General features: G+C 40.8%; 3 protein-coding genes across 3 annotated transcripts; 2 read left to right on the top strand and 1 right to left on the bottom strand.

Moving 5' to 3' along the window:
* Positions 1–482: 482 nt before the first annotated feature.
* On the bottom strand, positions 483–14,100 carry tmprss3b (transmembrane serine protease 3b). The gene is made up of 13 exons (XM_072657624.1): positions 14,029–14,100; positions 11,421–11,700; positions 10,293–10,415; positions 9,805–9,921; positions 9,195–9,318; positions 7,301–7,429; positions 6,571–6,617; positions 6,218–6,383; positions 4,527–4,696; positions 4,273–4,368; positions 3,349–3,476; positions 2,637–2,786; positions 483–520 (listed from the first exon to the last, which is right to left on the bottom strand). The coding sequence occupies exons 1-13, from the start codon at positions 14,098–14,100 to the stop codon at positions 497–499; spliced, it is 1,626 nt and encodes a 541-aa protein (XP_072513725.1). The 3' UTR covers positions 483–496.
* A 5,764-nt stretch (positions 14,101–19,864) lies between these two features.
* Positions 19,865–48,754, top strand: pdxkb (pyridoxal (pyridoxine, vitamin B6) kinase b). The gene is made up of 11 exons (XM_072657397.1): positions 19,865–20,178; positions 22,466–22,520; positions 33,904–34,008; positions 39,601–39,684; positions 41,353–41,387; positions 43,628–43,713; positions 44,760–44,805; positions 44,936–45,047; positions 45,821–45,957; positions 46,092–46,158; positions 47,446–48,754. Exons 1-11 carry the CDS (start codon positions 19,927–19,929, stop codon positions 47,556–47,558), a joined length of 1,092 nt encoding a protein of 363 aa, XP_072513498.1. The 5' UTR covers positions 19,865–19,926; the 3' UTR covers positions 47,559–48,754.
* A 7,227-nt stretch (positions 48,755–55,981) lies between these two features.
* On the top strand, positions 55,982–59,284 carry LOC140535509 (uncharacterized). Its single transcript, XM_072656906.1, has 5 exons — positions 55,982–56,793; positions 57,292–57,399; positions 57,588–57,773; positions 58,067–58,454; positions 59,018–59,284. The coding sequence occupies exons 1-5, from the start codon at positions 55,982–55,984 to the stop codon at positions 59,282–59,284; spliced, it is 1,761 nt and encodes a 586-aa protein (XP_072513007.1).
* The last annotated feature ends 3,800 nt before the right edge of the window (positions 59,285–63,084 follow it).

Raw genomic sequence — 63,084 nt, forward strand, 5'->3', positions numbered from 1 at the left:
TCTGGAAAATAATGGTGGCCACACAAAATACTGACACTTCAGGAACTTTCTCTAAGGGGTGTACTCACTTTCGTTGCCGGTGGTTTAGACATTAATGGCTGTATATTGAGTTATTTTGAGGGAAGAATAAATTTACACTGTTATATAAGCTGCACACAGACTACTTTCCATTGTGTCAAAGTGTCATTTTGTCAGTGTTGTCCCATGAAAATATATACTTAAATATCTGCAGAAATGTGAGGGGTGTACTCACTTTTGTGATGCACTGTAGATCAGAAAAAACATGACATTGAAAGTAAGACTATGCCTCAGTGTAGCTTGTGTTGTAGCTGTGCCAAACTGTTTCTCAAACCCACAGTTTATTACTAGTACACTTATCAGTAGCTGGTCTGCTGTTCTGTGTCCCACGGAAGTTCAGCAAGTTAATCTCCTCTGTAACCGCCAAAAAAGTGGATCGGTCTGGGAAAACCACACCTCAGTCAGGCACAAATGTTACTTAGACGGTTTGCTCCTCTTCTTTCTGAGTAATAAAAGGAACAGAGCAGTCAGAGCTGGATTTATATACAGCTGCATATAAAAGTGTGGGTACCCCTGGCTAAATTGCATAATTTCACTTTAAACTATATATGTAATTTTGCCAGGGGTGTCCAGACTTTTACATAAACACAACCTCTAGAGCAAACAACAGTTCTTGCACAGTTACTTTACATTTGTTTGACTTAGACTATACAGACAAAAGTATTGGGACACTTACTCATTCGATGTTTCTTTTAGGGTACTAAAAAAAGATTGTATCCTGCTTTTGTTTAAGTAGCTGTCTCTACTGTCCAGGAAAGGCTTTCTAGTAGATTTTGGAACATTTCAATGAGGATTTGATTGCATTCAGAAACAAGAGCGTTAGTGAGGTCAAGGTGTTGGATGATCACCACCCCATCTCATCCCTAACTCTAAACACACCCCCAAAAGCACTGTCATTCTAGAGAACACTTCCAGTTCCACTGGTCTACAGCTCAATGCTAGGGGGCTTTATACCTCTCTAGCCAATCAGCAATGGGTGCAACTTAAGGTAGTTGAATGCATTCAGTAGAGGGGGGGGCACAAACATTTGGACATATAGTGTGTGTATATGTTTATGCCACTGGGGTCCTGGGCACAATTCTACTGCGCAGTGTTACTTGCCAATTGTCAATTACAATGAATGTTGTATGTGTGTTGTATGTTTTGTAGGAGGGACTTTCACAATTCAGGAGCATAAACACTACAAACTTGTGTTTTGCTCTTGGGGCAGAAGGTAATCGTGTGGTTTGATCTAACAGCATGATTAGCAGGAGCACACAGTGGATTAGACATGCATATGCACATGCATGCATTTTCTCCTAAGCTCCAGAGCTTTCATTCAGTTTGAATGCACTGAAAACTACAGTAGTGTGTGGAGGCAGCATCAATTACATATCAGTTTATACCTTTTTATAGACAAATCTATAGACTATAAGTCCAAATGTTTGTGGACACCCCTTCTGAATGCGACACACACACAGCTTGTCTAGTGTCTGTAGGGAAGTACTACCAAAAGAATAGGACTTTCTAGGAGATAAACACAGGTGAACCTATTGGCACCATGCCTAATGTCAGGCATGAGCTAGAGGGGTATAAAACCCCCTGCATTAAGCTGTGGAGCTGCAAAACTGTGTATTTGTGGAAATGTTGGTGCTCCATCCAAGGTTTTTGGAATGAGCTGGGCAGTTGGGGATGAGGTGAGGTTGTGATCATCCAACATCTTGACACCATAACGCTCTTGTCGCTGAATGCAATGAAATCCTTACAGAAATGCTCCAAAACGTAGTAGAAAGCCCTTTATGGACTTTAGAAGAAGCAATGGACGAGCAGGTGTCCCAATACTTCTGTCAACACAATGTATGTTCTAAAAAAAAGATTACAGAAAATGACATATAAAGTGAATCCATGGCCTTGTGGAGTTTATCATTTTGGCCACTAGAGGCCACATTTGAGCCTGCTAAGAATCAATGGATAATTTGGAACAGCCATGGAGAAATATAAACTGCAGCTGTCGAGAAGACACACACACACCCACACACACACACTCATCAGCAATATTTAGGACAGCTGGGGCAGGCATTGAGTGGCATGATAAATTTGGAAAGAGAGATGCATGAGGGAGAGAAGAAGAATCAATTTCAGCTGCCATCTTCTGACTGACATCAGACATCTTTCTCTTGCATTTGCTCTTCCTGGACCCCTGAGACACCCCTTAATGTGTTCAAACTTTCTGAATACAGTTAAAGTTATAACAACAGACCTGTAAAGGATTCTGTCCAGCTTTCTGACCGTGGTCCTTATCAGTGTGCTGCTTCTCTGGTTACTGTAAACTCTAATCTGGCAACCGATCTCAGTTTCACAGTTGAGCACCATTGGTTTAGTGTTACACAGCATTAAACCTTTGTTCTCCTGCCCAATCTGGCACCCCAGACGGCCGCTCCCTATTGGTGTGTCTAAGTTGGAGAGTGTTCCAGTGCACTTCTGTTTCTACCCACGCCAGCCTATTTACCCAGCAGCTTCATATTAATGTACTGGGAGCTGTACAGAGCCCTTAATGTGGAAGCCAGACTCTCTCTCACCTCCAAGTTTTGGTGGATCCACGGGAGGGCATACGATATGCTGGTGTAAACCCCAGGGTTGTTGGGCTTTTCACAGCCTTGAGACCAGCCTGCTGCTCCCACCAGCTTCCACACTGAGTCCCCACAGGCCAGTGGACCGCCGCTGTCCCCCTTTAAAAATCAAAACATGCAAGATAAGAAATGGATGAATATACTTTTTTTTATAGATGTTCCTGTTACAATATGCAATATATAGAGTACACTGATCTAATATGATCATGCTTAACCGTAAAATATGTTTATAGCCCTCAATGCTGCCTAACTAAACTGTCTGTACTTTTGTAATTTGTTATAGACAGCAGTGCAACTCAACTCAGTTTAAGGCAAGTGCCTAATGATTTCAGCCAGGCTTCTTCATTTCCAGTCCCGGAGGGCCAGTGTCCAGCATAATTTGGTGATGTCACTGCTTAAAGACACCTAATTCAAGTCATCTGTCATTTGCCAGGATTAGCAATCCCTGTTTGAGGAGGAGAATCACTTAACTCTGCTGGACACTGGCCTGCAGGTCCAGAACTAAAGAACCCCTATTTAGACAATAAGCAGCCTGTGATGTGTGATGCTGTGATGCTGACACAATAGGTAATGGACAATACATATACAGGAGAAGCTGCAAAATACTGTTTCTCCATTATTTCACACACACGAATACACACAGACCGGGTCTTGATCATACCTGGCACGTGTTGGCTCCTCCCTTCAGGTATCCAGCACAGATGTTCCATGGTGAAAGCCCTGCCCTTCCGCACTGCCTTGTTGAAAGCAAGGGAACCTGTGCTGAGTGCAAAGACACACTCACCTCCCCTACATACACACACACACACACACACACACACACACAAAGATAAATGCACAAATACTTCTAAAGATCATACTTCCATCTAATTTCCAGAACTGGACTAAAGGTTCAGTACAACAACTAAAAATAAATGAATAATGGAATTAGTATTTATCTATAAACAGACTTTATCAACTTCTGCAGGTTTAAAAGGTTTGCTAGCACAGATATTCAGAGATTGATTGAAGGATTGATTAACAGCTTAGAGGCTGGTCTTACTTTGGAAGTAAAGTTTTGTTCAGTTACGGCTGCTATCCAGTGTGACAGCTGTAACTTACCATTCTTATTATGATTTCATTTTTATTAGATTTTTATTTTTCTTATTTTCAATGCTTTTTAAATGCTTTTAATGCTTTTATTTTTCTTCATGTATTTGTATTTGTCTGTGTTTATGTAAAGCACTTTAAATTGCCACTATGCATGAAAGATGCTCTACAAATAAACTTGCCCTGCCTGGCTGTAAAAAGTCTTATTGTAGCTTATTGAAACAAGTGAAGAATTTAAAAATCAAAAGTATCTCTTTTTTGTCCGATTAATACATTTATTTTGGACAAATATGGATATTTAATTATGATATGACTCTTGACATTTTTTAAATGTCAAGAGTCATGACAGAAAACTGTTATGTAATGACATTTAATGTAAACTGAATGTATAGCAAAGGAATGTTTTAACTGTAGATCAGTGTTCCACAGTCTGGTGTGGTACAAGTCTGAGGTGACCAAAACCCCAAACCAGAGTTTTAGCACAGTATCAGCTCACCTCCGCTCTGTGTGGCTCCCCAGCCTGATATCCAGCACATGGATCCAGGTGTAAAACCTTCCCCATAGTTAGGCAGGCAGATGGGCTGCACCTGACCTGTGGTTGGGAGAAAAATCAATAGTTTAATGCTATAAGAAGAATTTTTGAAATGTGTGTCCTATACAAATTGTCCTAAACATGTCCTATAATGTACCACATAATCAACTCATTAAAGGTCCTGAATGAGAATGTTAAAAAAAGAGAAGCAGACTCACCACTGATAGTGAGCGTCTGTGTTAGCTTGATGACAGCGATATCATAGTCATATCGCTCTGGGTGATATAAGCCGTGGTAGAGAATCTTCGACACAGAGAGATCACTCGCCCCACTCACAGGCTGGTCGATGAGGCCCACACGCACTGACCATAAAGCTGGATTAGCAAAGCTACACCAGAGAGAGAAGAGAGGCTCTGAACAGTGATTCACTGTATTGCTGGTGTGTCACATGTATTATTCAATAGACGCCTACATTATTCAGTAACTACCATTAGGCTAATAAGTACGTTATGTAGATAGGACCCTTACACCCTAGCATAAAATGAATTCATGCTCTAATACATGGGTTATATACAGTCAGTGCATCCTGCAGCCTGGATTCATTATAAATGATTAAAACAGCTAATCCTGTAATTTAATCTGCAAAAAGATCATTTCCCTGCTGAAAAATCCAGCTCAAGACCAACCTTTGCTGGTAGCTGGTCTTTGATGGTCATATTGGTTGAAAAGCTGGTCATACTGGAAAAAACATTTAGTCTATGCTGGTAAACAAGCTGGTTAAGATGCATAAGGTATGTTTTCTTTTGAGTCTGATGGTTCAGCTGGTCTGCCAGCATGACCAGGTTGGGTGAGCTTTATGACACTGACTGTAGAAAATATGGACACCGTGGTTCCATTCCCTTCCATTCCATAGGAATTAAGCCAAACTGTCCACAATGTTGTTTTACAAACAGAGTGTGTGCAGTAGAGACCAGAGGCGGGTCTAGACTCATTTGGTAGACCCAAGCAATGGCTGGCTGTCAAACACGTCCTTCCTAAGTGTAACCCTGCCTTCTTATGATATGGCAGAAATGTATTTCTAGGTGAAATAAAAAAAAAGTGCTACTATTAGCACAGGCTGTTTTGTTATTGTGGATGGGCGGAGCTACTCATCATTACTGCAACCAGCTAGTTGCTAGAGGTGCTAGGTCTGTGGTTGCTTCACTTTCAAGAGATGTTACGCTGTACATGCTGTCCACAGCTTTACACGGTCATTGATAGTGACCATGATGAGCATGACCCTCAGCAAGCTATGGGGTGTGAGCATTGCCATAATGGTCAGCTGGTTTCAACAAACTAGTCAACCAAGATGATTAGCTTGAAGACCAGCTTGGTGAAAGTGGTTTTGCTGGTAGACCAGCTAGTCCATCAGGCTCATATAAAAACATACACTATGCTGGTCAAAAGCTAAGCTGGTTTACCAGCTGGCTTCCCAGCAAAGGGTACTTAACCATTAAAGACCAGTTTAGACCATCTGCAACCAGTCTTGAGTTGGTCCTGATTTTTTAGCAGAGAAATAATGTTTGTGAGCAAGAAAGTATGTGAATAGGAACATGCTTTAATGGTTCTCTGATTAAACAAATCAATAATAAATCCTCATTAATTTACTTTTTAACGCTCAGAAACTGTCAGAGTGCATCCAACAATAAAAACGGCATCAACCTTCTTTTATGTAGTGACAATAAACACAACTACTAGCACAGGAGCTCTCTACACTCTTAGTGTATCACAGAAACTCTAGGTTTAATTGGGCTGTTCAAGCTTATCGTTATGATAAGTTACAGATGATGTCTGAGTGCAGTTATTGATATTGATATTGATAGGGAACGGGTATAGGGTTTTGTCTTTTGTGTGTTTGCTCACAGCTCACCCATATACGCAGTGTGCAGCAGTGACTATCCACTGGTTGGTTATGAGTGATCCTCCACACAGGTACTGGTTCTGGTACTGTAAGCTAACCTGCCAGGGATACTGACCAGGGACAGATACATTCCCCCCAACAATACGGCTCTTGAGACCAGGTCTGGTACCACACTCTATAAAGACATCACATTACCATTAAACACAAACACACAGGTTCTCTTCATGTGTTCTCTTCATGTTCACTTCAAGAATTTCTCTTAATTTTTTTATTTCTGAAAACTGCAGATGACAAAGTATAACAGGCACATTATGACCACATGGAAATGCATATGCTCAAATATTTTTTTAAGCTTTGCTCACCTATGCATTTAAGCACTGTGACCAGCCCAGACCTGCACTGCACCTTCCTGAAGAAACAGAGACCTTATTTAATGAAGCACATTTTTACATACCCCATAACTTGCTAAATGCTAATGCACAGCAAATGCAACAGCTGTAAAGCAAAGGCTAATGCAAGTGAAATCACCAAAGACTTCTGGACTGACCATCTCATCTCATCTCATGTTAGCTTAGGGGGATTATATTCTATAGTTGTCTTGTGAATTATTGTAGTTTTGTTTATTGTAGTCAATCATGATCACTAACAGGAAGTTAAGAGGCCTTAGTCATGACATCCCTTTACCGTCCCTAAGTCTAATAAATATCTGGTGTATTTCGGCAGTAATGCTCTCCTCTCAGTGTAGAATGGGCGTTCCTAAAAGTGCAGCTGGCATTGTAGTGGTGCTAACGCCAAAGTAGCTCAAAGTTCTCAGACCCTCAGTACAAGTAAACAACTGACCACTGTAAATGAATTTGTGGTATCCTGCTGCTGATTCAGTTGCGCACACACAGCTTGTACAATCTCTGTTGAAAGGCTTTGCCAATAAAATGGGAGCAGCAGCACATGATCCTAAGGTAACCATGCCCAATACCAAGTTTTAGCTAGAGGGGAACAAAGTCTCCCCAGCATTGGGCTGTGGAACTACATTTTCCGGAGGGATGGACTCTGCAATAGAGTAAATTGCTCTGCATTGTGGCAAACATGCCTTACCTGAGGTAGGAGCTGTTGTGGACTTTGAAGGTGGGTCGAAGGGTTGAAAAGCCAGGACTGAGTGTCACTAGCTTCTTCTGGAAGGCAGACTCCACAAAGGATAGAGGAATTGAAGAAGAGTTCACATAGCTGTGAAGAGAGAAATTTGTGATTACACTCTTAAAATAAAGGGAGGCTGTGCCATGAATTTTATTTTCTATATAGTATTAAAAAGGGAAATATATGGATCTATAACCAATAATAGAACCAATAATAAAAAATAAAAACTCCAGCAAGCTTTATATTATTCTGTTCTGCCTCAGGCTGGTTTCATGAAAACAGGCACAGTGAAATACAGCAATCAGCCATAACATTAGGAAGTTGAATGCCCATCTGCCAAGGGGTATAAGGCAGCAAGTGACCAGTAAGTTCTTAAACATGGTAAAATCAGGAAAAATGGGGCAAGCGTAGGAATCTGAGACACTTTGACAAGAACCACATTTAGAGCATCTCCAAAACATCAGGCAGGCCTTGTGGGGTTCGAACCATGGAGGCCCACTTCACAATTTTCAGGACTTGAGGATTTGCTACTAACCTATTGGTGCCAGATACCACAGGACGCCTCCAGAGGTCTTGTGGAGTCCATGCCTTGAATAGTCAGATCTGTTGTGACGGCACAAGGGGGGCCTACTGAATATTAGGCAGGTGGTGCTAATGCAGTGGCTGACTGGTATACACTCTAAGCAACACGAGCTCGTTGACTCAACAGTGGAACTCTTTTGTTATTCTTTGATGAACCACCCACAAGAACCATTTAATTAAAAAAACTGATCTATATAAGTGTTCCACTATCAAAAAAACTTTGTTCAGAATTATGTAGAACCACAGATTACAAATCAGGACAAACTCTGATATGGATGCCGTGGTTCCATTCTGATATTGGTGAATGAGGCCTAATAAATCATCATTGCGCATTAACAGCCAACGATCACAGTAATCAACGCCTTTAATATCACAACTCACTCTTTCTGCTTAGCTGTTTGAGCACTGTCTGAAGCACCGTAATCAATCTAGACACAAGGTCAACTAGCTTGTTTTTAAGAAACTGCAACCAGGAACCCATCACTAGAGCCACAGAGCCTGATTGCAGAGTAAAAGCAATGAGCTGAGACTGCAGTCAGCGTGGAAATAAATGGAAAAAAGCTACTAGGAGAAGAGGCTTGCCCATGGTTAAAATGAACATCTTGACCTACTTGTGGCACGAGTGTGTTTGCTGCCATGATTTTCCCCTTCATTTAATAGCAGACTGATTTTAATAGGATTAACTAAGCAGTTAATGGGGGCGCTGGGTAGAAAGAGAAACGTATTACACCCACACGCAGTGGGAAGGCCAGGAAAACACACTGACACACACACACATACAGAACCTACATGGCCACAAATACAGCACAGGACAAACACAGAGTATGGAACAAACCTGAGATGCATTAGACAGAATCTCAATTTAGGTCCAGAACATGAGGTTTCCTTGAAAGGAACTCAAAAAAGATAAAAAAAAACAAATAACTAGCTGGAAATACATGGTCATTATGCATGTCTGTACGGTGTCCCAGCTGTAAGAGAACAGTGGAATAGACACACAGAGGTGGAGTAGGCCACAGAGGAACCAAGACTTGAAGTTTGCTTTGATTCGCAATTTATAATCACGTCACACAACGATAGGTGAGTGTAGCATTAGCAGTCTTATCTAGTAGTGGAGCATGGTGTGCCTGCCTAAATAGGAATAGGTAATAACCACTAGGCTATGTTAACTGTATTAGAGCCATTAGAGTATTAGGCAGGAATATTAGAGTAGAATAGGTCTGAGGAGAGAGCACTAGCTTCTCTGCACTTGATATGAGCCCTGCTAATGTACCTGTTGTAGCCGAGCTGTTTGCAGACAGAAAAGCCCAGACTGGAGGTCCAGCTCTCCCAGCACACAGAGCTCCACACACCTTTACTGCGGATCTGTAGGACAGAGCGCTTCCCACTCAGACGCACTGAGAGAGAGAGAGAGAGAGAGAGAGAGAGAGAGAGATACAGGTGTTTCATAATTAACTTGACTTAAAAATATTAAGTGTGTGTGTGTGTGTGAATAGTAGAATGTTGCCAGTCTCAGTAATCATGTATTAAAAAGGTGTACCATTCTGTAGGATATACCACAGGGATTAATACTTGGCCCACTGCCATGTTTGGCCATTGTACGGCCAATTTTGGGTTAGGTTTAAGGTTAGGTTAGACAATTCTTATGATTTATAGGTAATTACTTGTACACTATATGAACAAAAGTATTGAGACAGCAATAGGTCATCAACAGGTGCAACTTAAATTAGCTTAGTGTGCCTTCATTAGAAGTGTGTCCACAAACATTTGGTCATATAGTGTATATAAACAGTATACTGCATGAGGCGTATTGTTGGTATAATATATATATATATATATATAATCACAACTGTGTTTGTGTTTGTATGTATGTGAACATTTACCACAGTTGAGCTCATCTTCTCCCTGCCCACAGTCTTTGACTCCGTCACAAAGAGCAGACGTCCTGATACACTGAGCTGAAGACACGCAGTGGAACTTTCCAGAACAGCTCAGACCCACTGTGAATGGAAAGACAGTGTACAAAAGACCTCCCATAACTCCATCTGCTGCCTTCTCAGCTTCTTATACTAAAGCAATGTTCTCACAGTTCTCAAACCGGTCCTCAGATTTTTCTTCTGTCCCAATGTTTTGAAGGATGGGAGCAAAAATAGGGACTGCTGGTCTGAGAACCACTGATCTCAACACAACTAAATAGCATTCAGTGCTCACTAAGCTCAGCCTGCTCCTAAAGTGCAGGATCATGCTACTTAATCACAGGGCATAGCTCATGAAATATTTCTGCTTAGGACACTCAAGACGTCTTACGACAGGAAGGCAGGACACTCAGACAAACACACACACACACACATACACATGAATGTAAACTTACCTCCCAGACCAATGGCTAGAATCACACTCACTACTATTAACACACAAATGGTTATCAGCAGGGCCAGCAACCTGCGAGGTATGTATGGCCAACACAGAGATGTAGAGTCAGACAGATCTTCTCCTTTTAGAGAGAGAGAGAGAGAGAGAGAGAGAGAGAGGGAGAGGGAGAGGGAGCAAGAGAGAGCGAGAGAGAGAGAGAGAGAGTATTAAGTAAATCTGATAAGAGATCAGAACTCAGGCACTGATAAGAGAACAGTTAATACAAACAAGCCTTGGTACACTACAGTTATATATTAAGCATGCTAAGCACATTATATAAGACTAAATGTAAAAGAAAAAAGCATAAAGGTGCAGAAATAAGAAATCACAAAGACTGAAGAGAAACAAATAATAATTATTATTCGGTGTTATTATTATACTTTGATTTTTTCATTTTACGTTTTAGTATACATTAAATATTTTGCATTAAAAATAAATAGAAAGAAAAGAAAAAAATATATAAGCTCAACTATAAAAAGTGTCTTTTGAGCAAAATCCTAAGCTTGCTAATAGATGCACTAAACTTCTTTTGTAGCAAGATGTTATTTGTTGCTTTGAAGGACATGAATACAGTCTAATCAGTTACAAATCCTAAATAAAACTTACAGGTGTACAGCTGCTAATTTTAGTTTCCTGTAGTATCTTGGCCTCTACAGTATAGTGCAGTAATACTACTTGTAATAGGCTCTAATTCTGGAAATACAGTGGCATTATCAATGTAACTTACAACCAAGGTCATAGTTTATGATAACACTTTTGGTTTATTTATGTAGCCAGATTTCATAACAGGGTTAATTATCAGTCATTTCCCCTGTGTACTAACACTAATAATTAGAACATTGTTAGTCTTTTTTTATTTTTTACAATGCTGGCATACAGCACTGGCTTCATTTGATACTACCTATATGTGTACACTAATAACAGGAGTGGGCCAAGTATTGATCCTTGTTCTACACCTATTTAATATATTATGCCTTAGAATGGCAACAGACTGTCATTCAGTGAAGGAACAAACACCTGTATGCCTATATCTTACACCCCTTGTGACCTACAATACAGGATGAAACATGACGCGTACGCTACATACCATGTATGAAGGGCTGCACTTTGATAATGGACATCCTAGAGCTGTGCGGGGTCTGGATGGAGTGTATTTTGTAGATTGGGAGCGGAGCGGACGCATTGTCTGGCCAGCCGACAGGCACATTTGGATGCTGGGTGTTGGGGTCCAAGTGGTGCGGGGGCCTGGAGCCCTTTGGAGTGCTGAAAGGGCTCACGTTAAAAATGGTAGGGGTCTCGATCGTGGGGAGATCTTCCTCGCTTTCTGTTTCTGCCTCAACATGACCTGATTCTGCATCTTCCTCGGTCTGGAGTGTGTATGCATATGAATGTGTGGATATGTCAGGGAGTGAGCGTGCAAATGAGAAAGAAAAACAAAAGCATTAACATCATGAAGTAGCAGTGTTTGCACCATAGAGTGCCTAGTGTCCTGTAAAATTTCAGACTCTGTTTCGTATTCTGTTAAACAACTAAGCAATCATCAGACTTAATGACTCCCATGATATAGCTGCCCAAGTGCGTGTTGAAGAGCAGCTTTGCATAAATTCAAGCTATTTAAAGCTCAAAGCATACAGTATGGCGGTCACGAGAGTGCTGGTTCAACTGTGGCCTTTTTTGAGGTCATGTGAGTGTGGTGTTTAGCAGGTTGTTAGTGCTAAAGGTTTTTATTGTCTGTGTATTGTTTGTTGCAGTTCATTTTCATATACAGTGCCATATAAATGTATTTAACCTCTTTGGAAGTCTTCATATTAGTCTGCATTACTAGTGACACTTGCACACATTGATTAAGACAGTAGTTCTGTTGTAAGCCAATATGCTCTACAACTACCCTCAAAAACCCCCTTCAGACTAGTACTAGGTAGAACCACCTTCAGCTGCAATTACAGTTTTAAGTCTGTTGGGCTACATTTCCTTTACTCTTTAGGAGTGATTTTTGTCCCTATTTCCAGGAAATCTTTAGATTGTTCAGACTGGTTGGATGAGGTTTGTGATTCACACTTTCCAGTGTGATTTGGCCATTGTTCAACATTCACCTTTTTGTCCACCTTGTGCTTGAGATCATTGCCCTGCCGAAAGGTGATGTGTCTCCTGTTTCTCTTGTAGCAGGCTGTCCTGCAGTATCTCCCTGTATTTTGCATCATTTATTTATCCTTCATTTTTAACAAGAGGCCCATCCCCAAAGCATTCTCCCAACATGACGCTTCACTTCTGAAATAGTGTTGGTTTGTTGATTTGTTGAGGAATTGACAGTATTTGCTTTTTTTTTTAGGCAAAACAGCAACAACTTTGTCTAATCTGACAATCACATTTAACCCTAGATTTTAGATAGGTCACTCCAGATGAGCTTTGATGTGTGTTTCTTTATTAATGGCTTCTAGCCATCCCCAATAAAGTTGTATGCAGAGCTCTTGACTGGTACACCTTCACTCTACACACTGAACTCTGTAGGTTCTTTAAGGTAACGTTTGTCCTCTCTGTGGTTTCCCACACAAGTCTTGTTTTAATGCTTTGAGGGACAGCCTTGTCTAGGCAAGGTATGGGTGGTATGATGCAGCTTCGGTTTCCTCACAAGTGATCCAGCAGTACTCACTTCATATTTTAATCTTACTGGTAATCTTCTGCATTTTAAATGATTTACAGGGAATAAAAGAGTCCTCATCAGCATGATATCCAGAGGGGTTTTTGGCTTCAATGGTGCCCTGGAGCGATTTTGACGAATTAGTCAATTAGTATATGGTATATTTATATTAGTATATGGTCATATATGTTCTTATTAATTACAATTTAATTACATAAATTACAAAAATGTTTCATCATCTTCAAATAACTCTTTCTGGCATCTTTAGTTTTAAGAGTGTAGTTTTAACGCAATGCTAATTGACATTCAAACTAATATGACCCTTGTCCCATGGATTGGAAATGGATTTGCATGGGAAATGGGATTAGCCCCTTTTTAGAACATACAGGCCTACAAATTAATTATTTTGTTGTGAAGCCATTTTATACTCTTGGTATAGCTTCAGACACTGCACGCAGAAATGAATAATTCCTACATTTGAAAGAAATGTAAGAATACAAAAAAATGAAAAAATAAAAAAAATATAAATATAACATTTACTGAAAGATATGAAATATTTGAAGATATTTCCAAAATGACAGGTTTCACAATCTGACATGGAAAGTGCCCTTAGTTTATTAACAGTGAACCAGCTGATTTAAGTGTAAGTAAGTAATATTCATTATATATGCATTCCTGTTGTGTTATATAATTAATGTTATAAATGTCAGTAATTTTGGCAAAGGCATTTAAGATGAATCGTATATGGCAAATACGCATAACTAAAAAATCATTTAAAGCAATGTTTTGATATTTAAATAGAAGGATTAGCTTGAATCTATAATATGACCATCCAAGCACAAGGTAAAGTGAGGTGAGTTAGGAAAGGCCCACATCTACAGCATACTCTATAAACAGTAAGCAGCATATGAAGGGTTCAGTTCACTCACAAATTTCAGTGCTACGTACATGGAGAAGAACCATTGTTAGTTGCTCTGTTAAATGGGATCTTCATTACAATTCATCTGCTTTACTATAATGCGTATTAGAAGAAAACTCATGAAGAAACCTTTCTTACCTTATCCACAGCGTTCTCTGCCTCTGTGGCAGGCTCCTCAGCCTCTCCAGAGTTCTTCTCAAGGGAAGACATTACTTCCCTCTCATCTTTTCATCTCTGCTTCTCAGTGGAACAAACTGTCCATGGAGAGACAAGAGTCCACGGTGACACCAGCAAACTGAGTGAGGAAGAAGAGGATGGAGAGCTGGAGAACAGCGGTGGTGAAGCAGCACGGTTGATTGAAACAAATCAAGAAATCAGCTACTGAAAGACTTGCTGATCTAACAGCCTTCAGTCAAAGGAACGTCTGGCTAAGGCTGATTAATTTGACTCAGATGGAGCCGACCTGGACCTCCAAGACCGATGGTTGACAAGCTCACAAATAATAAAAAAGAAAACATTTGAAACACCAAAACTGAACTGATTAATATTCAACAATCAATATTCGAGTTACAGCTAAAGGGACTTTAAGCTACGCAGGTCAACTAGCCATATCTTTCTGAATGACTCAACCCATTCTCTCGCTATCTCTCTCCCTCTCTCCACTGCACCTCCTCTCCGGCACAATAAGACACCTGATCAGGTCAGTATTCTGTCGTGCCACTACAGCTGTGGATCAGATCTCCCGCAGTGTGTCTCCTCGAGTGCTAACGTTACAGAAGAGCAATCATGAAAGGAGGGGGGACACCAGCCTACTGCCAGGTAAAAGAGGTCATGCATGAAAAGGTCGGCACACAAGGCCTCAGGTCACCAGCTTACTGCATGTTCACTCTTTTACTTATAGCTCTCTATAGTGCCACTCAAACAATGCTTAATTGTGCTGACATAATGTTTTATTAATCAAGTATATTCAATGCATCACTATATGGACAAAAGTATTGGGACATCTGCTCATTTGCTTGAAATCAAGAGTATTAAAAAAGTGTTTCTCCTGCTTCTGTTGGAGTAACTGTCTCTACTGTCCAGGGAAGAAAGTTTTCTACTAGATTTTGGAGCATTGCTATGAGGATTTGTACACCTCATCACCCCACCTCATCCCCACTGCTCCACAGCTCAATGCTAGGGGGCTTTATACCCCTCTAGCCCACGTCTGGCAACGACTTGTCCATCTACTTTCAGCAAACACAGATCGGCCAACTGTTCTACAGCAATGATATTGAAGTCGACTCCAGAGCTGAAACAGTGCTAGCGAAGAGCAGGACGGTGCCTCCTGCAGGTCCTAGTGCCCTGCCTACTCCACATACAGTACTTTGAAAAAGCCCGCGCCCGAAACTGCCCCTGACTCAAAAAACCATTTAAATATGGGGCAGTGGTGGCTCAGCGGTTAGAGCGCCGGGATATCGATAAGGGTTCGATTCCCGGGCTCGGCAAGCTGCCACTGTTGGGCCCTTGACCTTTACCCTCTCTGCTCCCCAGGCTCTGGGTGTGTGTGTGTACTCACTGCCCCTAACACATGTGTGTGTGTGTTCACTACCAGATGGGTTAAATGCGGAGGACACATTTCGCTGTACAGTGTACATACACTGTACAGTGACAAATACGTGCACCTTTACCATTAAAACATGAGCAAACCAACCATCCAAACAAACAATGGTACAAGCCAATGAAGGTGTTTCTAATAAGGTGGCCAGTCAGTGGGAAAATGAAGTGAGGTGTTTCTAATAAAGTGGCCAGTCAGTGGAAAAATTAAATGAGGTGTTTCTAATAAAGTGACCAGTTAAAGAAAGAATGAAGTGAAGTGTTTCTAATAAAGTGGCCAGTCAGTGGAAAAATTAAATGAGGTGTTTCTAATAAAGTGGCCAGTGTGGCCATTCCCTGTGTCAGTAGTCTTGTTCAACTGCAAAAGTAAATTTAGAGATTTATTTTTACTTCAAAAAAACATAATCTTTATCTTTAGTGTTCAGGCTATATGCGTCCAACATTACCCTATAACACACTACCCCAGATTCTGCCTGCTGCAGAGTTTGAGGGATGACGATGTGTGTGAGTGTGATGTTACACACACAGTAGGTCATTACATTAAGGGTTAATTAGTGAGGATATTGGAGAACCCTACACTCTCTGTACTGAGTCTACTAAATATACCGGGAACTATTTGTGTTAGTCTTTCATCAGTGGTCAGTTTCTGACTACAGAATCACTTTTGGCTGGATTTCTTTTTTACATCACTCTTAACGTGAAAACACACATTACTACACCACTACCATGTCAGTGTCACTGCTGGGTTGAGAATGAACCACCACCCAAATAATATGCAGTCAGCACTTAGCAGCGGCCCTGTGGTCAGAAACTGAACTGTGATAAATGGAGTAGAGAGTGGTTGTCAGATGGCCTACCTTCTGTAATAGTACACAGTGTTTCTAATTTGGCTAGTCAATGAAAAGCAAGTGAATAGAAGGTAGGTGTTTACAATAAAGTGGTCAGTCAGTTGAAGGTAGGTGTTTTCAATAAAGTGGTCAGTCAGTTGAAGGTAGGTGTTTTCAATAAAGTGGCCAGTCAATGTAAGGGAAGAGAACAGAAAGTAGGTGTTTCCAATAAAGTGGCCCATCAGTGGAATTAGAGCAAGAATAAAGTGATGTGTGTCTAAAAAAAGTGTCCAGTGTGTAAAAGAATACATTACAGTGTTTCTAATAAAGTGGCCAGTTAATAGAAGAATGAAGTTGGTGTTTCCAATAAAGTGGCCAGTGAGTGTAAGAATGAAGTTGGTTAGGTTAGGAAGTCGATTAGGAAGTTATAAACTAGCATATATACATATTATGTACAGTATATTATCTATACATAGTATTAATACATATTATGTGTTAACACTACATTTTCAAAACCAAAATAAGTTGCTTGTCTGCAGATAATTAAGGGGGAGACATATTTAGCTTTAGCAAATAGCTTAGCAGCAATAGTTTATACACTGCAGAATTTATCTTACAGCAAGGTGTTTAGCTTGGCTTACTGGATAAAGCTTGTGGACTACAATTCTCAGTAATAAATCTGCCTAATTTTGGTAACTTTCAAGTGGGTTGAACGCTCTCACTAAGCACTGTAGTCTGTGTGTGTGTGTGTGTGTGTGTGTGTGTGTAATGACAACACTTGACCAGCAGGTGTCATTAAAACGCCGCCCCTCTCCGCTGTAGGCTGTTTAGGCCTCCTCCGTCTCTCCTCCACGTTCAGAAGTGTCACCAGTGAAGTGGCTTTGCTCGGCAGTGATGATTCACCGGCCTGTGTGTGTGTGTGTGTGTGTGTGTGTGTGTGCGCTAATATGACGGAACTGAGTTCTGTGTAGCTCTAATCCCCTTCTCTACGCCTTTCCGCAGTCACGACCATGGAGAAAAAGAGCGAGACCCATCATGACTCAGCTAGCAAATCATCCACCAGCTGCAGTGTGTTTGAGAGTCTACTGATGCAGAGGGTTCACTTTTAAGAGATGGTTGGATGAAAATCAAGTTTACACACTTTTACCATCACTCCAAAACATAGCTGGGAGTGATGAGGTGTTTGGTTTATTGAGGTTGTGTTAGAGATACAAGGCTAATTTAACTGAAGGTTGTGCCTCCCGAAATCTTTCATTGCTTTCGGCCTATGTTAGCCTCAGGGCTCCTGTGCAAAACTAGAATTCTCTCTCGCCTGCTCAGCTATATTTGGGGTATGGGAAGAAATTGTGTTCATTAGATTTTCTGTTAAATCATTCAGTGAGATCCAGACTCAATCCTAAAAGGCACTTTACTCTATATGTAATGTGTTACATAGGTCAAGAGATCATATCTCCTTTATTTACATGGCTGTATACCATTGTCCCTCTATTGGGCTACTATTGTACCTCTAATAGGGAGCCGTTCAGCCATAGTTAAATCAACATTATGTAGCATTCTTACCTTAAAATAACAGCTTCGAAATCATTGTGATGCTCCACTGGCCTATAAAACTGAGAATAAAGCCGCTGGCATTACTACTGAGCTACTTTGAGCTCAGCATGTTACTAACTGCAGTAAGGAACTCTGGAGAAGCAGACAGGAAAATGCTTGTGAGAACTGTGTAACACGGCACAACCTGAGTCATATTTGTATAAATTGCTGTAATATTACTGTACTGCTTCAGTCCACATCTTTTTACTTTCAGAATCGGTTCTGCATGTCTCAGCTGGTCCAGAAATAAGTTTCCTTTAATGGTGGCTCAAAGTGTGCGTTCCACTTCTTGGCTGTAGAGGGAGCTCTGGAGCAAGAAATACCAGTTCTCGCATACTGCTGCTTTAATTCAGTTGTGTCCCATCATCACAACTAAGCTGCCATTTTTGGGCAAGGCCTTTAACCTCTCTGCTACAGGGGCACTAAATCATGGCTCACTCTGTGCTCTGCCCTCGCTTTCTAAGCCTTGATATGAAAAGTGGCATTGTACTGTACAATTATAAATAAATATTGAGACAATATAGGCACATTCACAACAGAGTTTACCTACTTTTCAGTAGAGCTGGGCTATATGACAATATTTTATCGTATCGTGATAAATTTTGTTATTAGGATAGACAATGCGCTTTTCTAAGCGTATCGAGGATATTATTAGTGCTTAATAAACACTGATCAACTGCATGTTTCATTACAAACAGTGTATTTAGACTGGTTTAATTGGAGAAAGTGCAGCAGATGAATAAAAGTCACTGTATTCAGTACGGGAGAGTACCTGAATAGTAGTTTTTTAAGAATATGTCACTACTGATGTTTTTGGTCTGTGATTACATGTTTTGTGATAAATATTGTGTATCAATGTCTTTAAATATCGTGATATAGTATTTTTACCATATTGCCCAGCCCTATTTGCCAGTGTGATAGACCATTACTCAGCTATACCCAATTGCTAACACAGCATAAGAAAGATTTCTAAGAAGCGTTATAAATGTTTATGACTGCATCATAAGCTCTACTTGAAAGCAACTCGTCACCCTCGGCCCAGCTCAGCTTCAGGAATGGGTACATTTTCAGTGTTCTGACAAAATACAGAATGCACATAAATGTATTATACATATAATGTATCTTATTATGTATAAAATCACTTTATTGGTTAAGCACATTTGCATGTACAGGGGCTGTCACACCTACATATGCAATGCAACTTAATGTAAACTGAATGTACTGGGGAAAGATACAACCATGCGTATACAAAGGGATGTGTCTGTAAACCAGAGCCCATTCAGGCGTGATTATACATGTGCGCGCGTAATATCCCACGTCATTTAACAGTATATCACAATAACAGTGGCAGTACGGTGGTAATGTAGTTCAATAAAACCATAAAGGGAACAGGTTAAAACACAAAGGATGTACGTTAATGTTTTGACGATAGAGGAGAGCTGTGACACATGTTGCTGGCACCGACTACGTCAAACACCACCCATTTATGTCTTTGCGTCAGCGCTGACACTTACAGAGATAGGGCGCTTTCACAACGCGACCCACGGCAGGAAGGACCCAACTTCCGCATTAATCGTTGCGCCCATTTTCACGGACTAGCTCTGCAGCCTGTAGCTCTTGAAAAGGCCTCACAGTACATTTCTTTCTGGACACATTTTGAGAACAACTCAGCACTCTTGCCTCTCACGACATCTGTTTGAACGTTTCAGGTGCATTGGTCAACACATTAACCCCAAACTCGGCTTAGAACCGAAACACGCATCGATCCCGCCTATAAATTCAGTAACACTGTGGTCAATTTTATTACCAATAAATGTGAATAAAATCGATACGCACTGCTCTTGCCTGAGCATTTGGACCATTTATTAATTATAAATAATAAGACGGAGTGGGGGAAAAAAAGAGTAAAAAGGTAACGGCCCCGTTACTGTCATCGTGATGTCAGCGAGCTTAGGCGGCCGCCGAGAATGCCTGAGCAGTTGTTGCGGTCCAGGCTCTCCGCCTCGCCAATGACCGTCTCTCCATGTTGCACGTCCTTCAGTTCGGCGCGTGGCTCCTTAAACTGCCATCACGGATTCCGGTGTGGACGCAGCAGCAGAGGGAACCGGCTGCCTGCCCTCGAGCTGCGGGATCGCGCTGTTCCTCACGCGCCGCCTGCGCGGACAGCACCGACAACTTCGTGCGCGAGATGGAGATGGAGTGCCGAGTGCTGTCCATCCAGAGTCACGTAGTGAGGGGCTACGTGGGCAACAAATCAGCCTCGTTTCCCTTGCAGGTAAAAACGTTTAGGATTGCTCTTGCTCTTGCTCTTGCATGCGCTGTCAAGCACTGAACTTCATTTTCCCCGTAAGTACACACACACACACACAAACGCATGCATGCACGCACGCTGTTTGGTGGGCTAATGTCAATAGCGATGGATGGACGCCGGCCGGTGCAAGACAAGACAAGCGAGCGAGCGAGCGAGCAAGCAAGCAAGGTGTTTGCATCAGGGAAAGTAGCTAAAGGTCACATAGTGAAATAGCTCGCGCTTCCAAATCTTAAGTTGTAAGCACTTCGATACTTGGTGCAGGTTGCACAAGCCAAAGTTTGCCTAATTTGGTAGTGTCATGTGCCCATTTCATTTCATATATTTTTTATTAAAGGTTCTGTGTGGTGCATTTAGTCCTAACCGTGTGAATCAATCGTTTGGACATAGATAATGACAGCAGCTTAAAATAATAGCATGTGCTCATTCATAAGCGCGCGAGAGCCTCGAGCAAGATTCCTCGTGTAAAGAAGGCTGTGTAAGTCAGATGGGCTGGATGAAGCACAGTTCTGAGGGAATTTGAGGTGATTGTATTGCAGACCGTATTGAGCGAGTCTCCTCACAGCAAGCTGCTGGGCTGCTGTTGCCGTTTTTTCCCCTCTGTGGGAATCTGACAAAATCAGTGACACGGCGAGCTTTGACTGACTCTCAGCTGATTTATGGCTTTAACGCCTCGAGGTTTGGAAGGAAACAGCTGGCCGTTGGGTAGCTGGTTTATTGTGCACATTGTGTGTGTGTGTGTGTGTTTCTTTGAGCCTCTTGGCTGCTCACAGAAAGAGGAGCATCTTCACCGAGTCCAACTCGCTCCTTTATAAATGCCTGCGGTGACGTCACGGAGCGAGGAAGACACCAATTCCAGCAAGGAATCGTGACACGTTTCCTAAGATTGGATTTAGCTGTAGAAGATGCCCTTTTCTGTAGAAAAAAACACTTTTATTAAGAACCCCTTCATGCAGTTGTCTCATCAGCCGTTTGTGTGGCAGCAGTGCAGTGTATAAAATCATACAGATATGAACCAGCAGGTCAACCAGAATCAGAATGGAGATGAATGTGATCTCAGTGATTTTTGATAGTGGTGTGATTGTCTGCGCCAGGTGGGCTGCTTTGAGTGTTTACAAAACTGCTGATCTCCTGAGAGAACATCTAGTGTGTGCAGTTCTGTGGCTGGAAACGGAGAACAGGCAGATTGGTAGAAAAGCATCTCAGGATGCACAATGCATCGAACCTTGAGGCGAATGGGCTGCATATGCAGAGGACTGCATTAGGTGTCACTTCTTCCAGCCGAGAACGGAAAGCTGAGGCGGCAGTAGACACTGGCTCACCACAACTGGACAGTTGAAGTCATTTGAAGTCCCAGTCATGTAAACATTGATGAGAAGTTTAAAAAACACTCACCCCCCCGATTCTGATTAGGCAACAGTAGGGGCAGTTTAGGGTGAAGAACATGTCGCTAGTGCTAGATACGTCACTGATTGCAAATACGAACAGTAGTTTACTCAGGATCCTCAGATGTCTGAAGCTTAAACAGCAGAAGGAAATTCGTGTTCGGGCTTGTTACTGAAAGTCACTGTAAAGACGCATTTACGCTGAACATCAGACACGGATACAGATGTGGATGGAGTCTTCTGTCCATGTTCTGCTTTCATTATGTTCTTATTTGTGCACTTTCTCTGACAGTTTATTGATACGGACGCAGCTCAGCAGTGCCGCAGAAAATTGTGGGGAAGGTGTAGTAAGTTGTGAGGTGGGGCCTCTGTAGGATTGCAGCGATGAGCCTTAGGTACCCATGACCCATGATCCTTTCTTGGACGACTTTTGGTAGGTACTGACCACTACGTACCAGGAACACCCCACAAGTTCTGCCGGATGTTTTGGAGATGTTCTGAACAAGTCGTCTAGCCGTCACAGTTTGGTTCTTGTCAAAGTGTCTCAGATTCTTACGCCTGCCCATTCTTCCTGCTTTTAACACATCATCACCTTCAAGAACTGACTGTTCTTCACTTGCTGCTTAGTCTGTAGATCCCACCCCTGCATCGATGGCTAATGACTAATCAATGTTTTTCACTACAGCTGTCAGTGGATGAGTGCAGCTGTACAGCATTTACAAATGCTTTTCCAACATAGTGTAATATTTGCCCTAAATAATGACAAATTTAAACCTTTTGGTGAGTGTGTGTGTGTGTGTAGCCCAGACTGATAAAATGTATAAATATTTAAATATATTATTTTCATCTAAAATTTGTTTCTGTTCCAGGTGATGGGCTTTGAGGTGGACTCAATCAACTCAGTGCAATTCTCCAATCATACAGGTATAGTTGGAGCATCTTTATACCTCATAGTGGTAGACTCAGTGTGCACGTTACAGTGATCCGTTCTGGCTGCAGGAATGAAAACACGCTTGTTCACCTTGCTCGGTTAAATCTTGCCAGAAGGCCCGAAAGTAACGCATAGTGCATTCACAGAATATTGACGTCATCAGTGTGTGACCCCCTTTAACGTTTTGTCCTCACTGACCCACTGGCAGTGGATGGAGTTCTGAGCTATTTACGTTCGCTACTTCAGAAACTCTGACATGACCTTACTGCTGGACATGAGTGTCAGTGTGAAGCGTCTCCCAGGAAGAGCTTCCTGACCTGGCCATTCACTCAGTTACTGAGTCACTGACTGGTCTCTCAAGTCCACTCTGCAATCCAGACAGTTCTCCTATTCCAGAAAATCCACTGTAAACTGAAGGAATTCAGCTATATATATTTTTTAATGCAATCATTTTCTCAAGCAGTGGTAAAGCTAGTACGAAAAGGCTAGAAATCCTTAGTGAGAGACTTTCAAAAGTGCTGCACTAGAAATAATTTTGTTCTTGATAGTAGACAAAAGTATTGGGACACCTGTTCATTTATTGTCAAGGGTATTAAAAAAAGAGTTTATCTTGCTTTTGTTGGAGTTCTGTTCAGGGAAGGTGACGGTTTTCTATTAGATTCATCAACAAGAGCTAGTGTAAGGGAAGCCAGGATGTTGTATGATCACCTTCCCAACTTATCCCAAAAGTACTGGATGGAGCACCATCATTCCAGAGAACCCAGTTCCACTGCTCCACAGCTTAATGCTAGGTAATGCTAGGTAGGTATACCCCTCTAGCCCATGCCTGGCATTAGGCATGGTGCCAATAGGTTCATGTTTATCTGCTCCATTCCTATTCTGGAAGTCCTATTCTATTGGCAGTGCTTCTCTACAGGGGCTAGACAAGCTGTGTGTGTGTGTGCATTTGCACCTGTGTCAGCAATGGGTGCAACTTAAAGTAGCTCAGAGCATTCATTAGAAGGGGTGTCCACAAACATTTAGACATTTAGTGAATATGGGAGTTTTGGTATCCGAGTGCAGTTATTCAGCATTTAGACATGCAGTTCTAACAATGTATGCCCTATAGCATATGCAGTGTTTTCTGTGTGGGTGGTTGTGTTATTGATAACAGTATGTTTGCTGCATGCACAATAGCTGGCTAACGTCCTCCCACTGAAATTGGCAGGGCTGTAGTGATGAGAGAGAAAGCAGTTTATGCTAGCAGTTTTTTGCTACTGCGAGCCTAAATTCCATTGCCCTGTTCATGCTAGAAGTCTGCACGGACATGAAAATGAAGATTGAACCTGACCTGACGTGGCAGTGGTGGCTTAATGGTTAGAGCACCAGGTTATTGAAGAGTTGTGGCCCTTGAGCAAGGCCCTTAACCCTCTCTGCTTGGTTGTCAAAAATCCCCTTAAATCAAACGGGAAACTGCAGAACATGACTCAAAATGTGACATGCAAAATGTGACATGATATTAAAGCAGCATTATGTGAGAATTGGTAGTTTTACTCTTGGGCTCCCTCTTCAGTTATTCAGTTAGCGTAATTCAGTTCAACACCACTGCAGTAAATTCAAATCATGCTTTGAGCATCGCCCTCATGGACAGCTGGAAATGCATTTGTTGACAAGCTAAGGGAAAACGAACAAGCATCTGAAGTAAAAGAATCATGTGGACTGAGGCGGTAGAGTAGTATTACAGGATTTTACACAAGTATGACTAAGCGTTACATAGTTTTGCAAGAGGTCTCATGCAGCTCTACCAAAGTTACATAGTGCAGTAGAAATATTGTTGCTTAGTGGTAATGACGGAGACGCCATTCGCCCAATCACAACTCAGTGGAGCAAATTTATTTTAAAGAACGTCTTTTAAAGTAAAATTGCTTTAATGTTGCTTTAATGTCAAACTGTATGTCTGTTGCATGCATGAAAGATCATGCTAAGAAGGTAGGGGTGTCAAACTCACCACTTAAAGGGCCACAAAAAAACCCAAAGAATTTGTATGGATTTTTCTTTCATTTTTAAGTAATATTTTGCTATATTATCCAAACTTTCAATTGTTTATTTAAAATATGGCACTTGAAGCAGACATTAAAATATTACATGAATACTTTATATATTAAATAGATATTCTTTATATATCTATAGACAACAATAGCTACAGAACTGTTAAACCTATTTAAGTGTCCTCAGGAGGTAGGTCTTTTAAACCCACCAAAAGGCCTATTTACACTTTTCCCATCTCTATAAAAGTATCAGAGGTTAAGCAAGTTTAGTATGTTCAGTTCATGTTGTCACATGTTTATCACATTTAAAACAGCTGCGTTCAGACGGTCAAAGAAACGCTGTTCCAACAACAGTCTGATTTCAGTTTTCATTTCAGAAAGTGTTTAATTCCCTCCAGAAGAACTCTGGTATGTACGCTTAGAGACTAAATACGGCGCATGTGTAGTCAAAAGGTCTTTTGCTGACGTGACGTGAGGTGATGCCTACCTGGAAAAACACAAAGATCTGAATCCAGACAGACCTAAAATGATCAGACCATCGCTGAGTTCAGTTAAAAAACAGTTGGGAATCCAGCCTGAGTAGACGACGGAGAACAACTCAGACAGGGTTGAGCTGGACAGGAATAAAGTCACAGAGGACCCCTGTGAAACAGCTAAATACCCCAGGAACCTGTGTAAATTGAATCACAACCAGACAGGTATTTCACCTTCCACTTGTCTTAAAACCCCCTGCCTTTACTGTCATGTTTTTTAGCTAGCTAGCTATGTGTTTATAGTGGCTGGACTGCTGCTGAGACATAGCTAGCATGCTTAGTGATAAGACTGGTGTGTAACTGCTGTCCTATAGCTTGCTGTTGTGGAGGTGGGGTCACAACACACATTACATTGCAGTGCAAGCATGGGAACGTAGTGCAGCGAATCGTGACAGGCTTCATTTAGCTACAGTCTAGTCAGAGTGTGGATAACCTTATGTAGCAAACAGAAGTTGTGGAGTAGTTCTGTAACGCTTGTACAACCTAGCAGGAATTGCTACGGAAGGCTGCATTTATAGGCAGTGCCTGGACAAATCAATGTGGAGGCCTACACCGATTGTCATTCAGGAATAGACAAAGTTGTCAGCTCAGTATCCTCAAAATTGTCCATAAAAGAGGGAGAGATTAGGGGCATTGTCAGGGGGGGGGTGCAGTAATTTGGCTATAGAATATTTTTGCAGTGCATCCAAGTTGATGAGTATGCAGGACACAACTGGAGGTGGTCTGAGAGCGACACAGAGTATGTAGTTGGATTGTTTTGGTTAGAGCATTGGGGACTGAAAGAGAAAAAGGTAGTAATTTATGAGGTAAGGGAGTAAACACACGGAAACAGTAAGTAGACATAGATATCTGAGTGTAAGAGTATTTGACTCTCACCTCAGTGTGTCATGGAAGTGTTTTGATTTCTAGGCCACTGCCTCTGTCTCTGTCCCCCCAATTCCCTTGCCCACCTACTTGTTCACAATCTACAACTCTATCAGTGAGACATCTTTTATTTACCTTTCTGCTTTGGGTACCTTCAGCTGCAGCTCACTGCAAAGCTGAGTGCCACTGTGCTGAGACAGAGAAAATGTGTTAATGTGTCCAGGACCGGCCCATAAGCCCCTGGCTCTACTCTCAGACATTACTAAAGGACAACTAGTTCAGATCCCTCCGCTGTTCTCCATTCATTTAGCCCTGAACTTGCTATCGGCCTCGCTCCACTGAACCCCCTCTCCCTTTGGCCCATGATGTTGTCTTCAGCCACTTGAGCCACTTTGTCTCTCCAGTGAAGCTTGAAGTGGACCAAAAGGGGTAATAAAGAGAAGGCTTGCATTGCTAGACTGGTGCTACAGTCGGCACTGTGGAATAGGTCTGAATGTAATGATTGGGGAAATGAGAAGAAAAAACAAAGCAGCGTGGTTTGATTGGTCGATTAATTGAGTAGAAGTTATCGATTAATCGACTAGTTTGACCCTGCTCTTTGGGGTTTGTTTAATCTCTGTTCTGTTTTTGCAACAGGTACTAAACAAGCTTGGTTCAAATAAGCAATTAATCGGATAGTACTGTAGTAACTGATTAATCGACTAATCAAACCATGATTATTTGGTTTTCTATCATCTTCATTCTGTTTATGCAAGTAGTTTATTTTTTTATGGTGCAAAAAAACATTTAGTATAGAAGTAAATCATAACAAAGGAATAAAGTACAAAGCTTTGAAACAGAAAACCGAAGGAACTTGGTTCAATTAGTAATCAAATACTAGTTAATCGATTAATCAACTAATCAAACCATGCTCCTTTGCTTTTCTTTCATCTCAAAGTTGTAGTTTATTATTTTTTGCTCCAGTGAAACAATTAGTACAGAAGTGTCTTAGACTCTATAGAAGACTCTTAGACTCTGCATGTCATGATTAATCAGTTTAGACCCGTTTACATGATGAAGAAGGTCATAGATAATTTGCCTTTGTGATTAATTTGCAATTTGCCTGAAAATCTTACAGTAATAAGGAAAGTCTGAAAGACAAAAAAAAATAGTTTGGTTATAACGGTTCAGAAGTGCTCATAATTGGGGTCTATACAATCTAGATCAACATGCATGCATTAATTCATTCATTAATTAATACATTCAGCTACTTTAGGTTGCACCCGTTACTGACGCAGATGTGAAAATGCGCGCACACACAGCAAATAGAATAGAATAGGAATAGGACACTCTGGAGGAAATAAAACTGGACATAGTGCCTAATGCCAGATGTGGGCTAGAGGGTATAAATCCACACAGCATTGAGCTGTGGAGCAGTGGAGCGGTGTTCTCTGGAATGATGCTGCTCCATCCAATACTTTTGGGATGAATTGGAGAGTTTAAATGGAATGGGGTGGTAATCATCCAACACCTTGATCTACCTAATGCGTTTGTTTGATTAATGCAATGCTCCAAAATCTAGTAGAAAGCCTTCCCTGGACAGATCTTTTTTTAAACCAGGAGTATGCAGGTGTCCCAATACCTTTATCCATGTAGTGTATATAATAATGTGTTAATATGTTAGCCCCTGGCTAATGTATCCTTTCAAAGAGTTTTTTTTTTGTTTGTTTGTTTGTTTTTTTTGTCTCCTTCTTTCTTTGGGGCAAAATGACATCAGTATTTGATTACACAGATGGTCTGTTCTCATTATTATTGTTTTAATTGTGTAGCTGCACATATTAAACCCAGAGTCTCACACTGGATGATACAGTATGATTGTACATGTTACATAATGTGTACTGTTACACTCCTGTCGATTAACTGTGAAAAGTAATTGTTAAATTAGTCGATTATTTATATAATCAATAGTGCTTAATATATTACGCTTTTGCTTTCAGGTAAATAATACATAATTTTTCCATCAATATAGAATCGGCACCAGTGACTTTACCACTGGGTCGACTATTTGTTAAAGCCCGATTTTTAGAATGGGTGCTGACATGTCAGCCATTTGAATACTTAATTTAGTGCAGTGCTGTGCAGCTCAGTGCAGTGTGACGTTGGCTTGACCTCAAATATAGTGTACAGATGAGGGTGCTGGGACTAACGTAAGCCAATTAGAGTGTGTGTCAATTACTGTGGTAATAACTGGCTTCATGTAATGTCATGGTGAGTAGGCTGCCCAGTGGAGGTGAAGGAGATGGTAGTGGGGAGGGGGGCTATCGAGTAAAAGAGAGTATGTCATTCAGCTAGGGTTTGCTGAGCTGACTCATTTTGTGTGTTTGTGTTGTGTGCATGTTTGGCTCATTAGGATCCCACAACATATGCCACTGTCTCACACACTCTCTTGCTCTCTCATATTCTGGCATTCCTTAAGTAGCAGTGGCTGCCTGGACCTGAGATGGAGAGATGCATGAAAAAGACTAAATGAAAAAGGATGGAGAGACAGATGGACAGACATAGGAGGAAGAGAGTAAAAATATGGAAAAGAAATGTCTGTAAGTGATCAAGACAGGGTGAAGAAATGGAAAGAGGGACTGGCAGAAGAAATAGTGTCTTTTGTCAACCAATGGGATGCTTGCCAATACTGGGCCGTTGGCAGAGAGTCTAATACAAATACTGTCCCAAATGTCGTAGGAATAGAAATAAGTTACTCTTCTACATTAATCTGCCTATAACCTCATATTCAAAGTGTAGGATGTTAGTGGTATAGAAACTGTATCATAAGGCTTTCTTAGGTAATGCATTAATGCAATAAATTATCAACACAATTAACAGTCACACTAAAAAAAAAACCCAAACAAACAAAAAAAACATTATTGCCAAAAAAATTGTACTCTTGGATCCTCAGTTAGCAACAATTAGTTATTTATTCATGGATACGAGAGTCAACCAGGTGGTTGACTTGCCCGATTAGGGTAATTTCAGGCATGAACGTATAGTCAAATCAAATTTACTGTGGTAAAAACCTTGACAGATGTCCATCTCGTCAGTTACAGTCTCATTTACATGTTAGAGTAAATTGTAAAGTTATCTATACCTACCATCTAAATATTGCTCAGTGCACAGTGTTCTTCAATGAGGCTCAGCTATGATGGCTATACTCTTTATAAGCTGTGCTGGTTAGCAGGGATGCATGACTATATGCGTACACTATATAGACAGAAGTATCGGGACACACTACCATTCCAGAGAACACAGTTCCACTGTTTCACAGCTCAACACTGTGGGGCCTTATACCTCTCCCCAAAAGAGTCATGTTCATCTGCTCCAGAGAGTCATATTCTATTGACAGTACTGCTCTACAGGGATTAGACAAACTGTGTGTGCATTTGCACATCTGTGTCCGCAATGGGTGTAACTTAAATAGCTGTAAGCATTCATTAGAAGGGGTGTTGACAAACATTTGGACACTGTGTGTATTTGATCCTTTTGTGTTTATCCAGTTTGTTATAAGAAAATATTTCTTATGCTGATGTTAATAATGAACGAAACGAACACATCGCTGCTCATTCTGTGTACGCAGGCCTGAAATTAGCTAGCACAAACGGAATCGTGCTAATTGGGTTCATTTGTCGTAGCCAACGAGTCTGGCAACTTCCTTCACACCCTGTTAGGGCTTCTAATGACCTGCATGTGGATAGTGTTTCTCCATTACTTGGCGCTGCCTCTGTCTTTACACAGATGAGGTATGCCCAGTGCCAGCTCGGCCTCTTGGCCTGCTGCCATCTCCATCACATCCAAGGCCCTGTGTGGCTTTTAATCTGTCCTCCTCGAAAACCCTGAACTTTTTCTCTCATAAATCTCTGAAAGGCCAGGCTCTGAATCATTTCGCTGAGCGGCCCAGCAGACCCGTTCAAACGACGCTTAACGCCTGCAAAGAAGCTCTTTGGACCGAGTCATTTTCAATCATACAAATTGGATTTCTGGATTTCTTGCAGTGGGTTTGAGGTACAGCATCAAGCACTTGAACGCAGACGTTGCAGGTTGTGCTGAAAGGTTTCACTCAGCCTGCGGAGATGGAGGGAAGGAATTTCACAAAGCAGGATTTATTCCTATTTTTTGGTCCCAGTTTCTCAATGCTAGACAATGCTACCATGCTAGGATGGAGAAGGATAGCGTGTGCTTCCTCCAAAACACACTACCACACCTTTTCTGGCTTTTGCAAAGCCGCTGCATAGCCAATCACATGTAACTGTTCAATTCTGTATAGCTAACAGTTGTCTAGCACAAACCACCAAGTGAGGGCAGCGTACAAACACACTTGCCATAGATGTCAAACTTGATACAACCTCTTTTGTCCAAATGTTTGTGGACACCCCTTACAATGAATGCATTAAGCTACTTTTAAGTTGAAGTCACATTGCTTGTCTAGTCCTTGTATGGAGAAGTATAGCCAGTAGGATAGGACTCACAGGAGTAATGAGACATAAACCTATTGGCACCATGACTAATGCTAGTAGTGGGCTAGAGGGGTAAAAAGCCCCCCCAGCATAGAGCTGTGGAACTGTGTTCTTTGGAATGATGCTGCTCCATCTAATACTTCTGGGATGAGTTGGGGTGGTGATCATCCAACATCCTGACCTCACTATCGCTTTTGTCGCTGAATGCAATCAAATCCTCACAGAAAGGCTTCAAAATCCAGTAGCCATTTTCCCTGAACAGTAGAGACAAAAGCAGGAAAAACAATCTGAAGTTTGCCTTTTTAGTTTGTCAGCCAAGAACGGAAAGCTGAGGCTGCAGTGGACACGTGCTGGCCAAAGCTGGGCAATAGAGCTTGGTTTGATGGATCTCGATTTCCGCACAGATGGAAGGGTCTGATACTTCACCTACAGCATAAATCCAATGAGCCGAACGTGCGTTGTGTGAACAGCCTGGGCTGGCGGGAGTAATGTAATGATGAAAGAAGATGTTTGTTTATTTATTTATTTATTTATTTATTTATTACAGTCACCAGTTGAACCCCTTTGAGACGTGGTAGAACTGGAGATTCACATCATTTAAAGTGCTCCTGAATCTCATTGTCTCATGGACTGGAATCTCAAAGAATTGTTTCCAACATCAGTGGTGGCTCAGCGGTTAGAGCTCCAGGCTATTGATCACTGGGTTGTGGGTTCGATACCCAGGCTTGGCAATTGAGGGTTGTGGGTTCGATACCCAGGCTTGGCAATTGAGTTGGGCCATCGAGCAAGGCCTATTACCCTCTCTGCTTCCTGGGCGCTGGAGTTGGACACCCACTGCTCTGGGTGTGGGTGTGCACTCACTGCCCCTAGTTTACGTTTGTATGTGTTCACCACCACAGATGGGTCAAATGCAGAGGACATAATACAGTGACAACTACTTCCACCTTTACCTTTATGGACTCGTGCTATAAAGAATTGATGCTGTTCTGAGAGTGAAATGAAGCCCTGTCGAGCAGTAGTACAGCAGTACAGTGTTTACTTCTGTTCTATTAGCTTTGTAGGTCACCAAACATTCCTTGACTGATCGACTATATTCTGTCCAGTCCAATACTGACTGCATCTCTTCAAAGCATTATGGGTAGAAACACTACATACAACTGGCATGCTTATTGCTGGCCCATAAGGCATGAATGTTCTGTGTGTGTATTTACACGTGCATGTTCGCTTAGGGTTGTGCTTCGCTGTTAAAATGTCGGGGGGGGGGGGGGGTTGTATGTGGATTAGCGCTGCTGAATTGCGGTTGAAGAAAACTATGACGACAGAAGGGGGTCTTATCACAAAGAATTCCCTTTGCGCGTGTTCTTACACACTTCCATACACACATGCGTGCACACACACACGCATACACACAAAGGCTGCGGCGACTCTTCTCTCTCAGCCCCTCAGGCTTTCTTCTGTCCTGTTACTTAGCAACAAGCACCACACCATGTGACCAGCTTGGTGATTCACCTGAATTGTGACGTCACGGCCTCCCACGGCAACAGTCACTATCTCTGACGAAGCAGTGAGGCTCAGTGTACTGCGCCAGTGCATACGCTGTGTGTATGTGTACGCCCGCACTGGTGTCAATGTCACAGTGGCCAGAGGCCTCCGTCAAAATGCGTTTTCACATCACTGACTCAAACAACCCCGTTCTTACTTGGAAAACAGTGGAAGGGATACTTTACCCAAAAATGGCTAATTCTGTTAATGATGAAGCACAAAAGTAGACTGGCACAATGTATGTATTTACAGTACTGCAGTTTGCCAAGCTAATCAGTACTCTAGCTTTCAAAACTCTTTCCAATGGTGGTTCACTACTGACCCTGTAATTTAGTCCAAGCTTAGGCTTAATCAGTGTCTAGGAAACTGGTGTGTGGTGTTTTTTTACATTTTCCCCACAGTGTTGTTCTGCGTCAACCATCATGATACACTTCATGTTGGTATTAAAATACAACCCTACAGTGATTTATACTAGAGATGCATCAATACTACTTTTTCCTTTCCAATAGCAATACCAGATTTTCAATTATCTGCAGATACCAATACCAACAGATGGCTATAAATCCTGATATTTGAGGTGTTCCACTTTTCATAGGTTGTACTTTTTTATCTTATCCCAAATAAGATATAATAAGCTTAAAAACCAACATTTACTGGTTGAGAAACTGCACATTCAAAGTGTCAGAGCTATGAAAAAATAAAAACCGTCAGAAACATTTCACATTTCAGAGCAGTGAAAAAAAATTGCCAAAAAAGGTGCAGCAGTTTATGCCACAATTTCACATTCAGGTACACGTCTATATGTGAAAAGGTACTAAACTTCAATGTATGTATTTAAACAAGCTGCTACTTTTGATTTCAGAACCACCCCCCAACATGGAAACAAAAAGTGCTAAGCATGCCTTTAAATGTAATTTAAAGTCATAAAACTATTTATGACTGGCTTTTACTGGTTGTTTGACGTTTGGTTTCATAGTATGCAAACAAAAATGTTCTATTAAAAAAATTTATTATACCAGGACCTACATCATGCTGACATTTCCCATCAAAGTCTGGAATTATTGTAGTTACTGTACTGTTATCACATTATCTGGTTGTCTGCTGATGTCCCACGTTAAATATAGCAGTGTAACGTAACACATGGGTCGGGTTTCTGTTTGTCTTGCATTGGAATATAATGTATAAATGTCCGTATACTGCTTGAATAACAGTGTGAAAAACTGCAGGTGCAGTAAAACTGTATTCCACACTATTACGTGGAAACCTTGTGAGTTGATGCGTGGTTCACATTTTCCCATGGGCTAAACTGTTGGGCTGGGGGGGGTTGCGCGATCTGTATGGAGGTTCCATTATTGATGCATGGATTGCAGCCTTTTTCTACACAATAGATGTCGCTGTGGGCTCATAGACTTGTTCTTACATTAGACAGAGAACAGAGAGTGACTGGTTAAAATCAATATTTCTGCTAAAATGTCCAAAAGTAAACACAACGGGCAATAATGAGATCAGCAAAAATGATTGTGGGTAGTGTTGCTGTCTGCTTAGAGTCCTGCTCCAATTCTAGGCTGCTCTGAGCCCAGGCCTCTCAGAGTCTGACTCGATACGGCACCGTACAGTTGGCTAGCTGAAGAAATTGTAGCCGGGTTAGCTTTTAACCTAGCTTTCCCCAGTGGGCTGGGTGTATGTAAATTATGCGGGTGTAAATACATAACAGTTTTGGGGGTTTGGAATTGGCCCGTTTTCCAGCCCTGCTTTGGTTATGGTGGACTCTCTTTTGAGAGTGTTTGGTGTTAACAGTGTGTGTCAGTTCCATGTTCTGAACTCTCATTATTCAGCTGTGCCAAACTGTGTACTTTAAGCTGCTTTGCCGGTTTTTACCCAACCCATTTCACCTGTTACCTTCTGATGTCTGGCCTTTCTGTTGTCCAGGTTACGCGCACTGGAGGGGACAGGTGCTGACTGCAGATGAGCTCCACGTGCTGTACGAAGGGATCAAGCTCAACAACGTCAACCATTACGACTACGTCCTCACAGGTGGGCACTGGGGGATTTGGGTCATGAGCATGCCAGCTCAACACCTCTAAAGGGGTGTCAGCAGTGTTGCATAGTGCTTCTTAGTATGTGGATGTTGTGTAACACGTGTTATGTATACTACTTCAGATTGCATGTAATGTTAAGGTAATGCCCATTATAAAATGAGTTGGACCCTTAAGTTGAATGATGTACTGTTGTTTGGTAAACAATGTATAGGTTAAAGCTGTAGTAAATAGGTTCAGTAGCAATGTCCAAAACCACAGAAGCAAATCTATTTGAGATTGCAGTTATTTTTGCAGGATGTAGGACCTCTCACTGCAAAACTAAAGAAGCAGTGAGGTATCATGTGACTCCTCCTGAAAGAAAAACACTCGCTATACATTTCAGCGCTATACCTGGGGGATCGCAGAGGACGTGTGGTTATTTAGCAGAAGGTCGCACACACTCGCTTACACGCACAGAAGACGCTGCCCCAGACGTTATGGACCATTGCCAGTTTGAGTGCGCATGCACATGTGTGAGTGTGTGTAGGCTCCACTGGGTGTATGGTGTAATCTGATGGATGAATTCTCCACTTCCATCACCTTGAGATGACTAAAAGTGAGGAAGGAATGAGAGAATGTGGAGAATGATGTAAGGAAAGCACCATTTATGCCCTTATTCTTAATGCTAACACACTGGGGAAGCACTGTTTGCACTTCTAAAGGGGTTGTGGAAAAGCCAAGGACATCACCTATCATGATAAATTATGTTGTCAAGCTTTTCTTAACATATTGTGGGTATTGTCGGTACTGTGTATTGGCAAGAACCTGGCAATACTATATGTCTCCTGATACAGGTGTTACAATTTGATCTATTGCGATACTGTAAGGCGAGGCGCCAGGCGATATTTTATTTATTTATTTATTTATTTATTCCTCCATGTTTTAGAAAGACTACCATAGTATACCATAATCTGCACACCTTTTATCCAATCGAAACAACGGGATCTGTTGACAGCACTGCTATCTAGCCATTAGGGTTTAAACACGGCTCATAATGAAGCAATCTCTGCCATCAAGCGTGGCACAAAAGCCTGTGCTCATGTGCTTCTGACAAGAGCAGTGAATGAGAGTCACACGGGGGCCGATATGGCTGTGCTGTTAAAGAAGGTAGCAGGGGAACGGTAGATCAGATAGAAGTTTTAGTTATTAATAACGCTCCAACATGGCTGCTTCTGAACTCAGTAAATACCTACATGTTAAATGCTATGCTCATTCGCTAAACCTGGCCTCTCAGTGGGTTCTCAAGTTGCCCGCAGTGTTGAGGCATTTTTCCATTGGTTTTATTAATAAAAGATATTGGAGGTATATTCATGATGGATCATTACAGATATTTTGTGGGGAGCCTTCACAGCCTTCTGAATCATAAGCGAATCTTGAGGTGCCTAGAGATTCACACCCCAATTCACTTCCTAGATTTCCATAGCATTGAAGCGTGCTACTACTGGAGTGCTGTGTCCATTCTCAGAAAACTCTGGAAATATATTGATTAGGGCAAAAAATATTATTATACATATACAGATAGGACCAGAACACTCATATATATCTATAGTAGAAGTACATTCCTCTGAGGCACCATAGCTTAAAGCCTCAACACACCTGGAGGAGAACACTAATTGCCCATTCTGTGTCATTAGCTAACAGAGACACACATTATTCATTTGAATTTATTTTAAGGCAGTTTTAATTCTTTCATTATTTTTTTTTTTTCTCTTTTTCACTGTTTACGTATCCCAAAGTTCCAGTGGAATCTCTGTTCCCAGCAGTGCCAGACAGTAGGCAGTCCAGTTCTGGTGTTCAGAGCTGCTGGGGCTTGTTTTGTTCTTGTATTTGTTTAACAGACTGCTGATGTTAGCAGTTTGGATTTTGGAGCAAGCATGTTTGTTAGCTCACCCACACTGATGAGACTGAAGATTTGACTGCATTTGTAACCCTACATACATAAATGCACTGGCATAGGCAGAAACGGCACCTACATGAAAATATCAGATATTGTTTAAGTTGTTTGGGGTTACAATATTGGCCCCAGCGAGCATCTGATGGAATATATCGTCCACTGGTTTCTCCAGATGACTGTTCAGAATTGTGCCGAAAACGTCAAGGTGTAAGCTAGTGTGCAGTATCTCAATGGAGAATGCCCTGCTGACCTCACTTCCACTTAGGAGGTATTTTTAGTCAGTTCTCTCTCAGACGCATCAGAAGCCCACAGGCCTGAAGTGCGGAGGGGTGCCCAAGAGACGTGAGAAAAGAGTGAACTTGGCCAATCAGAAGTGGTCTCCAAGGAAATACCACTCAACTCAGCAAATGTGTGAGGGGCTGTGGGCTGTTCTTACACCGCCATACGATTCTCCCTTTGACCTGTGCGTGAAATATATAGCATCACTGGGAAAAGGTTTATGAGGTCTCGATTTGGGTCTTTGCCAGTTCAATTTCAGCATTACTCCAAAAACAGTCGGGCTCTTTTCTCAGGCAATTATTAGTTCCACTTCTATTTTTTTTTATTTTGCTCCACTCAAAGCTTAGTGCGTGAAATGTGGTTTGCCACTCACTCAATCGCACACACACACACACACACACACACAGAAGGGAACTCTGAAGTCAGCATTATTATAAAAAAAACCTCTTGTTCTGCCTAAGCTCTTATCTTCCACCTAAACTAGCGCTGCAAAGTCAGCAGCTCACGAAGCCAGTACACTGCAGGAATTCCAAGGAGTGTGTGTGTGTGTGTGTGTGTGTGTGTGTGTGTGTGTGTGTGTGTGTGTGTGTGTGTGTGTGTGTGTGTGTGTGTGTGCATGCACTTTTCATCTCGTTGTCAATCAAAGCTCCTCAACCTAGTTGTTAACGGGAGGAGCTTCGCAACATTAATAACATATGTTAGCATGATGTACATGATAATCTTCAGTGGCTTAAAATTCATTGGTGTTTTTAGTGCAGTGCTTTTCCGGAGATTCTACACCAATTATTACACCAAACATTAAAACCTCTGACAGGTGAAGAAGTGAAGAACATTGATTATCTTGTTAAGATGTCACCCATTGTCAAGGGCTGGATATATTCGGCAGCAAGTGAACAGCCAGTTTTTGAAGGTGATGTGTTGAAAGCAGAAAAATGGACAAGCAAAAAAGAATCTGAGCCACTTTCACAAGAGCCAAGCTGCGCTGACTAGACGACTGGGTCAGAACTGCTCCAAAACCCCAAGCAGGTCTTGTGGGGTGTCCCTGGTCTCTGGTGAACCAACTACAGGGTCTTGCGAACCAACTACAGTGTCTTGCAGAGTCAAAGCCTCGACAGGTCATCTGTTTTGGCGGCACAAGATGGTGCTTACACCAAATTAGAAGGTTTTTATGTTGTGGTGGGTTTGTGTAGTTTATTCGAGGCATTTTTCCACTTGGGACTTTTCATTGTTTCTATGAGAAGTTAGACATGACCACTGTTCATGCAGAGTACAAAGAGAAGGTACAACACTACAGGTTTGATTCCACTTAAAATCACACCATCATGGTCAGTACTCAGAACAACAGAAACAGAGTGCAAAAGTGCATAGTAGAAAGTAGAAAAGTTCACAAATAATGAAACTAATTGCAGTGAAATTACTTTTTTTTTATTTTTGAGGACATTCATAGGCACATTCTGTCGTCTGCATACTGTAATAACTTTAGTAAGATTATTTTATTTTATGTAAACTGTTTATATTAATTGTTGGCTGATGTTTGTCATGTTAGAAAGAGATTGTATTCATAATAAGTCAATTTATTACCTTGTCGTTTTTCTAAACATACTATTTTAAAACTAGTTCTTAAAACTTTCCTTTAGTTTTTGGCCAGACGTGTCTTGCCTTTTAGTTTTTACTTTTGACTATTAACAACTCTTTCATTGGCATTTGCGTGAACACCATGTAATTGCATTAAACATAGCATACCCATGGCCTAAATGCCCAATTTAAAAGTTGAAGGTTGATCATCTACCAACCTTATTTAACCTTTTCAACTGTTTAAAGGATATGAGTACACAAAACCACCATTCTAAGGATTCGCTTCACATGGACTTCGTTACCACATTAACCAGTTTCCATTTGAACTCTGTACTCAATGCTTCTTTGTCTGTTCATTTTGTCTGCTCCAGCATTTCCATTTCAGTGTAAGAAAATCAGTATTAAAATCCAGTTTGCTGTTTCTTGTTCTTTATTTTTAGCCACAGTACCATTAGCGCTATGTCTAACTATTTATTATTGTTCAAACAGTTACTCCAGAAACCTCTCTGCAAAATATCAGCATTCTTACCCCATAAAAGAACAGAGAGTGAAGAAAGACTTAAGGAAATATACAGAATTACAGGAATGTGATCATGTCTAGTATGCTGAGTTTGTCTTTTTTTGGTTTGTTTGATTATTTTTTTTTATCTTTAAAAACTTAAATTACATTAAGACTCTTGCGTTGAACTAAATTAACATTCGGTCCTACTGTTATGAAACGAAACCACTGTGTTGTTTTTTGCATATGATACTATAATCCATCTGTAACTGTTTATATGTCACATGGAATTGCAGGGATTATGTGTAATTACAGTTATTAGATGCATTTAATACAGTAGGACCCTTATTTTGCTCTACATTCCATTTACATTAAATAATTACTTGTGCATTACACATCTTTCTGGTTCTTATGGCGGGGTGGTGTAAAGGGCAGCTGCCTTTTTTAAGGTTGTTAGAAACGTCTAAATGGAATTGCAGTGAGTCACACTAACAGCAGCTTCCCACGCATGCTCTCTCAATTAGTGACATGGAGAAACATGGAGTAATGATTATTTTATTTATGTAGGTACTTATTTATTTTATTTTTTAAAGCTGCTTGTAAGCACTATTATTAAAATGTACCGGTACCTTTAATTACCTGATCCCTCCCATACAATACACCCAAGATACATTTGGTTGAAAGAATCCTCACTTCCAAATCTGTTTCTGTAAATATTATTTTAAAATTAAACTGTCAATATCTATGGCGTATTCTAAAGGTTAAAGCTAGAGGCTGCACTATATGCCCTGTATGTGTTTTAAAGGGCAATTTAAGCAAGCCTTTTATTAGTGACTATATTCGCGATACAGCAGAGGCCTCAAGTGCATTATCTGCTTTAATACAGGGGTGGCGACAGAAGCCAAAAATGACTAGGAATTTCTTGGCCGATCAACACTCAGGAACAAAATTGTCTGTTACATAATAGCTGCCGGTATGAAGTGCTCCATCAGCATTTCTGAGTTGGGATTGGGCTGATGCTGTTGCTCTCTTATCTTCTCTCACAACTCTAGAAGTGAATGGGAGCTACATATTTTGCATTTAAACACCACTATAACCTCTGTTGTAGATGTAAAGCCATTAGTGTTCCTGCTCAGGGGCACTCTGCTATTTCTTGAAAAGTGTGGAACTACCCAATGTCTTCCTCTTCCTGAAGTGTTTAATGATGGATGGGTTGTGAGGTCCGGCGTCAGTGAAAAAGTCAATAGAGAATAAGATGACTGTTGAGATTTGTTGATGCAGGCTTGTGACTCTTTATGCAGGTTACACCAGGGACACATCTTTCCTGGAGATGGTGGTGGACATCATACAGGAACTGAAGAGGGCTAATCCTAGTCTTGTGTTCGGTCAGTACTTTGGCTTTGGCTTTTAAATTGGGATTTTTATGCAACTACGGGTACTTTTAAGTGCCGGTAGTGGAATATTGAATACATACAGTTTGTAACACCCAGCGGTTAGCTTCTTGTTATAGCCTTTGGTGCTTTGCATCAGTGATGCTGTGTGTCGTATTAATGTTCTAGCACATTTGTATATACAAAAAAGGTTGCAAAATTTAATGTAATTCATGATATTTGGTGTATTTTGGGATATTATCTTAATGTCTCACATTTCTGATTGGGATTTAAATTTTCAAATGTATGTAATTATACTTTTAAAAGAATACTATTTTTAAAAACATCATTCCAGTTTTTTTTTAACCGGCTCTGTATGTATTAAATCAAACCATAATAATAGTAATAATAATAATATTATTAATAATAATACATATTTTTCTTTTACGTGCTATCATGGGATAACTAAACTTTGGGATGAGGAACATGCCTGAAGCCTCTCCTTCCTAATCTAACATCCTATAAAATCCACCCCTTGTTCATGTATCTACAAGTCTTCGCCACCCACCACAACCCTCACCTCCCTTTTTAACCCGGTCATCTGTCATTCCTGGCTACACTTACGAGAGGTGGGGGGACTGGCTTCATACCCCAAGCAAAAGCCCCCCAAACACTCGCTCAAGGTCCCCACTCTTGCAGACCTCTGCCAAAATAATCATGAGCTGATGTCATGGTCCGAAATAGCAAAAGACATTTTAAAAGAATGCAGTTATTGATGATTTTTTTTTTTGTCCATCTGCCAAATAAACAGAATCGTAATTTAGCCAAAGCTCAAGTGAACAGAAGTGCAGAAAATCTAATCTAGGTGCCTGTATCCCTGGATTCACACAGAACCAAATACAACTTTTTCATATTCAGTATTTTCTGCATGACTTCACAGTGTAGCTAAAAATTAATTAAGACTGCCAATGCAAATGCAGCGGGCCATGCTATTTGCCATTTACACCCAGAAACAGTGAACAACCTTAAATGAAACCCAGTCTGAAGAAGAAAGAAAGAAAGAAAAGCAAATCAGATTGAGTCTAATCAAACAGATATTACATTGAAAAGTGGAGTGTTACGGACTGAGTATTCCTTTACCTTTAACATTACTTTAAAAGCAGAGTGTTGAAGTTGAATGAATATGTATGCTCCGGACTGCATTACGGACTAAATATCAACATTTCGTTGTGGTCCAGGTTTTGAAAGGTTTTGGGGTATTTCTATTGGTCCATCTTTAATAAAAAATACTGACACAATGTAAAGAGCTCTAGGTAGATTCAAATTATGTGAAAAAGTAAAAACATAAAAATGGAGATGGTAAGGTTTTTGTGACATTAACAATGTGTAGCTCTATTTAGATGTTCCCATGTCAGAGCTATAAGCATTGAGAGACTAAGTATCAGCTGCTTGAGTTTGACTTTCTCTGCAGCTCAGGCAAAAAACTTTACATTCGTTATCTGTGTTTGAATATCCATATATTACTCAGCTGCTCCATTCTCTAACCCCATGTCCATAACTGAGAGCTCCGTTACACCAGTTACAGAGAGCTGTCCTGTTACTTTCCCAGCACAGTCTATCTGAATCTGTGCCTGCATTGCAAGCAACCTGAAATAACCCTGTGCCCTGTGATTCTCCTCGCAGTGTGTGACCCTGTCCTGGGTGATCATGGTTCAATGGTAAGACTTTCACAAACATTCACTCTTTTTACATCTTCTCATTTACATTTACATTTTCTCTCCCTCTTTCCTCGTTCCCCAGTTCCTGCCTGCTTTCATTAGCTGCCCCCCTCCCTTCCGTCCTCTGGCATTTCTTTTCCTTTTGCCCTCCTTTGCCCTTTCATTCCTCTTGCTTACACACTCACTCACTTCCTGACTCCAATTATGGTGTTGTGATGTCATCTGGACTGTCTGGAAAGGGATCGCTTGCCATGCTGGTGTAAATGCGGGTCATCACTCTTGAGAAAACCCTCCTGCTACTTTATTTATTTATTTATGTATTTATTCATTTTTATATTTTTCCTTTTTTTCCCATCCCTATTTGGTACTGACAATTAACAATTAATTAGTTTGTAGCTCCCCCAGCACTAGCAATGCTGACGGCATTGACAGATAGCGGACCCGCTCATAGTAAATTGATGGGTACTCAGCTCCATTGCCGGGTGCCTGTGCCGGGTTCCTGTGCTGGCCGTGTTAAGGGAGATGAGGGGAGAGAGAGCGCGGCCAGTTGTGCTCTCTCAGACTCTGGCTGCTGATGGCAAAGCTGCATAGCTCAGGAATTGAAATCATGACCCCTGGGACATAGTAGTAGCGCATTAGACTACTCCTTTTATTTTATTGCTATTAATTGAATTATTTTGTGTTTTATTATTATATATTTTTTATCATTTCATGACAAATGGACCAACAGAAATTTAGAAAAGCACACATTTGCATTAAAAAATATGTTTGCCATGCTGTTAGTTATGACTTTGATGTAGCAAGATTTTTAAAGTGTAAAAGTAAATTAAAATAACTTTATATATATTTAAATAAGTTTTAATTACCATGAAAAATGACTTTCATTTACATTTTCAGCATTTGGCTGACGCTCTATTCCGAGCTGTTTACATTTTAATGGTGTTACACTAACAGGAGAATGTATTGCTAGGAATCTTGCCTGAAGACTCTTATTGGTGTCGTGTGGTGTGCTTGCCTGGCTGGGACATTGAACCCCAGTCACCGCATTCTATAGGGAATGCTGTGTTGTTACCGACTACATTCCCCACACCAGCCACCAGTACACTTTCCAGTCAATGCCATCCTTTTATGGAAACTAGGCTGCAAAACAGCTGTTTTTGTGATGATAAAAGCTACAATATTTACCTCTCTACTTCATTAGCTTACATTGGTTTAGCCTCTTCCATTCACACTGAAGTATTTTAGCCTGGGCTGCTTCTTTAGTGAGGCACAGTATGGGGCAACCAATCAGAACAAAGGTCATTTACATATCAGCCGTACAGCACGATAAAAGAAATGCCCAAGGGATAGAGAGAGGTTGAAATAAGCATGTCATGTAAACCACACAAACATCAGTAGTCAATATTAGAGGGAAATGTAGGGTATTGGTCCTTTAAATTTTTTTGCTTATTTATTTATTTATTTATTTACACGCACAGTTTCAAAGATACAAGGTTTTTTAGAGACAGAGACGATGCCCCTGCATGCGTGCATGTGTGTATATGTGTCTGGGAACACTGGAGGCAAGGGGAGGGGTTGAAGGGTCATTCCAGCAGTTGGGGGGGGGGGGAAAGACCATGTCTCATTTCCAACTGCCAGACTGCATTAGGGTAAAGCCCTCCCTCTCCTGTCAGCTTGAGAAACTATGCAGAAAAATTGATTCGTTTATGACTCATAGGTAATGTGTATGTGTGTGTGTGGTGTGATGATGATATAAGCACTGTAGCTTGATGTACGTTGAAGGCCGTGGGTGAACAGAGACGGTGCTTCATCACGTTCGGCCATGAGATGATCTCACAGCATGACGTTTAGTGTTTACTGCCGCCCCCATGATTTATTACACAAAGTGTGTGAGCTCTCTCTCTCTCTCTCTCTCTCTCTCTCTCTCTCTTTCTCTCTCTCTCTCTCTCTCTCTCTCTCTCTCTCTCTCTCTCTCTCTCTCTCTCTCTCTCTCTCTGCCACTCTCTTTCTTATGTTATGTTTCTTATGTCTGTCTCTTTCTTGCATTCTGTCTCTTTTCTCTGTCCCGTTTCTCCTTGTCTGTCTGTCTCTCTCCTTATCATGCACACCCTCTTATTTTTCCTCTCGCTCTTTCTCGCTCCCTTTATTACATTAAAATTTTTTCTCTCCCTCATTTCTCTTTCTTTCTTTCTCTCTCTCTCTCTCTGCCTCTCTCTGCCCCTCTCTTTCTTCCTCTCCAGTATGTGCCTCAGAATCTGTATCCGGTCTATAAGGATAAAGTCGTGCCAGTGGCAGACATCATCACCCCGAACCAGTTTGAGGCAGAGTAAGTACAGAAGCATCATCCTCATATCCAGTGATCAGATCAGTGATAGAGTGATATGACAGTTATGTCTGACCTGTCTCTAAACTGCATTATATGATCATAAAGAAAAGCCATCTTAATTTATGATTTTTGATGAGTAATCGTGGCCAGACCCTAATCAAACGAGTGTATCTACATGTGAAGATGAATGCTTTAATCGTCCTCTGCATTTTTGAATTCTGTGTATGTGTGCATGTACGTGTATGTGTGTGTGTGTGTGTGTGTGCATGTCCTTCGATCAAGGCCACTATATATCAGAGAGATGATTCTGTCACGCTGCCATAAATGATAAAGGCCTTCTCCTGTATTTGTCCATTGATCTGTGCAGGAGGTGGGCTTTTTATTTATAGCACTTTCATGAACTTCTGTTTCGTTAATTAGTGATAATGCGCTTTCTTTGTGTGCTGCTTGAGTTTGTGTGTGTGTGTGTAAGATAAGATAGTCCTTTATTAGTCCCGCAGTGGGGAAATTCACACTGTGTGTGTGTGTGTGTGTGTGTGCGTGCGCAAGCGCATGTGCTTGTGATCCATCTGCATGATGCTGAATCGTGACATTGTGTGAAATAGCTGGCAGCAGGAGGAAGTAGTCTTTCAACTGCTGCACAACATTTAGCATTAGAGCTGTTCAGTAATATGATGCCTCCCTCTGGTGGTCAGACACAGAACTACAACTGCAACTACGTCTAGTATAATATAGCTTTAGGCTGCCAACACGAAACAGTGTTGTGTAGTTTTGTGTAAGGGACTATTATCGGTGAAAAAAATGGGTGCTATTGCTATATGCAACCATAGCAACCTTACCACACCACTTCATCCAGTGTGGTAGTGGTGTTTCTTTGGCAGTAGTAGAGTACAATTTGAGTATCTGTTGTTATCAAACAGTGCTAAAGTTTAGTTTAGTGTACTTTCTTTCATGTGACATTAGCTCAGTGTGATCCCTTGCTTCAGATCAGGGATCAGACAACTGCCTTAAAAGGCCTGTGATAAATGTGTGTTTGTATTTCTTAGGCTCTTGACAGGAAAGAATATCAGTACAGAGAAAGATGCAGTAGAGGTAAGAGACAGGGCATGCACACATGACACCACACACTCTGGTATAAACTGATAACTTCAGTGTCTAATACTTTCAATGTCTAATACTTACTCTCTCTCTCTCTCTCTCTCTCTCTCTCTCTCTGCGCTAGGTGATGGATTTGCTTCATAATATGGGTCCAGACACAGTGGTTATCACCAGCTCTGATCTTCCCCCTCGCCTTGGAGACCGCTTCCTGGTGTCTCTCGGCAGCCAGCGTATTGGTATGTGTAATGCTATTTAAATGAGATGGATTAGCCCTAATCCATTTGTCTTCTATCCACAACTGTCTCAACACAGCATATTTTTTGTCTGTAATGTCTATAACACTATACTCAAAACTTGAGCTTGCTTAGAACTAACTGTATAGAATATGAAATCACCCCTGGCTGCCTAGAATAAGCAGTAATGTTTTCAGAGTTTCTGCCATGGTTTAAGCAGAAGTAAGTGAATTTGCGAAAAGAAACCCCAGCAATCCTGCCTATTCTCGACAGAGAGCATTTGAGAGAGGTCATTAACGTAGCAGGGGGTGGTGGTTTTGTAAATCCAAGCTTTGAAAGTGTAGAAGTTGAAGAATCTTTCTCATAACTACAGATAAACACATGAGCTAGCTGGCAAAATCAGACATGTGTAAAATATCACGCTCCGTGCCAGTAAAGACTAACATGACTAAAAATGAATACCATCAAACAACACTTGCCAAACGTCATTTAAAGCCTTGTGTCCTCCATAGTTTTTTTTTTTAAATCAGAACATTCGATTTATTTATTGTTGTATTAAAAAGTATTTAATGAAATGTACCACAAAATATTTCAAAAGATAATAAAACAGAAATAAAAGAAACTAAAAATAAAAAATCATCACCTACTCCAGCTTTATGCTAGCCAGTTCTCATTAATGCGCAGTTTAGCAGAATAGACGCAAAAACATAAAATAATTTACAAAATAATAATAAAAAAAGGAATGACTATTCACTGTTATGAAAATTCCCACATAGTGATGCCAGACGGTACGAGCTCGACCCAGCGGATCCGGATAGAGGTGCCCAAAGTGGACGCTGTGTTCGTTGGGACAGGTGACCTCTTTGCTGCTATGCTGTTGGCCTGGACTCACCACTATCCCACAGACCTGAAGGTACAATTAACATAATACCCACCCCACTAAATCAGTCATCATCTTCATTACTGTTGGAACTGTACGTCACCCACTGTGTGCTGAGTCACAGTACAGTAAACCATGATCAGTGAGTCTCTAAATCTCTTTGACAGACGGCGTGTGAGAAGACTTTCTCAGTCATGCATCATGTTATTCAAAGGACCATCTCCTACGCCCATGGTAAGGAGGAACATTGGTTTTTGTGTGTGTATAAATTATATATTATTATTGGGTTTTTTTTTTTTGTTTTGTTTTTTGAGCATTTCTATTGGTCAATGTATCATGCAATATTGACACTGTAAATGACAATCGCCAGATTCACATTGGCAAAAAGTAAAAAGTGACAAATTTGGATATACATGGTGTGTTAAACATAATTAATGAATGAAGTAGAATGGCAAAAAGCACATTTCTGAATGAGTATGGCCTCAGCTAAGCCCTCCCAAAAGGAACAAGATGTTAAACTCGCCCCCACTGTGTGGAGGCTGGACTGTAGCCTGGTTATCTCTCTAACCTGCTACTTTGGGATGTTTCAGATGCTTCCAAATGTTGCTACATTACAACCACCAAGAGGGATATTAAAGTAGCTTAGCTTTTATGGTTTCCAGATTGAAGCTTAAATATGTAATATCCAAGTATGGTAAACATTAAGAGATGACGTTGTTATGGGGGGAATAAAAAGAGATGACCAAAAGCATGCCAAAGATGAAACTACTGAAACTGTTTCCAGTCATTTATCTGGGCAAAGAGTGTAAAAACACTGAAACAGCAGACCAACAACCTTGCAGTACAATTTAACATGAATTTCTTGTATTTAAAACTAGTTGGGTGCTCCAGCCATCAGATATGTTTGATTCAACCAGCATTAGAACAGCTAATTTATCCCAATAGCAGGTTTTCCACTCCATTTTGGAAATGTGCAAAAAAATTAATGGAAAATTTTAAAAAGCGGGAAAAAAACCCTCCAAAATATTGAGAACACAATTTCCACAATTGGATGAAAATGAAAATAGAAAAAAGAGTGATGGACAAAAGATTTTTTTAAAATAAATGATGCAGCTCAGATTTTCAGAGGGTTGCCTCCCATGTTCTGACATGTCCCCTCAGTCCACATGCTTCTTTCACTTCAGATTCCAGTTCTGTATCTCTCAGCTTGTCAATAAATGCACGTTTACAGCTGTCCACAAGGAGGAGCGCAAAGCATGATTTGAATTTATGACAGTGGTGTAAAGTGAATTACCCTCTGCAACTGTAGAGGGAGCTCAGGAGCAAAAAATATTAATTGACATAAAATTGTTTTAAGGAAAGATTTGGAAATAGTATTTTTTTTTATTTTTTTTTTCATCCCCAATTAATGTTAATAAATATTATTATTGTCTCTAAATATCCTTTTCTCAGTTGTATTAGAACTTTTGCACAGTACTTTGTCTGCATAAAGGCATATTTCTCTCTCTTTCCCTCTAACAGAGATGGCTGGTCCTGGTAGAAGACCCAGCCCGGCCCAGCTGGAGTTACGAATGGTCCAGAGCAAAGCAGACATTGAGGATCCAGCCATCGTCATGGAGGCCACTGTTCTATAGAAACTCCACACACATACACACACATACACCCCTCCCCTCTGCCCTCCGCCACAATCGCACAATGTATAGATGTTGTACATTTTTTGGATCTGTAATGTGACATTGCCTTAGAAATGAACAGAGCACAACATTTCATTGGGAGGGAGGAATAGCAGGGTATGGCAGTAGAGCGGCGAGGAGGAGAGAGCGCTGTGACGAAAGAGAGGAAAGAGAGGGCTTTAAAAAACAAACAAAAAAACCCTCTCTCTTTAATTTTTTTTTTCTCTCCATCCTTCTCTGCACTCGTCCCAAACCCCTGTTTGTCCTGCACATTGAACTCAATGGTTAATGGAATGGCCTGGGCAGAAGCATTCAAACGGCTGCTTCATCAAAACCCAGAGAAACTGCCACTGCTGAAACTAGAGCCACTTAAAAAATAAAATAAATCACATACAGGTCACGTATTGGCATAACCATAAAGCCGAAGGATGTGTATTTGTAGAACATTTATTCTCTAGTTAAAAATGGAATGAGGTAGCTCAGAATCGTGCTTTATGGATCTAAAATGAATATAACGGTTTGGGGAGCTGTAGCCCAGCTTGAAGACTGAGCTGCTTATCTTTGTGTAAAGGAATTTAGCTCACGGTATCTGTATGTCTGATTGTCTTACATGGATGTTTGGATGTTTTCTGTGCGTGTTTTGCACAAAAACATATTCACTGCACTGCGACAGCTGCTGCATGAATACATATTTTGTTTGTGTGTTTGTGTTTTTTTTTTTTTTTTTTTTTGGTTTTCAAGTCATTGTGGCATCATTGAAAATCATGTTTTTTATTTCCCATGTTTCTGTGGGTGCTTGAAATGCGAGACTCCTGGCATTTCAATGTAATATTTCTAAAACTGTCTTAAATGTCATTTGTCATCTGATTTCATGTTTAAAGATTGTATTTTACAAAGATATTATATTAGTTGTAAATACTTAAACTTGGTATTTGTTCTAAAACATTTCATGTTTTTTTTATTTTCATTGAATTTGCATATCATATCAAAGGAGAAGGCTTAAAGGAATAGTTTAGGAAGAAATCGAAGAGATCAAATTTAGTAAAGAGATCGTGGCTGTCTGGAGTTTGCACAGGCTTTACTACTGTTGGTACTGCTATTTTTAGCTACGTGGTGTACGTTTTAGTTGATGTTTGTAATAAAGTGTCGCTATGAAATCATTGTAAGCATTTAGAATTTTTGAGGCGGTTGCGTGATGCTCATTGGAGAGTTATAAGCATCCATTAGCCTCACCCCAACAGCTCATGCACAACTAAGGAAGCCTAGAGATGTTGGCTAATTGAGCTGAATTGAGTTTGCTGCCTTAAAATCCAGGCTTTGAAATGGTTGGTACCAACCATGGTTTTTAGCTACGCAACGTAGGTAACTTTTTTTTTCTTGATGTTTATAGTGTACAGTGTCAGGAACTGTCAAGCAAGAAAATGTGAAATTACTGTACAAATCTGGATGGCTTGAGGCAGTTTGTGATGCTAATTGGTCAGTTATAAGCCTGTTAGCTACATTAGGCCTTACACTTTACGTTAACCATACACTAGGAGACTTTTAAAAGACACTCTCTCACATGTAAAGACAGACAGATGATGATTTTGCAAAGACTGAGAGTCTTGCAGGGTCACTATTTGCAACTAGATTTATTTGGAGATTATTTCGGATCATGCTCCTGGTGGACGTTCACAAGAAGATAAACTGTTGAACAATGGAGCAGGAACAGAAGCAGCTTTTGGCCACTGCTGCCCTTATGTATCAAAAACTAAAATAAATAAAGACCCCTCCCCCCAAAAAAGTGCTGCAGAATGTGCTTTGCTGCTTCTTGTTTGGTAGTGGAGAGAGCTCACCTATTTATTGGTTACCCACAATGTCCACATTACATTTTGCATGAGACAAGACTAAAAACTTCACAGTTCATTTGATCAGAAAGTCAAATATATTAAGACTGCTATCCTGAACAAACAACCACCACCAAGCGCTGGCATTGGAAAGTTGTCTGCGACAGTGAAATTCGCTTGAAAAGTCGCTTGGCATAAGACCAGTGTTAACGTCCAGTGCAAAACTTAAGAATCCCAGAGATATTAAATTGTAGGCCCAAACATGGTTGCTACCGACTGTGTTTGGCCACGTCATGTGCTTTTGTTGATCCGCCCTACAGTGTCAGGAACTGAATAACCAGCCAGTGTGAGATTACTGTGCAAATTTGGACGGTTTGAGGCAGTGTGGGTGATGCTTATTTGGGATGCTTAATAAGCGTCCATTATTTGCTAGCTTCAAGACAACTCCAACGAAACTGCTAGCTAAACTAAAGAAATTTCATGCAAATTTCAAACATCCAACATGTCTTGGCTGACCGATAATGCCTTGGCTAGTACATTTGGAGTAAAATGGAAATTAGAAATTGGATTCTTCTTGCTGAACTAATCCTTTAATGTAATTTTCGGTAGTTGGTATTAAATGCCTTGACTTGCATTGTTTTGTATCTGTGGCGGTCCGGTGAGCTCTCCCATTACCCTTCTCTCTCTCTCTATCCCAGCTCCATCTTGCTGGCTGAATTACCTGCGTAGACTTATTTAAACATTAATAAAGAGCAGATGAATCTCTTCTTTCATCTCTGGACTCCATCCACTCTTTACCCTTCAGAGTCAGCTCACCATCCTAATTGCTGCTGCCATGTACAGTATGTGTGTAGCTGCTACATCACGCATTAACACGTGGATTTCCACTCCTTTCCACCAGTAAAAGACTTGACTTGCATGCAATCACCTTTCTTTATCATCACTGTTTTTATCTTTCGCTGTTCTGGTTTTTCGCTGCTTTCTCATTCATCCATGCTAAGATGACCTTAAGAAGCTCTTGGTCTTAAACAGAAATGGTGCTCGTGTGCAGGACCAATCAGGGGTCAGCGTTGCTCTGGGTGATGTACTTCCTCCGCAACTTTTCATGAAGCGATGATTTGTTAAGTCTATGTTCTAGTGAATATCTGTATTTGAATTTGAGTGTGTGTGTGTGTATATGTGTGTGTGTGTGTGTGTATAAGAGGGTGGGTGGATTGTATGTGTGTATCTGTAACTTGAGGCAAGATGTGTCATTGTAATGAGTTTTTTTTGGGCTATTTAAAACAAACAAACAAACAAACAAAAAAGAAGCTCATCATGTTTAAAACTACCACTGTCTGTGGGAGAGCAGCTGAATTGACCTATGCTCCGCCAAAACAGCGCTCTTTTGTCTGGGTCTGACCATTTTGCATAACATTTGGAATTTCCAGAACTGCCATTGAGAAATGGACCGTTTGCAGAATTATAATGAGTCAAACTTTTAGATCAGGCTTGCTGGAATCATCTGTAGCACTGAAAATAGGGAAATGTTTATGGGTTCACAAAGTATGCGAATAGGTGTGTTACCTTTGAAAACTTGTAACTATTCCAAATTAAAATTAGCTAAACCTAAAGGATTTTGTGTGTACTAAAGACGAGGTTTTAGTTTAGAAAATCGGCCCCTCAGTTGAGCTAAAGCTAATAATCAAAGTTTGAAAAAACAACAGGAGTAATGGTCAGCATACGAGTGCACAACTAAATTACCAAGCTAACTAAGCATAATATTGGCCCTGTTTCATCATTTCCTAGATATTTCCCTTTCATTTGGCCTAGTTGGCACATGAACTGACTGGCCAATTCCAGCCCATGTGACCACGTTTGCCATTTTTTTGCCGAAATAAGTCCAGAATTTATCCATCAAAAACACACCTATGCCATTGTCATTAAAATTAATGTTGGCAAATACAGTAAAGGTAAACTGAGTTGGGAGTCTGGGCATATTTCACATTGACAATCCAAATGTTTCTTAGCTTCAGGAATAAAAACAAATGACCTAGATGACCAGGAAAGTCTTAGTTGATGGATTTTTTCCCCTCAACATTCTGTAAAGCTTGTCCACTTGTTATCGCCAGACACTACTAAAGAACGTATTTATGGGCAGAGCATAAGTAGCCAATTGAATGGTCTCAATAGAAATGCCCTGTGGTTGCTGACCTGAGAACAGCTCTGTGTTTGTTTGTTTTTGGGTTTTTTTGCATCGTTAAGCCTATACTTTATGTTCGAGAACCTGGTCTTAGATCAGTAAAGAAGGGCAACTTCTACCCAAAGCCACTTTAGAATGGACTGTTGGCAAAACTGTACGCTGCCTGCCTCCACAAGCAACCAGTCACTGCCAGTGTTTGTAGACAGTTGTGCATGTCCTGAGGTGGGATTCTGAGAAAAGGGAATTACAGGGGTGTGTATACGTGTGTGTGTGTGTGTGTGTGTGTGTGTGTGTGTCTTCTGGAAAGACATGTGGCCCACCTTGATACACCCTGTAAGGTCCCCCACAAAAAAATGGTAATAATAATAATAGCGATGCGGCTCGCTTTCAGTGGGCAACCGAATATTTTTGACTGTTATCACAGTGACGTTTAGCGCATTCCCTGAGGGAAATGTAGGGCGGAAGTTTTGGGGTGGACTACAACATTTTTGTTTGTTTCTTGTACATAGTGTATGTAATAATGTATATTGGTCTGTGAAATTTGTGTGTTGTTGATTGTAAGACTGTGTGTGGAGCAGAAGTGACCAAATGTTACTTGTCTTTGAAGGGGTGATGAGCTCCTCCTTGTGGATTGGAGCTAAGGCTGTCTTAAGTGTTTTCTAGCATCATTGTACAAAGTGATTAGTTAGGTTACAAAAAAACAAAAAACAAAACAGAAAATATTAACCCCTTCTTCTCTGTTTCATTGTCGCTAATCTGTAGTTGGGATGGGTGTGTGCAGTGTATGGGCTTCACTGCCTTTAGATCGACGTGTTAAAGCTGTTACTTATCCAGCTAGTTATATGAAGTCTGTAGGCCTTCATATAACTGGGGTCTGAAGGATTCCAGAATGAAGAGGTGTAGTTGTATTCATTCAACTATAAAATTCATTAGTATTTGCTCATTTAAAGGCGATCATGGTTTCTAAGAAATTTGAAAAGTAGAGGCTCAACTCAACTGGAATACTTGTGCATCCAGTATCCAGGCCTGGATTGTGTTTGCTCTGGACGTTAAAGGAACAGTAACTGTGATTGACTATGTAGAAACTGGAACTGGAAACTAGGTAGTGCACAATTTCAAGTGTGGTGTCCAAAAACATAGAACATGCAGAAAACATGAGTAAACTTGTACAATTCCACAATGCGAAGTGTACAGTGCGAAGTGTACAAACTGTGTACCTCAGTGGACATGGAATCCTTGTAGCATTAGTGTACGAAAACATTTACTTGAATAATAAATTCTCTTCCCTTTAACTGTGTTCTATGTAGTGCTCCTGAGTAGTGAATAGTGATTAAGGAATCATTTTGAACACAGCCTAATTTTCTTCTTTCGAAGCAAAGACATTTAAGGTATGAAGACTTTGGGGGAAATGGAAGTCCAAACGAACCACATACGGCAAGAGTATTTGACATATTATAAAGAATCTAATGGAAACATCTCATCGTGTCTTGGTCTATCAAAGTGATTCCGAACTCCATCCTCATCAGTAAACCTGTTGTATGAACCACTGTGCTTGCTGTAGTGTCCCACTTTTCATTTAGAAATTAAGTCGCTGTGGCAAGGATCCCGATGAGTGCGCACTTCACAAGATGGTAGCCATCTGCCAAATATGTCAAATGATGTCAGAACTAAGCAGAATGACCTGTTACGAGGGTAATGGCCAGCGTCCCCACTTTAGCCTCGGTAACTCTGTCTCTTAGAAGATCTACTAGTGTCATGTCTGTGCTTTGTATTCATTTTTATTTTTCTGATTGATTTTTAAAGAAAAAATGATTGTTTTTATTTTGCCTCTGAGTTTCATTTCTTAATGGGGACAAAAATATATAATAAAATGTTGTAAATGTTTGGTAAAAGTTTATAGTGCTTCGTTTTCTGGTTATGAATATTTTTTAACATGTTACAATGAAGATTGTAGTGTACAAATCCACATTTATAATATATATAAAATGTATGTTATGATGCAATAAAGAGAAAGTAATGATTATATTATATACGTGGTGTTCAGTGCTGATAAACAATATAAATGATTGGGTTGTGTGTTCATACCATGAGAGCGAGTTGTTTTGAACCAGTAAGTCAACCTAGAATTTGATTTCTGATTTTTAATGAGCCTTTATTAATGTGTAATATGTGACAGCACCATGAACATAAGAGTGATATACATGTGACAAGAGATGGCATTTAAAGTGACAAAATTCATCCAGCCAGTTTTTTGAGTAGTCAATTAGATGGGCAGAAAAGTCTGCTAGCCAATTAGTTCACAGGATAGGTTCGAATTAGGGCAACTATGGTATGTGTATTCATGCTATTCATGGTTATGATTTGGTGCATGCAATCACACAGAGCATACACTGGTAGGCACTACTAGAAATCTCTTTATTCTTCATATCTTACTATTCTCACCTTTGGATTTGAAACTAAGAAACTGAAAATAAGCAACTATTATCACAAGAACCCTGGCTTTAAACATTTCCTTTCTCATTAAATCATGTTGGATTGGACAGTGATAATGTGTTAGAATTTTTGTGTGTGTATGTGTGTGCCAATGATCATTTTGTTAACAAAAACTATAATGAAAAGTTTTACAGCCCATTTTTCATGATGAGACGACAACTAAACAAAAAGTAACACTTAATTATATTTGTAAATTTGCAGTATGTTACAAATATTCTACAATAGTGAATTTCTGTGGTCATTATTTTGAAAATTATTAAAAAGTCTAAACAAGCATTTAAGAAACAAAATAAAATGTGTAAAATATGTGTTTATTATTTGATAAATACAACAATGTATTTTTTTTTACATATTTTAAGTACATACATTTGCTAATATAATTCAATATAGAATTAAAATATGATTAAATAATATATATTATTTAATATTATTTAATTAAATCTAATTCAAAATAGAATACATGTATAAATATATATATATATATATATATATATATATATATATATATATATATATATATATATATATATAAATAAATTGGCTTAAGTAACTAAAGTGACATTTCCTCCTTCACAGCACTGTGTGATACAGTCTTATATACAGTCTTATACAGTCAATGAGGGAAACTGACCTCAGTGACCCAGATCCAGTCCCCCATTGTGAGGTCATGCCGATGACATCACAGAACCTATAAAAGGGCAGGATCCACCTCATAGGCTCAGTTAGGATTCAGCAGCTCACAAGGATTCCCACTTTGATGCTAATGTGTGGCTGACACTTTTATCAAGAGCCATCTTATCTAGAACCAGAGATACAAGTTCTACACCTGCTTCTTCCTTCAAACAGGACAAGGTAAGTGTCAATTATTGATTACTGATCAGAACAACAGCAAAATGCTCAAGCAAAAAGTAGAGTGGAATTGTGAGACCGGGCATTGCATATGCTAATGAGTGTGTGAGTCTAGAACCACAGCTGTGTAACTATTGAAGAGCAGTTCCACTCTCAGTATCAGTGGCTCCTCCTCTCAGCACACCTGAAACATGCAGTTAAAGGGGGTGAAAAATTTGTGCAAGGATTAGTAAGGAGCAAGTAGGAGAGAAAGGAGCCAATCAGAAGCTTTTGTGAGAGCGTCAACCTTTGAAAGATTGCCAATTGTAATATGGAGTTAAATTAAGATAAGAAAATCATAGATATCTAGTACATATTTTTACAACTCTGTAAATACAAGTGATTCAGAAATATGCACCTTTTGATCCAACTTTTCGAAACTAGTGTTGGAAAACTGCCCAGCTAAAATATTAGTAACTCAAAAGCAGTTGTTCTGATCATTTCAAAAGGCCTGCATTGATTGATACAAATCAGACTGCCCTGATTTGTCCAAAGGTTCAAAGACACTTCAATTACAACTTTGCAGTTACAAGCAGTGTCAGAAGCTGCTCTCCTACTTCAGAATTTTATTTTTAGAATCGTTTTATTTCAAGGACAAAAGGTCAATCTGTGTAAAACACACACACACAAAAACTTTAAGAAGGCCTCTGATCAAAAATCACCATATATGGTCAGCGCCGACCAGTTCTGACTCCCTATCACTGATCTTTGTCTTTTTAAGGTTCTCAAAGTTGATGAAATTTTATTAGGAGCCTCATGGGCCTAAACTTCATTAGGGCCCAAAGAGTTGCCTGTGCTTGAACCCCATAATTGCTGCTAGCAGATATATTTCTTCCCCTCCTTCCAACTCTGTTACTAAAAGACCCTTGTAATTGTCTGACTCTAAACTTGTATTAGATTAAACCTTAATCAAGACTAAATTAACTGTTAAGTCCAGAGGTCCTTATCACCTCCTCAGCAATCTAACTTTCCTTTACCTTCCATCTACAGGAGGAATGGCAACTGACAGAATCCTAGGAAAATTGGGCTTCGAAGTCCTGGGCATCATCGGTGAAGGGGCTTTTGCCAAGGTGAAGCTGGCCAGATCTGAGAAGTACCCCAACCCAGTTGCCATTAAAATAATGGACGGCAGGAAGATGGAATGTGAAATCAACTTTAAATTTATCCCCCGGGAACTCTCCATTCTTAAAAGAGTGAGGCACCCTCACATTGTTCAGGTGCATCAAATTTTGAAGCGCTCTGGACGGGTGTTTATTCTGATGGAGGCTGCCACAATAGATCTCCGGGAAAAGATCAAGGAGCTCCACCACATCCCCATGAACCAGGCCAAAATATGGTTCTCTCAGCTGCTCAGTGCTGTGATCTATCTGCACCAGCAGAACATTGTCCACCGAGACATCAAATGTGAAAATGTTCTGCTGACAGCTGATGGCCAGGTGAAATTGACCGACTTTGGATTCGGACGCTATTCCAAAGGTTTCCCTCACCTGTGTCACACGGTTTGTGGCACTTATCACTACATTGCACCTGAAATATTTAAGGACAGGCCATATGACCCAAAAAAGAGTGACATTTGGAGCCTGGGTATCACTCTGTACATCATGGTGACCGGGATATTGACCTCCAACCCTGACAACTGGAACAATATCCCACGTGACCGACCCAGAGCCGTGAAGTATCCAGAGGGGATCGCAGTGGAGAAGTCCTGTCGCACCCTCATCCTCTCCATGCTGGACTTCAATCCTCGCACTCGGCCTTCGGTGATGGAGGTGGCACAGCACCCTTGGCTGCAGTCCAGGCAAGAATGGTAAGTAAACCGCTGTGCTGGAATTTGGTTATATTGTCTGGTCTGATTGGATTACATTTGAATTGGATTTTAATTCCATTTTAGGTTGCTAGAAAGCTGCAGAGGCCTAGAGTTGCAGGGTCGATCCTCGCTCCCGTCTCTGTCTTTGAGGAAGTGGGTGTGTTGTCCCTGTGTCCACATTTGTTTCCTCCAGAGGCGTCAAAAGACAAAAAACGTAAGTCTTAGAACACACCTCATCTATTTCTTCAAGTGTTAGAGAAGAATTCCAACCATTCGTTTAGATTTCCGCTAAACTAAAGAGTTAAGATGTGAACAGAGTCTTTCAGAGTGGGTTTCATATGAATCTTACCCAGTCACAATTGTTCACAGTGATGAGTCAGATCATGTGCAGTAATTCCTTAGAGATGATTAGAATGAGCTAAAGCTTTAGGTTTAATCAGAAAATCTGAATTTTCTGTATAAATTCCATAATGACCCTCCCTCTTCTCTACACATCAGGGTCAGGAAGAAGCCGGTCCAAGCAGAGCGACACACTCCTCCAGCAGTGAAAAAGCTTCCATACCTGTTCCCCCTGCAGCATGGTAAGATTCAGGACTACACCTTGAAGTTCTGTACTTCTGTCTTCAGTGTAATATGTAGAATGTGAAGCAAAAAGCAGAGTGATTGTCCTTGAGGAATCATTTAACAGTACAGAAATGATCAACTAAGACTGAGAATCCTACGTAAAACACCTCCAGATCTGTCAGCTGTTTGCTTGTTTCTTTGCTACAATTGTCTTGTATTTTCATTAACAGTGAAACAAAGGGGGCTGAAGACTCATCTGTGTCTGAGGCTGAAAGCTCTTCACAAGAAGAGTTTGGAAATCCAAAGAGACACTGTGAAGAGAGCTGTGAGGAGATCCAGCAGCAGCAGCAGATTCTTTGTTCTTCCCAAACTGGCACTGATGAGCAGAGCACCATTACGCCTGTGGAGAAAATCCGGTATGTTTATTTACTTATTTACTGTTGCAATATGCAATATTCAGGAATTTATTTATTAAGTGCTTTATTGTTGTATCTCGGCTTCCTCCATTAAAACAGTCAGTCTGGCCACACTGGCACTAAGGATCCAATCTTGGTGTGTTGTACATATTGTTCACTGATAATAAAGGTCACTCAGAGTGTAGAGCTGTTGTGTAATTAAGTGAAGACACATTGTACAGTATTAGTTGACTAGCAATAAGTAAAAGTTCAAAGATGACTTATTTTCCACATTGCTTCTGTACCCTCTCCAGAGTCATAGGCAGATTTGTTGTGGTGGCCGTTGATGAGGATGAGGGAGGCTCTTCTCATCGAGACATCAACCCTCTCCAGGAAGACGGCAGCAGTGGAGCTGGTGCAAGTCTAACTTGCCAAAGCGTAGAGATTGTGGAGGAGGAGGAGCATGGCTGCTTCTGCTGTAGTCCACTTTGTGCTGCAGTTAAAAGGGCAGCCAAAGCTCATATTGTAGCACCGATCCTCAGAGCCTCCCAGGCTCTTCGAGGGAGGATGAAGAAGTTCTTCAAAAGGACCTCTGCGGTGCACGACTCCTCCTCTCCTCCTCAGCAGAGTGTTTGTCATTCTGCTGCCTCTACAGAAGCTCCTTCTCAGGACACCAGGAAGCTGAGATTCCCCCAGTTTAAGGTATGTGAGTGGAGAGTTGAGTGATTGTGACAGACACACAATTTTATACTTTTTAACTTTTAAAATAACTTTTTTTAAAGTAAATTTTAAAGTAAGTTTTTCTCCAAAATGTTTAATTTGTTCAATCTTTGTTATTTTGTCCCTCTAACAGATCCTGAAGAATATGAGAAGGGTTCAGCCCTTGTAGACATCGAGCATGGCTTCAGGTGATGACAACGTACAGGGTGGGTTCAATTCTGAAGGAAAAGTCCCGCTCCTTGGGCTGTTAGTGGAGACAGAACCTGTTCTCCCACAGCCCACAGCCCACAGTGACGCAGGAAACCAGGAGACCCTGGTCCCCTTCAGAGAATCCGCAATGAGGCTACCCAGGTTGGGGGATGCAGTGCAATGCCCATCAGACAAAGGGCAAGGGCAGATGGGTCCATGGCATCAGAATCTTGGCAACAGATCTAGAACAGAGCAAGTGGAAAGATGCCAACTAGAAATAGTTGGGCTCACCTCTGCACACAGTTTAGGCTCTGGGACCAAACTCCTTAATGGGGGATAATGTGTTCCCTACTCAGGAGTTGCCCAGAATGAGAGGCGCAGGTCAGGCATGGGGGCTGGCAGCCGCACAGTTGGAGTTTGTCCTGGGAGATCAGAGGGTCGCCTCAATGCGACTTCGTGTTGCAGAGAAGAAAACTCTGACGGTTGTGTGCTCATATGCACCCAACAGTGGTTTAGAGTTTTCAACCTTCTTGGAGAAAGTGGATGGGATTCTGAAAAGGGTACCATGCACTGACTCCATTGTTCTGCTGGGCGACTTCAACACTCATGTGGGCAATGACTGAGAAACCGGGAGAGGAGTGATCAGGAGGAACAGCCTGCCTGATCTGAACCCAAGTGGTGGGATGTTACTGGACTTCTGTGCTAGTCACAAAGTATCAATAGCAAACACCATGTTCGAACACAAGGTTGCTCATGAGTGTACATTGGTGCACTCATAGTACCTTGGATTAAAGGTCAGTAATTGACTTGGTGGTCATGTCCTCTGACCTCAGATCATGTGTTTCGAACACTCGGGTAAAGAGAGGCTCTGAGCTGTCAACTGATCACCATTTGGTGGTGAGTTGGATCAAGTGGTGAGGAAACTGCCAGACAGACCTGGTAGTGAGAGTCTGCTGGGAAAGACTGGCAGAGGACTTAGTCCAACCATGATATTAACTCCCATCTCCAAGAAAGCTTCTCACAAGTTCCAGAGGAGGATGAGGACATAGAGTCTGAATGGACCCTATTTAAAGACCTCAATCATAGAAGTGGCTATACATAGCTGTGGCCAAAAGCTTGTTAAGTGCTGAGGTGACTTTACACCATTTATTAGTCCTTTATAAATGGTTTTGACCAGAGGAGGATGGGTCCCCCTTGTGAGTCTTGGTTCCTCCCAAGGTTTCTTCCTCCAGCTCTGAGGGAGTTTTTCCTTGCCACTGTCACTTTTGGCTTGCTCACTTGGGGTTATGGGATTGGTATAAGAAAATCAGCACTTCTAAGCTTGAGGCCCTGCTAATATCCCACTCACTCTTCTTGATGGAATGAGGAGCTCTGTTATTCGTGAGAAGCTCTGAGTTAGACCACTGCTCCTTTGTTGAAGGAAACCATCTGAGGTGCTCCCCGTCTCCTCCTGTTGGAGGCGTACTGGGTACAATCAACTGGCAGAAAACCCCAATGAAGACCCAGGGCCCGCTTGTGGGATTATATATCTCCTAGCTGGCCTGGGAATGCCTGGGGATCCTCCAGCAGCAGCTGGTGGAACTTGCTGAGAACAGGGATGCCTTTGCTTTGCCCTTTTGCCAATCCGGCCCTGAAGTGGATTAAGCCGATAAGAAGAAAATGATTCAGATGATGAGGCTCAACTTTAAGGTATGTGAAATTTTCTCTTATTGACACACATAAAGCCCCTGTTATAAGGTGACAATTGCAATAGTGGCACCTTTAGGTGAGTAAATGAATAATACAATTACTAAAACTTTTCCATTAATAAAGCAGAGAGAGCCTGGAGGAGTGATCTGGAGGAGTCTAGAAGAATGATCTTGAGACGAGAGTTAGGGAAAGTGTCAGCCTTGAGGATTAAGCCAGAGCAGTGATGTAGATGAATAAAGTTACTGATGTGTTCTGCATGTTTCTTTTTTCTACTTGAAGAAAAACCTAGATATTTAACTTCTTTACCTTTATGTAAAAACACCAAATCTGACCTTTGAGGATAAAACACACATTAGTCCAGGTTTAGGTTTAGGCTTGCTGTTCTTAGAAGTTAGGACACCCTAAGCCCTAATATCTGATATTTCCTCCTTTGGCTGAAATAACTTCAGTTAGCCGTTTCGTATAATGGTCTACCAGACATTAACATTAAGGGCTCTATTTTAGCGACCTTTAGGCGAGCCTTCAACTGCACACTGCACAGCTTGATTTACGGAATATCAGTGTGTCTTTGCTATTGTAATGACGTGCGCCTTGTGCTACTCGAAACATGCAAAAGGCTCTTAATTATTCATGGGTGTGTTTTGGGCATAATGATTTATATGTCCATTTTATTGATAAAATATTAACATTTATGAAAAAATGTGGCACATGCTAATGGAATAAATTTGAAACATTAAATTTCATTAGAATACTGCTAAAAAACATGAAAGCTAATAGCATGATAGCATTTCAGCTAACTTCACATCTATTTTGTTCTTATGAACTGAAGGTAATAATTATTTGCAACTATGTCCAATTAAAAGATATTATAACATAATTTTCATACTATTGTTTAAAAATGGTAGCAACAAATATGATCTCTAAAATACTAAAACCTTTCAAAATGTAATTGTACCGAACCATGAGGTCACAAGCTAAATAAAAATTTAACTCCTCTTTACAGGAGTAAGCTAGCCTTAAAAATCTTAAATTCCAAAAATCACATTTAACATTTCCAGTATACCTAGTATTTTGGGGGCAAATGTTTGGTTAGTTAAAATGACCTAAGACAACTCTTAAAGGATTATGATAAAAATACACAATAACAAAAAAACAAACAAACACAGGCAAGAATAAAATGTGAGTGGGGAAATGAAGTTGAATGTGCTGGTCTTTGTAAGCAGCTGGAGAAGGAACTGCAGGCTGTGCCAGTGGAGTCTCTGTGACGTAGCAACAAGCTGATTGTTAAAGCGACAGTCCGTAAGTTTTGGGGATTTGGGGACCTCCCTGGTGATAATGTGTAATTGCATCGAGCATGCAGAACAGTACTTCTAAAATGTGAATTGGGGTTATCTTTCAGAACAGACGACTGCGGTTTTATTGTAGGCAAATGAGCAGATGAAAGCTGAGCTTATCGTACTAATATCTCCACGTTTGCAGTAGCTTTTGCAGTAGCTGTTCTGTATGTATCAGCACCATTAGCAGCGCTGTGCTTGCTCAGGTAACCAGCAAACGGTGCTGGATCCTCTTTCAGAGGCTGTGCATGTGGCGCAGTTACATAAAGATGTGACATGGTTAGGAAAACTTCCATTAAAGCCTACCAGACCTCTCTGTTGTTAGAATAAATATATTAGTCTTTGCAGGGATGGTCGCGATGCACACTGACATTACAAAGGTTTCGCCTCTCCCCACTCAGCCTACTGCTTTCAACTGAAATGTAAAAATCTTAAGGACTGCTGCTTTAAGGAACTATAATTTTGCAGGAAGGAAATGCTAACATGAAAACATTAAATGGTTAATTCCCAGCTCTTACTTTAGTTGTTCTCTGTTGTAGAAAGGAGAACACTCATAGTTGTGTTACTGTGAAATAACAGGATGGCCGTGATGAAATACGATTCTCAATAACACACGTAAACACACACACTCTCTCATGTTATATTGCTTTCGTAAATCTAGTTACTATAACAGTAATGCATGTAATGGCACTATTTAACAAAAACAGTGTCTAACCAAAAGTATAAACCTTAAAATGATGTACATTTCTGTCTATCAGAATGTCCCACTTGTTATGGCACTAAATCTTTAATGTGGGGTCATGACACTGGAAATGAAGAGCAGAGCTACTGTTTGTCTTCTACAATAAAAATCAGGGCTCTCTGAGGGCAGAGCTGCTAACTCTCACTCAGCAGCGCAGCGGTTAGAGCTCCAGGCCATTGATGACAGGGTTGTGGGTTCGACACCCAGGCTCAGCAAACTGCCACTATTGGGCCCTATTGGGCCCTTGAGCAATGCTCTTCACCCCCTCTGCTCCGGGCAAGTGTGCTCACTGTCACAGATGGGTAAAAGGCAGAAGCCATATTCCATCTGTGTCACAAAAAAAATTATAAATGGTGTAGCTATATGGTTATGGGACGGTGTAAGGTGCACTAATGGTGAATATGGCTGTGGTTTTGTTGTCGTGTCTTGTCACACATTAGCTGCAAGACTCACAATTAGCGCACAATTAACACTTCTCTTTTTCTCAACCCTCAAAAAAAAACCCCAAAAAAACCCCAACAACCTCCAGATGAATTTGACTACTGACAGTGTTTCCTACAGCTGCCGTTATAACCCTCCACCATGCTGGGCTGAACCAACCTGAATCTCACTCCTAGAAAACAGTAGCTAGCTAAAATTTCACAGGCAGTTCCCCTGA

The sequence above is a fragment of the Salminus brasiliensis genome, chromosome 15 (assembly GCF_030463535.1).
Source record: "Salminus brasiliensis chromosome 15, fSalBra1.hap2, whole genome shotgun sequence".
Classification (NCBI taxonomy): domain Eukaryota; kingdom Metazoa; phylum Chordata; class Actinopteri; order Characiformes; family Bryconidae; genus Salminus; species Salminus brasiliensis.

Coding starts and splice junctions, on each gene's coding strand:
- tmprss3b (XM_072657624.1), bottom strand. CDS start 14,100: ATGTCTTCCCTTGAGAAGAACTCTGGAGAGGCTGAGGAGCCTGCCACA. Junction 6,384..6,570: donor CACAGTGCTTAAATGCATAG/GTGAGCAAAGCT, acceptor ATGTCTTTATAG/AGTGTGGTACCAGACCTGGT. Junction 3,477..4,272: donor GGGAGCCACACAGAGCGGAG/GTGAGCTGATAC, acceptor GTGTGTATGTAG/GGGAGGTGAGTGTGTCTTTG.
- pdxkb (XM_072657397.1), top strand. CDS start 19,927: ATGTTGCACGTCCTTCAGTTCGGCGCGTGGCTCCTTAAACTGCCATCA. Junction 22,521..33,903: donor GCAATTCTCCAATCATACAG/GTATAGTTGGAG, acceptor TCTGTTGTCCAG/GTTACGCGCACTGGAGGGGA. Junction 43,714..44,759: donor CCGAACCAGTTTGAGGCAGA/GTAAGTACAGAA, acceptor TGTATTTCTTAG/GCTCTTGACAGGAAAGAATA.
- LOC140535509 (XM_072656906.1), top strand. CDS start 55,982: ATGGCAACTGACAGAATCCTAGGAAAATTGGGCTTCGAAGTCCTGGGC. Junction 56,794..57,291: donor CTGCAGTCCAGGCAAGAATG/GTAAGTAAACCG, acceptor TCTACACATCAG/GGTCAGGAAGAAGCCGGTCC. Junction 57,774..58,066: donor ACGCCTGTGGAGAAAATCCG/GTATGTTTATTT, acceptor TACCCTCTCCAG/AGTCATAGGCAGATTTGTTG.